The sequence below is a fragment of the Primulina tabacum genome, chromosome 6 (genome assembly GCF_025594145.1).
Source record: "Primulina tabacum isolate GXHZ01 chromosome 6, ASM2559414v2, whole genome shotgun sequence".
Classification (NCBI taxonomy): domain Eukaryota; kingdom Viridiplantae; phylum Streptophyta; class Magnoliopsida; order Lamiales; family Gesneriaceae; genus Primulina; species Primulina tabacum.
In genome coordinates this window covers 9,275,246-9,347,334 of record NC_134555.1, presented here as the reverse complement: position 1 = coordinate 9,347,334, position 72,089 = coordinate 9,275,246, and the positions used below count along the sequence as shown (strand labels likewise).

Here is a 72,089-nt window from a genome sequence, read left to right as displayed (position 1 = left end):
GACACCTTATCTTGAGGAATTTTGAAAGTCATTAAGAAATTTGGGACTAAGCGGATATGTGGGCTGGAGTTATACTATCTAATATTATTTGGGTTGCATAAGCTTGAATTTCAAGATTTATAAGATAGGTGTTCATACATAAGTTTTGGGTGAAATAAAAACAAAAAGAGAATTAGAGGCGTTCAACATAGAGTACCAATGAACTAACATTAAGATTTTAATTGAGTAAGAAATCCAAAATCTTGATATGGGAATTTTAGAACTCTATGGGTGATATGAGCGAAGTTGAATTATTAGAATAATTTTATCGCTAACATGAGATAACTTATTAAGTTTTATACACTAGACTTAATTAAGCATTGATGATACTTAAGAATGCGACATTTGTTTTAATAAGGAAAGTCCAGAGTCTTAGGCCTCAACTATATTGTAATTGGAAAGAAAATGGTTTAAGCATATAATTGAGACTTGAAGGGCTTTAAAATATTGATAAAAGGTCGATGTTGTATAATTGGGTTTTATGGATTAACGTTATTTGAGGTTTAAGATTTGCAACAATTTTATATTAGGGGTATACTCGTAAGGGTCGCCTTCTTCGCTCTGATTCACCTCCTGGGTACCTGAAATGGAGCAAGAAAAAATTCATAACAGAGCTGAGGCTACGAGAGAGGGAGGGCTTCTCGGTGAGGAGCCCGACTGATTGAGCATATCAGTGTAGCTATTGGTTCAATGTTGCAGCTCTAAGGGAGGGGAGCTCTTATCCCGAGTCTTAAACCTTGCCCCGTGAGCCCAAAAAGCGTGAGGGGCAAAGGGTATAACTGAGGGATGAGAGCTACTCTCCTAATCAAAGAGAAAGGAAGGCAAGCGAAGGAACCCATGGGTATGGGGTCCAAGCGATAGAGCCTCTCATTAACCTTAACAAATATTAGCTAAACATCCTGCGGCTAGTAGCTCTACGAAAGCAGAAGGGATTAGTTAAGTTATATAAGTTTGGGCTGTAAGATAAAGATTCGATTCAAGGATCTTAGACTAATTTTGTTATGGAGCTGAGATAAGATTTAACTTTTAAGTGTATCACCGAGGATACAAGTTGATCAGTAACCTTTGGTGCTAAGAGTCTTTAAGTTGAACTGCGTAAATGCTAATGTAATAGGTCGTTGAACATTACGGGTATAGTATAAGGAAGGTAAGACATGATAAGTTTGAACCACCAATTCTAATATTGGGAACGATGAGAAAAGTCAGAATTCGAGGTCATAGTAAAGTAAAGCTAAGTTACCATAAGTCGTTTTAAGTTGCGATTCGCAAATGAGATTTTTGGTAGGCAATCTAATTAGGATTGAAGAAACGTAAAGACAGCCTAGGACTTAATTTTTATCAAAGTAGCGCAACGGTAGCGTGGATTGCTGGGATAATAGAATTAAGAATATTAACTTTTTGATTATCAAGGATAAGCGAATTTCGAAGACGAAATTCAATTTAAGGGGGGTAGATTGTAACGTCCCGAAAATCGGACTACGTATAAGCCATGCATAATTACTGTTATTTAATTAAAATGATTTTTATGCATGAGAGTTTAAATTCATTCTTTTAAATTTATTGAGTCATGATAATTTATTTTAAAAAAATAGATGTTTAGTTTTATCTTTTCAGGATAAATACGCGAGGCCGGACCGGAGTTTGGAGATTAAATATAAGATTAATAAAAAGAAAAATATTCCTAAATTTAAATTAAGTCCAGGAATAATTTAATTTAAAGAAAAAGAATGTTTTAGGATTTATTAATTATTTAGAGCTAAGTTATTAAATAAGTACTTTATGTTAATATTTAATTAAAGCTTAAATTAAAATATGTAAACAAGTGGGGATAAATTAATCTAGGTATAATATAGTCAATAAATTAATCATAGCATTTGAATATTTAAATTTGAGGTCATGAATGCCATGCAATAATCTAACCCAAATTTAATGTGTAAATTCACTAAAATATATAATGAGAGTGCTAAACTTTAAGCAATTAAAATACAAGATTTAAACAATAAAATACCTTGCAAATTAGCAATAATAATTTTGAGTCCAACATTTAAAATAATTCAAAGGTTAGTAACACCCCATTTAAGCCACTCCTAATTACACTTCATGGTGTATTCATTTACTCTCTTAATTCACCAAGTAATGGTAATTCAAATATTATAGCACACCACATTCATCCTCATCTTACTACCTAGCATACCAACGTGTATATGCAACAAAAATGAGGGAAAAGAATAGGCTAGCAAGGAATAAGAAAACATTTCAAACCATTCCACTTCTTGAGTTGTAACCTCCCACCTTAATGCATGTTATGACCCATTTAACACTACTTATAACATTCATCTTCATCACCTACATATCCTACACCTATATGCTCGAAAATATAAAGAGAAACCAGCTGCCATAGTCGTGTAAGAATAGCAGCAATAATAAGGAAAATAATGAAGAATCCTTCGGCAGCAAGGGGTGAAGGGAAATCAATTCAATCCCATTCAACTTCTTGCACTTGTAACTCTCCACTAAATGCACTTCAAGACCCCTTTAACACCTCCTATATCATACACCTTCATCCCTAACATCAACTACACCCCTACATTCGAAATATCAGAATGAACAAGCTGCTGAATTCGAGAGAACAACAGCAGAAACAAGAAGGAAAAGCCAACTCCGATTCCGTCGCATCGTATTGTCGTTTTGATTTGTTTTATTCAAAACAACTTCCAGGCATGTATATATTGTTTCTTTGCTCTTCAATCAAGTCCTATAAATATTTTTAAACATTATATGTTAAAGATTCATGAGGCAAAACGAAATTATGGCAGCAACATTTTCGAAAAATCTGCACAGGTCCTCGGAATTGGCTTATGTTTTTGTTTGAGATGTTTCTTGTGATTTCAGGAGTTGTTTCGGTTCCAGGCTCCCAAGGCTGATTATAGGCATGATTTAGAGTATGTTAGGGGGTTTTTGGTTCATGTGTTTCAGTCCATACACTCAAGAACGAAAGAATGACAGCAACTTTCCCTTAGATGCAATAATGAGTCACGGTTTTGGTCATTTGGGTGGTAAGGTGTGTGTTCTAATCTTGGCTGTCCTAGGGACTGTAGCCATGGTTATAACCCTCACTTACCATGTCTAGGACGTGACCAAGGTGTCTTTTCAAGGTTTGGCTCATGGTTCCCTCAAAATTTTTAAACAACAACACAAGTGCATATTTCGGTCTTTCCATTTCCTGTGTGAGTGTGTTTCGGTTTTGGGGTGTCGTTTGGTTTGTGGTTGGCTTCTAGCCCTTATCCATGGTCCAAGCCATTTCTTAGGATGTTGGTAAGAGTCTTTGGGTGGTGGTTCAAGCCCTTGGTCATTAAATTTCAGAATTTCCCCTCAAATACACAAGCTGCTCCTGCTGTAATTTGACAGCAACTTGATGTTCGGTTCATGAGGTTGGTTTGGGTTCTTGGCTGGCTTTTAGCCCATGGCCTTGGACTGGACAGTACCTCAATGAGTTAGGAAAGTCATGTTTTTGGCCGTTCGTGATTCGGTCGAGTTTAGAGGTCGTACGAGAATTTACGGTGAAAGGTGCCAAAATGACTCTCGAAAGAGTGTTTTATGTTTTTATATTCCTTTCACCCATTTTCGTGTTTTACAGTTATTATGCATATTTTTCAGTATGTTTGGGGTATTTTTAATCATGGTTAAACGTAGGTTTAATGTTGGTTTGGGTTGGTACGAAGCCATGATTAAAAATCAAGTTGTTGGTCCGAATCGTCTCGTTTTTTGTTCTATTATTAAGATTTTGTCAAGTTAAGATTTATTTCATGTGTCACATATTAGTAAGTCGCAGCAAGCCTGGGAACGATCCAACTCATCCGGTAAAAATAAGGTTATAATTATATTACGTGCATAAAAATATAAAATGTTTATTTTTGAGATATATGCGATATATCTTGTGGCCACCTTATGCTTATGGGTTTGGAAGTCGGTAGGAACAACCGAGGACCTCTCCGCCCGGTGACTTACGACCGGTTTATGATTATGTATGGGTACGGACATCCAGTCCAAGGGCTGTGATTGATCTCTACCGCCCAGTATACTGTGGTTTAGTCTGATCAGGCGCTTACGCTATGTTATGGGCCACTTGCTTAGAAACATTATCTCTACCAGAAAATTATGATATGTTATGACAGAGCTCTATTGAGCAAAGCTTTTACGTATGATTTTTCGATATGCACGTAGTTATAATTATTCACGATACGATTTTCACCATGCGCGTTACGATACGTTATTTTTACGTTGCATGCGATGTAATGATATATTTACTTGTTATTCACGATATATACATGTTGAGTTTTTAGACTCACTAGACTTGATTGTTGTAGGTATTGACGAGGTTGAGACCGAGGGCGGAGACCAGTGAGTGATCTTGGGACAGCAGTAGTAAACCCGAGGACCTCATGATTAAATTTATGCACCTTCTATTATCCAAACTCAGTTTTAATACGTTAGACTATTTTTAAGTTGATGTTTACGTTGGATTATTTTTAAATTGTTGGTTGAAAACGTTATTTGCTTTCGCTGTTAATTTAAAGTTAAAAATTAGTTACATGTTTATTTTAATTAAATGAGATACGATAATTATTTATTTAGAAAAATTTTAATAACTCCGCAAAATTATGATAACTGAAATACGGGCCTTTACACATATGCCACAACATGTCGATCCTGCATCAAAACACATCATAAACCATGTAATGATGCATCAGTATAAACAACAAACCTCTCGTTTTCTGTAGGAATTTATAACACCGGTACAGTCGTCAGTCGGTGATTCAACTCCTGAAAACTCCTCTCACGTGCTTCAGACCACTGAAATCGCACACCTTTCTGAGTCAACTGTGTCAAAGGTCTAGCAATCTTTGAAAATCCCTCGATAAATCGACGATAATAACCTGCTAAACCCAAGAAACTAAGGATCTCTGGTACAGATGTAGGTGCAGACCACTGTAACACGGCTTCGACCTTCGTTGGATCAACAGAAATCACATCTCTCGATATAACATGACCCAAGAAGACCACTCGATCCAACCAAAACTCGCACTTACTGAGTTTGGCATACAACTGTCTATCTCGCAGTACCTGTAATACTGAACGTAAATGCCCTACATGCTCAGCCTCACTCCTGAAATATATCAATATATCATCAAATAAACACAAAAACAAACTGATCGAGATAAGGCTGAAATACCCTATTCATCAAACTCATAAACACAGCTGGAGCATTCGTCAACTCAAACGGCATAACCAAAAGCTCATAATGTCCATATCTGGTTCTGAATGTTGTCTTCTGAATATCCTCATCTCTAACTCGTATCTGATGATATCCTGATCTCATATCAATCTTCGAATATAATGAGGTTCCCTGCAACTGATCAAACAAATCATCAATACGAGGATGGGGATATTTATTCTTAATCGTTACCTTATTCAGCTGTCGATAGTCAATACAAAGCCGCATCGTTCCATCTTTCTTTCTCACAAATAAGACCGGTGCATCCCAAGGCGATACACTAGGGCAAATGTATCCCTTGTCCAACAAGTCCTGCAACTGGGCTTTCAACTATCTGAACTCTGCTGGTGCCATTCTGTAAGGAGTACGAGAAATAGGGGAAATACCTGGCATCAATTCAATCCCAAATTCCACCTCACGGGCTGGTGGGAAGCCTGGAATCTCATCAGGAAATACATAAAAAAACTAAACAACTACAGGTGTCTCATCTATTCCCACTTCCTTCTTCTTTTCTGTCACATCTACAGCATAAATAAGATAACCCTCATGTCCATGCTCCAATAACCGAGAATCCGGATAACAGATACCAACGGAACACGGGGACGAGAACCCTTCCCATAAAATATCCAACGCTCTTTCTCATCTGTATAAAAATATACTACCCGCTGATAACAATCAACAGTCGCACAATATCTCCTCAGCTCATTAATTCCCACAATACAATCAAAATCAGTCATCTTTAGAATAATCATATCAGATCTCAGCTCAAAGCCCTCATAAGAAATAATACCATCTGATATCATAGATACAACTGATATATCAACTCCAGAAGGTGTCGAAACTAGAAAGAGGCATAGACAATGGAGACGGGCGCATATGATGCTCAACCACAAACCTCTTCGATATAAATGTATGCGAGGCACCAGTATCAATAAGAATATAAGCAGGATAAGAACATAAATAACACCCGCTATCATCTCCTCTCGTGCCTCCTCTTCCTGCTCTCGTGTCAAAGCATACACCTGTGCCTGAGGCGGACCATCTCCCTGCATACGTGGCTGTCCTCCAGAAGGTCGCGGTGTAAACTGCTCAGGCTGTCGTCCTCCTCTATCACCCCTGGGCTCTCGCTGTCCCTCATGACTAGGACACTGTCTAGCTATATGGCCCACACCGCCACACTCAAAACAAGTGATCTCGGTCTGTGTACACTGTCTAATCAGATGAGGTTCCCCACAACGAAAACATCTCACTGCTCTGGACTCCCCTCTCTGCCCCTGAACAGATTGAGAACTACCTCCACGACTCTCAACACGTCATGAATCAAATCGACGCTTCCCAGATGATGCTGAAGAAGAAGAAGAACCCTTTTGATATTTAAACGACTGTCCCTGTGGTCGCAATGACTCCCTAGTCAGCTCTTATAGTCGTCCCTGAGCCCTATACTCCTGCATAACCAACTCAGCCATCTCATCCCTCGTCACTGCATTCTCAAATGATACCGGGTTGTTTGAGTGCACGCGATCAAATAACTCAAACTTCAACCCTCTCAAGAAATGTCTCATCTTAGCATGAACATTTGTAGCAACATGTGGTACATATTTCAACAATGCAGAATATCGAGTCTCATACTCAGCAACAGACATACTACCATGTCTCAAATCCTCGAATTCTCTCTCTTTCTTTTGTCTGGCTGCTATAGAAAAATATTTATCAAGAAAACTAGATCGAAACACATCCCAATCAATAGTACGGCCCTGTGCTCTCAATCCGATCTCAGTTGTCTGTCACCACAATAATACATTCCTCAAAATCTGAAAAGTAGTCAATCGTAACCAAGCAGACTTAGCACACGGAGCAGTCACACATATCTGCTCTATCCTCTCAATCCACTCCTCTACTCGCTCACCAGTCTCAGAACTATCAAATCTCGACGGAAAATAACTGCTGAACTGTGCCAAAGTCAACTCACCAGGCAATAAAGGCTGATCTGCAGGTGCCTGTCCCATAGGAGGAGGTGGCAATGAATTCATCTGTCCAAACCCACTGTCAACCTCATCTGTTTTCTCATGTGGATGTACCTGTTCTCTAGCTGCCATCACTGGAAATCAAATTGTTAATCATAACATTTAACAATTATAATCCAGTAATCATCATCACACCTTTCGCATGAAAGTACACGCAACTAAAGATCAATAAGTCATATCAAAAAATCATCAATAACAAGTCAAATTCACAGACACGCGCAGATAATATCGTCATCCAACTCCCTCATCACAAACCCAACTCCTAACCATCCCAGACAACTAACATATGCTCTGATACCACCAATGTGGCACCCCAAACCTCGTCACGTAATCATACAACATGTGATGTCCTATGCATAAAAATTTTCTTTTCAATGACGTAATAATGTAATGCATATACGACAAATAGTGCAATCATCACACTATCTACATCAGTGCAGCAGAAATAGTATAATAAATACATACACACAACTCAAATAAGACAATAAACTATACTGTCTCTATTTACTATCAACTACAGGATTGTTTGACTAGACACACCTATTCCTTCACCTCTATCATGTCTCACAGCATAGTCCTGTAACATGTCTGACAGAAACAGCCCTCAAAGAGTGAGTATATACAACAATCATCATCGTAAGACATAACAGTTATACTAACAACATAAAATATAACTAAAATCATAACAGAAATACCCCCTTTGCCGTTTTTGGACAAACAGCCATAAAAAACCTCAACAACATCACACTGTAACAATAACATCAACGATACGTCACACTCCAACTCCGGCGACAGCAATATCTTCGAACGAACAACAACATTGACGATACGTCACACCCCAACACCGGCGACAGCAATATCGTCGAACGAATAACATCAACGATACGTCGCACCCCAACTCCGACGACAGCAATATCGTTGAACGAACAACATCAACGTGACGTCTCCCAACAACAACAACCAACAGCATCAACAATAATAAACAATAGCAAATATAATATCAAATCACCCAATTCCGGTGATTTACCATCGTCCAACACAATAGTATTTATTAATACTAAACAATAACAATGTATGCTCGTACGTCAACACGTACCTGATAATCGAGTATATATAAAATCTGGCTATTTCTTTGATCCCGAGGCTTGTGATGTATATAAATAATTCAACAACAATTATCAGATCATTGTCACCGTATCAACACAATCATAACAGCCTCAATATACAACATCAAATAGCCCAACACAATTAATTCAACAAAATATAAAACTCGATTATAAATTCTTATTGTTCAACAATTTCATATTCTGGTGTATTTAATTCACAATACTAACATAAAATACGCCCTAATAAATTAACTCCAATTAATTGGCTATTTTATAACATCCGTTAAACTACGAAAACTTTATATCAACGTGTAGCCTATACTTCGTAGACTCCGAATATATAATCAGAATTAATAACAACTGAAAAACAACTCTTCAATCTCAATCCAACAATTAAAAATCCCTAATTATAAGAAATTGAGAATAATTCAAAATAAAACCACTATAATCTTCTCTACTTCATTAAAATCATACAATATTCAACAATCTTCAATTTCTGTATGATTTAACAATTTATAGGATTTATTCCAGAAATCGACGAATTTCAAACATCACCAAAACTATAAAATTTATACCTCAAATCGAAGACATCGTGTCAATGATTCCAAAACTGAAGTCAGTTTGTCGATTGGATAAACCAATAAATCACATGATCAAAAAGAAAATTGAAATGCTTTTCTCCTATCTCACCTCTGTCGAAATGTTTGCTCATGTAATTCCACCGCCTCAACTTTTAAATTTTCTTTTTTTAAATATTATTTTATATTATATTAATAATATAATATAATATATAATATATAACATTTTTAACATCGGTATATCTCTTTGGATCAGTCAAACGATCAAATTTTTCAAAACTCAAAACATGAAATTTTTATATCTTTCAGTTTTCTACGTTATATCCAAATTTCAAATCGTTTGAACTTCATATGACCAAAATATGTCATATTTCATTCTTTAAAAATCATTAATTATTTAGTAATTTTACATTACTAAATCAACAACTTGTAATATTTACTTCAGGCATTACACAAAGTTATTAAAGAGCCATTTAATGCTTACTTAATGAAAGACATTCTCTGAATAGTTCAGAACATTCAAATGGGTATGCATCGCCACAAGTCAACCATGTTATGCACAAATCCCTATATCGATCTGCATTTAAGTCACTATCCCAGAAGAGAAAGATTAATTTGTGTCCTACAAGTTCTAATGGTAAAAATAGTTGTCATAAAAGGATACTCGGAAGTAACTCTTCGAGGAACGAGATTCAAAGTTGTGCTAGCAAAGAGAACATTAAATACTTTGCTGAAGAACATTTAATGTATTTACAGCTGATAGTGACACATATAATGCAACTATAGACGCGAGAAAACGAGATATACAATCATCAAGCTTTCTACAGAAATTATTCCAAGCTTGCATATTTCAAGAATCTGAGCGCAATCAAAGATTACATACATCAATTGCTTATTCAAGCACAAACTCAACAGAAAGATATCTGATCTTTCAAGGATCTTTTTCGTGCTACCAAAACAAGATTGTTTACTTATATCAATAACCTTTTGGTTATTTGGTTAATAATTGTGTTTGGTGAACCGAGGGTTCTTAAAATCCAGAAGTATAAAGTGATCACTAAGAGTTCCAAAACAGACAGTGTGTTGGGTGCAATAATTGTCCCTGCTTGGTAAAGCGATCGAACCATGGTGCTTGAGCTGCTGTGCGGTTTAAAAGATTTGAGTTGCACCATTACCACCAGCTATAGCTTTTGGTAAAGCGGTAAGCACTCGGTCCTACAATTAGTATCAGAGCCAAGGTCACGGGTTTGATTCACATTGATTGCAAGGAGTGCAATTATTGGAAGGGAGATTGTTGGGTGCAATAATTGTCCTTGCTTGGTAGAGCCATCAAACCGTGGTGCTTGAAAAGCTGTGCGGTTTAAAAGATTTGAGTTGCACCATTACCACCAGCTATAGTTTTTGGTAAAGCGGTAAGCACTCGGTCCTACACAGTGTGACAAGTCCTGATTGGAGTGAACTGCTGCAAAGAGTTTTATAAAACCAAAGTCTTTTAATGAAATCCTTCCTAAAGAGAAAGAAGGGGTGACGTAAGAGTTTTATCTCCGAACATCCATAAAAATATTGTCTTTACTTTCCGCAAGCTCCTACAGTTTTACCCATATCTTGTTGATTAGGTTGCCAACCGTTAAATCATCATTAGAAATATTGAATCGATTTCCGCACTTGTCAAGTGGTTCATATTTCTAACCGTTTGAGAAAAATTTCAACCGCTCAAAAACGGTTGAAAACAAATTTAAAAGCAAATATTTTTAAAGAGTTTATTCACCCTCTCTAAACTCTTTCTCGATTCTAACATAGTATAAAGATGGATTATTTGATAAAGTTAGTATATGAGTTATATTTTATTCTTAAAGTGATACAAATTACTACAATCAATGTATATTGTAGTAATAATTCATTAGCATTTGTTAGACTATTAATTATATATTAGGTAGAATTATCAGTCTAATAATTAATTATATATTAGATTGAATAGATCACTTACCTGATTTCTTAACTCGAGAATATTTATCTTAATGTTTTTACTTACAAATATGAGCTCTCGAGGTAGAGGAGATTCATCTTATAGAGGAAGAGGTGGTAGGGGAAACACCCTTATATTATTGCCTAGCATGGTAAACAAAGGCTAATAGCCCAGAACTTATCCAGTTCATCAGCCAGTAATACTGAGCAAAATAATGAGTTATACAATGAGTTTCAAAAATTTTTGAAACAAAAGCAGAGAAGTAATACAGATTCTCAAGCTTCAGCATCATATGCTAATATTATAAAAGAAGATGATACTGATTCTGCTCTATATGCAGAGACAAAACATCGTGAATTAATTCTTCTTATAGAAGAAAAAGATACTCAATGGGAGAAAACTCCATGGACTATCATGGAAAGATATTTAACCAATACATCATATGTATATGGTTCATATAAGCAAAGAGGATTTTATGAAAATATTCTATTATCTACAAAAAGTGTTGATATAACTCACTTTTTCAGTAATATTCAACATAAAGGAAGTTATAACTTCTCAAAGTTCATTATCAAAAAGATAATAACTATTGAAGAATGTGGTATATCTCCATTAGTTGAAAAAAAAATTTATTCTGAAAGTCATAAAATGAGTTTTAAATTCAATTTTTGGGATTATATTGAAAGTTTTAATAAAACACTATTTTATGAAAATGAAAAAAGAAAACATACATGGTTTCTAAAGATTTGTGAAAATGTTTTTCTTCATCCTATTCCAAATTGATTTTTAATATGGTGGAAAATATTTGGTCCATCTGCAAAGATTTTGCCAGAGGTTTTTATAAAACCCATGAATACTTGGTTAAATGTTTTCCCAAGTATTAAAAAATCATTTTCTGAACATTGGATAGATGGCAAGACTTTATGTCTATTCTTCATGGAATTTGAAATTCCTTGGATCTGGAAATGACAACCAGAATTTGGATACGCTGATGAAGGAATCCATTGCATATGGCGAGTCAGTTCCACTAAATTTTGGGACAAATTATTACGAGATGATCCAGAAACTGGTAAACCCTATGGTTATGACACTCTTCATCAAATGGAGGAGAAAATTTCATTATATCAGAAAGAATTTTATAATCAACAAGAAAAGGAAAAGCCTCTGTGAGTCCATTCAAGATTCTCACTCAGAAATATTCTGAGATCTATTCAAAAGAAAACATGATTGAGGTTTATATTGAAGAAATGAAAAAGGATCTTTTTTCAGAATATTGGATGTTCTGATTCAAAGTCAGATAAATTTATGGCGTCTGAATCATGCGAGAATCAATTCATACATCTAATGCAAATGTAGGATGCACAGGATCCAGAGGATGATATTCCTCAATTATCTCAAATAGATGGTATCTTTGAAAATTTGAAAAAATCTCTAAAGTACAATATCAAAGATGATTAAAAATTGTTGGAAGTGGAATCTCACTATTCAGAGTTGGTGGAATAACACATCATGGCATATCATGACAAATGTGGGTGGCTTATCACTGTATACTTTTTGAATTCTGTAACCATGTTGCTTTTTGCTTTAATAAAGCATTTTACTATTTATATTTTGAGATGGAATCCGGGGTTTCATGTCCGGCTCTTCTATCTATTTATAGGTTATTTCTGTGCTCTTAAAAGGACACGGTCGAGTTTGCTCTCCTCTATTCTATCTTGTAAACAACCCTTCTGAAGTTTATCAGTAAAAGTTTGAAGTTCTGATAACAACTTTGTAAGTTCTTAATGTTTTTATTTTCTGTTTTTACTTACTGTTTAAAAATTTTATATTTTATAGAATAGCCTGAATGACAGGCTAAAGTATTCGTGCTAAATTATTACCTTACTATGACATGATCTATATTTATTTGTAACTTGGAATCAGATTGAGATAATAAAAGATTTATTTAAATTTTTGGAATTTAATGTAATATAAGAGTCTTTGGTTAGAACATAAGGTAAAAAGATGAACCAGGAAATGGTAAACACAAGGTTTGAGTTTAACGAAGAAAAATAAATTCATGTTGAAGCCCTTCAGCCTGCTTAGCCGAGAAATGGCGTTTATGGGTGATTTTTATGAATTTATGATTCTATGGGATCTCAGTAAAATTCTCTGTTGTTTAATTTCTTTGGTATATCTTTTATAAATTCTTTTATGTTTTGTAAAAGTTCCAAATAAGAACCTTATATTCATTATTATTCTGGAATTTAAATTCTTCATTTTCTTAGCTCAGTATGAGTTGAAAATGGTATATAGGCTGGAAACCAATAAACTTCATGTGTGCGAAAGCCACTAAGGAAAAATTTGGTAAAACAATGCCAAAGCTCGTCCTTGCCAAATGAATTCTGAATATTTAGAATTATGCAGGAATGAAATTCATTCTTTATTAGAAAAAAGTTTAATAAAACCTTCTCAATCTCCTTGGTCATGTACTGCTTTTTATGTTAATAAACATTCTGAGCAGGAAAGAGGAGTTCTTAGATTGGTAATAAATTATAAACCTCTTAATAAGGTTTTAAAATGGATTAGGCATCCTATTCCTAATAAAAAAGATTTATTAGATAGAATGGTACATGCAATTATATTTTCAAAATTTGATTTAAAATCAGGATTTTGGCAGATTCAAATAAAAGAATCTAATAGATATAAAACTACTTTTAATATTCCAAAAGGATATTATGCATGGACAGTAATGCCATTTAGCCTTAAAAATGCCCCTTCAGAATTTCAACAAATTATGAATGATATTTTTTATAATTATAGCAATTTCATAATTGTTTATTTAGATGATATCTTAGTGTTTTCTAATGATATTGAAACACATTTTAAATATTTAGATATGTTTAAAAATATTGTTATTCAAAATGGTCTTGTTATATCAAAATCTAAAATGATTTTATTTCAAACTAATATCAGATTTCTTGATCATATGATTGAAAAATGGAAAATAATTCCTATACAAAGAAGTATAGAATTTGGTTCAAAATTTCCTGATATTATAACTGATAAAACTCAGTTATAAAGATTTTTAGGAAGTTTAAATTATATTTCTCCTTATATTAAAGATCTTACTAAGGATTCTGCTATCTTATATGATAGATTAAAGAAAAATCATTTACCATGGTCTGAAAAACATAATATAGCTGTTAAAAATATTAAAGAAAAGGTTAAAAATCTCCATTGTCTTATGCTTGCTAATCCCCAATGGGATAAAATTGTAGAAACTTATGCCTCAGATATAGGTTTTGGAGGAATCTTAAAGCAGAAAGATGCTCAAACAAAACAAGAATTTCTTATTTGTTTTTATTCTGGCAAATGAAATAATGCTCAGAAAAATTATTCCACAGTAGCAAAAAAAATTTAGCTATTGTTAGATGTATTTTAAAATTTCAAGATGATTTATATAATCAAAAGTTTATTATAAAAACTGATTGCAAATCTGCAAAATTTATGATTAATAAAGATTTTAAACATGATGTGTCTAAACAAATGTTTGCAAGATGGCAGGCTCATTTAGCTCCCTTTGATTTTGAAATCATTTATAAAAAAGGTGAAGATAATCACTTACCTGATTTCTTAACTCGAAAATATTTATATTAATGTTTTTACTTACAGATATAAGCTCTCGAGGTAGAGGAGATTCCTCTTATAGAGAAAGAGGTGGTTGGGGAAAACCCCCTTATATTATTGCCCAGCATGGTAAACAAAGGCTGATAGCCCAGAGCTTATCCAGTTAATCAGCCAGTAATACTGAGCAAAATAATGAGTTATACAATGAGTTTCAAGAATTTTTGAAACAAAAGCAGAGAAATAATACAGATTCTCAAGCTTCAGCATCATACGCTAATATTATAAAAGAAGATGATACTGATTCTGCTATATATACAGAGACAAAACATCGTGAATTAATTCTTCTTGTAGAAGAAAAAGATACTCAATGGGAGAAAACTCCATGGACTATAATGGAAAGATATTTAACCAATACATCATATGTATATGGTTCATATAAGCAAAGAGGATTTTATAAAAATCTTCTGTTATCTACAAAAAATGTTGATATAACTCACTTTTTCAGTAATACTCAACAAAAAGAAAGTTATAACTTCTCAAAGTTCATTATCAAAAAGATAATATCTATTGAAGAATGGGGTATATCTCCATTGGTTGAAAAAAATTTATTCTGAAAGTCATAAAATGAGTTTTAAATTCAATTTTTGGGATTATATTGAAAGTTTTAATAAAACACTATTTTATGAAAATGAAAAAAGGAAACATAAATGGTTTCTAAAGATTTGTGAAAATGTTTTTCATCATCCTATTTCAAATTGGTTTTTAATATGGTGAAAATATAGCTGTTAAAAATATTAAAGAAAAGGTTAAAAATCTCCATTGTCTTATGCTTGCTAATCCCCAATGGGATAAAATTGTAGAAACTTATGCCTCAGATATAGGTTTTGGAGGAATCTTAAAGCAGAAAGATGCTCAAACAAAACAAGAATTTCTTATTTGTTTTTATTCTGGCAAATGAAATAATGCTCAGAAAAATTATTCCACAGTAGCAAAAAAAATTTAGCTATTGTTAGATGTATTTTAAAATTTCAAGATGATTTATATAATCAAAAGTTTATTATAAAAACTGATTGCAAATCTGCAAAATTTATTATTAATAAAGATTTTAAACATGATGTGTCTAAACAAATGTTTGCAAGATGGCAGGCTCATTTAGCTCCCTTTGATTTTGAAATCATTTATAAAAAAGGTGAAGATAATCACTTACCTGATTTCTTAACTCGAAAATATTTATATTAATGTTTTTACTTACAGATATAAGCTCTCGAGGTAGAGGAGATTCCTCTTATAGAGAAAGAGGTGGTTGGGGAAAACCCCCTTATATTATTGCCCAGCATGGTAAACAAAGGCTGATAGCCCAGAGCTTATCCAGTTAATCAGCCAGTAATACTGAGCAAAATAATGAGTTATACAATGAGTTTCAAGAATTTTTGAAACAAAAGCAGAGAAATAATACAGATTCTCAAGCTTCAGCATCATACGCTAATATTATAAAAGAAGATGATACTGATTCTGCTATATATACAGAGACAAAACATCGTGAATTAATTCTTCTTGTAGAAGAAAAAGATACTCAATGGGAGAAAACTCCATGGACTATAATGGAAAGATATTTAACCAATACATCATATGTATATGGTTCATATAAGCAAAGAGGATTTTATAAAAATCTTCTGTTATCTACAAAAAATGTTGATATAACTCACTTTTTCAGTAATACTCAACAAAAAGAAAGTTATAACTTCTCAAAGTTCATTATCAAAAAGATAATATCTATTGAAGAATGGGGTATATCTCCATTGGTTGAAAAAAATTTATTCTGAAAGTCATAAAATGAGTTTTAAATTCAATTTTTGGGATTATATTGAAAGTTTTAATAAAACACTATTTTATGAAAATGAAAAAAGGAAACATAAATGGTTTCTAAAGATTTGTGAAAATGTTTTTCATCATCCTATTTCAAATTGGTTTTTAATATGGTGGAAAATATTTGGTCCATCTGCAAAGATTTTGCCAGAGGTTTTTATAAAACCCATGAATACTTGGTTAAATGTTTTCCCAAGTATTAAAAAATCATTTTCTGAACATTGGATAGATGGCAAGACTTTATGTCTATTCTTCATGGAATTTGAAATTCCTTGGATCTGGAAATGGCAACCGGAATTTGGATACGCTGATGAAGGAATCCCTTGCATATGGCGAGTCAGTTCCACTAAATTTTGGGACAAATTATTACAAGATGATCCAGAAACTGGTAAACCCTATGGTTATGACACTCTTCATCAAATGGAGGAGAAAATTTCATTATATCAGAAAGAATTTCATAATCAACAAGAAAAGAAAAAGCCTCTGTGAGTCCATTCAAGATTCTCACTCAGAAATATTCTGAGATCTATTCAAAAGAAAAGATGATTGAGGTTTATATTGAAGAAATGAAAAAGGATCTTTTTCAGAATATTGGATGTTCTGATTCAAAGTCAGATAAATTTATGGCGTCTGAATCATGCGAGAATCAATTCATACATCTAATGCAAATGTAGGATGCACAGGATCCAGAGGATGATATTCCTCAATTATCTCAAATAGATGATATCTTTGAAAATTTGAAAAAATCTCTAAAGTACAATATCAAAGATGATTAAAAATTGTTGGAAGTGGAATCTCACTATTCAGAGTTGGTGGAATAACACATCATGGCATATCATGACAAATGTGGGTGGCATATCACTGTATACTTTTTGAATTCTGTAACCATGTTGCTTTTTGCTTTAATAAAGCATTTTATTATTTATATTTTGAGATGGAATCCGGGGTTTCATGTCCGGCTCTTCTATCTATTTATAGGTTATTTCTGTGCTCTTAAAAGGACACGGTCGAGTTTGCTCTCCTCTATTCTATCTTGTAAACAACCCTTCTGAAGTTTATCAGTAAAAGTTTGAAGTTCTGATAACAACTTTGTAAGTTCTTAATGTTTTTATTTTCTGTTTTTACTTACTGTTTAAAAATTTTATATTTTATAGAATAGCCTGAATGACAGGCTAAAGTATTCGTGCTAAATTATTACCTTACTATGACATGATCTATATTTATTTGTAACTTGGAATCAGATTGAGATAATAAAAGATTTATTTAAATTTTTGGAATTTAATGTAATATAAGAGTCTTTGGTTAGAACATAAGGTAAAAAGATGAACCAGGAAATGGTAAACACAAGGTTTGAGTTTAACGAAGAAAAATAAATTCATGTTGAAGCCCTTCAGCCTGCTTAGCCGAGAAATGACGTTTATGGGTGATTTTTATGAATTTATGATTCTATGGGATCTCAGTAAAATCCTCTGTTGTTTAATTTCTTTGGTATATCTTTTATAAATCCTTTTATGTTTTGTAAAAGTTCCAAATAAGAACCTTATATTCATTATTATTCTGGAATTTAAATTCTTCATTTTCTTAGCTCAGTATGAGTTGAAAATGGTATATAGACTGGAAACCAATAAACTTCATGTGTGCGAAAGCCACTTAGGAAAAATTTGGTAAAACAATGCCAAGGCTCGTCCTTATCAAATGAATTCTGAATATTTAGAATTATGCAGGAATGAAATTCATTCTTTATTAGAAAAAAGTTTAATAAAACATTCTCAATCTCCTTGGTCATGTACTGCTTTTTATGTTAATAAACATTCTGAGCAGGAAAGAGGAGTTCTTAGATTGGTAATAAATTATAAACCTCTTAATAAGGTTTTAAAATGGATTAGGCATCCTATTCCTAATAAAAAAAATTTATTAGATAGAATGGTACATGCAATTATATTTTCAAAATTTGATTTAAAATCAGAATTTTGGCAGATTCAAATAAAAGAATCTAATAGATATAAAACTACTTTTAATGTTCCAAAAGGATATTATGCATGGACAGTAATGCCATTTGGCCTTAAAAATGCCCCTTCAGAATTTCAACAAATTATGAATGATATTTTTTATAATTATAGCAATTTCATAATTGTTTATATAGATGATATCTTAGTGTTTTCTAATGATATTGAAACACATTTTAAATATTTAGATATGTTTAAAAATATTGTTATTCAAAATGGTCTTGTTATATCAAAATCTAAAATGATTTTATTTCAAACTAATATTAGATTTCTTGATCATATGATTGAAAAATGGAAAATAATTCCTATACAAAGAAGTATAGAATTTGGTTCAAAATTTCCTGATATTATAACTGATAAAACTCAGTTATAAAGATTTTTAGGAAGTTTAAATTATATTTCTCCTTATATTAAAGATCTTACTAAGGATTCTGCTATCTTATATGATAGATTAAAGAAAAATCATTTACCATGGTCTGAAAAACATAATATAGCTGTTAAAAATATTAAAGAAAAGGTTAAAAATATCCATTGTCTTATGCTTGCTAATCCCCAATGGGATAAAATTGTAGAAACTTATGCCTCAGATATAGGTTTTGGAGGAATCTTAAAGCAGAAAGATGCTCAAACAAAACAAGAATTTCTTATTTGTTTTTATTCTGGCAAATGGAATAATGCTCAGAAAAATTATTCCACAGTAGCAAAAAAAAATTTAGCTATTCTTAGATGTATTTTAAAATTTCGAGATGATTTATATAATCAAAAGTTTATTATAAAAACTGATTGCAAATCTGCAAAATTTATGTTTAATAAATATTTTAAACATGATGTGTCTAAACAAATGTTTGCAAGATGGCAGGCTCATTTAGCTCCCTTTGATTTTGTAATCATTTATAAAAAAGGTGAAGATAATCACTTACCTGATTTCTTAACTCGAGAATATTTATCTTAATGTTTTTACTTACAGATATGAGCTCTCGAGGTAGAGGAGATTCCTCTTATAGAGAAAGAGGTGGTAGGGAAAACCCCCTTATATTATTGCCCAGCATGGTAAACAAAGGCTAATAGCCCAGAACTTATCCAGTTCATCAGCCAGTAATACTGAGCAAAATAATGAGTTATACAATGAGTTTCGAGAATTTTTGAAACAAAAGCAGAGAAGTAATACAGATTCTCAAATTTCAGCATCATATGCTAATATTATAAAAGAAGATGATACTGATTATGCTCTATATACAGAGACAAAACATCGTGAATTAATTCTTCTTATAGAAGAAAAAGATACTCAATGGGAGAAAACTCCATGGACTATAATGGAAAGATATTTAACCAGTTCATATAAGCAAAGAAGATTTTATGAAAATCTTCTGTTATCTTCAAAATGTGTTGATATAACTCACTTTTTCAGTAATACTCAACAAAAAGTAAGTTATAACTTATCAAAGTTCATTATCAAAAAGATAATATCTATTGAAGAATGTGGTATATCTCCATTGGTTGAAAAAGAATTTTATTCTGAAAGTCATAAAATGAGTTTTAAATTCAATTTTTGGGATTATATTGAAAGTTTTAATAAAACACTATTTTATAAAAATGAAAAAAAGAAACATAAATGGTTTCTAAAGATTTGTGAAAATGTTTTTCATCATCCTATTCCAAATTGATTTTTAATATAGTGGAAAATATTTGGTCCATCTGCAAAGATTTTGCCAGAGGTTTTTATAAAACCCATGAATACTTGGTTAAATGTTTTCCCAAGTATTAAAAAATCATTTTCTGAACATTGGATAGATGGCAAGACTTTATGTCTATTCTTCATGGAATTTGAAATTCCTTGGATCTGGAAATGACAACCAGAATTTGGATACGCTGATGAAGGAATCCATTGCATATGGCGAGTCAGTTCCACTAAATTTTGGGACAAATTATTACGAGATGATCCAGAAACTGGTAAACCCTATGGTTATGACACTCTTCATCAAATGGAGGAGAAAATTTCATTATATCAGAAAGAATTTCATAATCAACAAGAAAAGGAAAAGCCTCTGTGAGTCCATTCAAGATTCTCACTCAGAAATATTCTGAGATCTATTCAAAAGAAAAGATGATTGTGGTTTATATTGAAGAAATAAAAAAGGATCTTTTTCAGAATATTGGATGTTCTGATTCAAAGTCAGATAAATTTATGGCGTCTGAATCATGCGAGAATCAATTCATACATCTAATGCAAATGTAGGATGCACAGGATCCAGAGGATGATATTCCTCAATTATCTCAAATAGATGATATCTTTGAAAATTTGAAAAAATCTCTAAAGTACAATATCAAAGATGATTAAAAATTGTTGGAAGTGGAATCTCACTATTCAGAGTTGGTGGAATAACACATCATGGCATATCATGACAAATGTGGGTGGCATATCACTGTATACTTTTTGAATTCTGTAACCATGTTGCTTTTTGCTTTAATAAAGCATTTTACTATTTATATTTTGAGATGGAATCCGGGGTTTCATGTCCGGCTCTTCTATCTATTTATAGGTTATTTCTGTGCTCTTAAAAGGACACGGTCGAGTTTGCTCTCCTCTATTCTATCTTGTAAACAACCCTTCTGAAGTTTATCAGTAAAAGTTTGAAGTTCTGATAACAACTTTGTAAGTTCTTAATGTTTTTATTTTCTGTTTTTACTTACTGTTTAAAAATTTTATATTTTATAGAATAGCCTGAATGACAGGCTAAAGTATTCGTGCTAAATTATTACCTTACTATGACATGATCTATATTTATTTGTAACTTGGAATCAGATTGAGATAATAAAAGATTTATTTAAATTTTTGGAATTTAATGTAATATAAGAGTCTTTGGTTAGAACATAAGGTAAAAAGATGAACCAGGAAATGGTAAACACAAGGTTTGAGTTTAACGAAGAAAAATAAATTCATGTTGAAGCCCTTCAGCCTGCTTAGCCGAGAAATGACGTTTATGGGTGATTTTTATGAATTTATGATTCTATGGGATCTCAGTAAAATCCTCTGTTGTTTAATTTCTTTGGTATATCTTTTATAAATCCTTTTATGTTTTGTAAAAGTTCCAAATAAGAACCTTATATTCATTATTATTCTGGAATTTAAATTCTTCATTTTCTTAGCTCAGTATGAGTTGAAAATGGTATATAGACTGGAAACCAATAAACTTCATGTGTGCGAAAGCCACTTAGGAAAAATTTGGTAAAACAATGCCAAGGCTCGTCCTTATCAAATGAATTCTGAATATTTAGAATTATGCAGGAATGAAATTCATTCTTTATTAGAAAAAAGTTTAATAAAACATTCTCAATCTCCTTGGTCATGTACTGCTTTTTATGTTAATAAACATTCTGAGCAGGAAAGAGGAGTTCTTAGATTGGTAATAAATTATAAACCTCTTAATAAGGTTTTAAAATGGATTAGGCATCCTATTCCTAATAAAAAAATTTATTAGATAGAATGGTACATGCAATTATATTTTCAAAATTTGATTTAAAATCAGAATTTTGGCAGATTCAAATAAAAGAATCTAATAGATATAAAACTACTTTTAATGTTCCAAAAGGATATTATGCATGGACAGTAATGCCATTTGGCCTTAAAAATGCCCCTTCAGAATTTCAACAAATTATGAATGATATTTTTTATAATTATAGCAATTTCATAATTGTTTATATAGATGATATCTTAGTGTTTTCTAATGATATTGAAACACATTTTAAATATTTAGATATGTTTAAAAATATTGTTATTCAAAATGGTCTTGTTATATCAAAATCTAAAATGATTTTATTTCAAACTAATATTAGATTTCTTGATCATATGATTGAAAAATGGAAAATAATTCCTATACAAAGAAGTATAGAATTTGGTTCAAAATTTCCTGATATTATAACTGATAAAACTCAGTTATAAAGATTTTTAGGAAGTTTAAATTATATTTCTCCTTATATTAAAGATCTTACTAAGGATTCTGCTATCTTATATGATAGATTAAAGAAAAATCATTTACCATGGTCTGAAAAACATAATATAGCTGTTAAAAATATTAAAGAAAAGGTTAAAAATATCCATTGTCTTATGCTTGCTAATCCCCAATGGGATAAAATTGTAGAAACTTATGCCTCAGATATAGGTTTTGGAGGAATCTTAAAGCAGAAAGATGCTCAAACAAAACAAGAATTTCTTATTTGTTTTTATTCTGGCAAATGGAATAATGCTCAGAAAAATTATTCCACAGTAGCAAAAAAAATTTAGCTATTCTTAGATGTATTTTAAAATTTCGAGATGATTTATATAATCAAAAGTTTATTATAAAAACTGATTGCAAATCTGCAAAATTTATGTTTAATAAATATTTTAAACATGATGTGTCTAAACAAATGTTTGCAAGATGGCAGGCTCATTTAGCTCCCTTTGATTTTGTAATCATTTATAAAAAAGGTGAAGATAATCACTTACCTGATTTCTTAACTCGAGAATATTTATCTTAATGTTTTTACTTACAGATATGAGCTCTCGAGGTAGAGGAGATTCCTCTTATAGAGAAAGAGGTGGTAGGGAAAACCCCCTTATATTATTGCCCAGCATGGTAAACAAAGGCTAATAGCCCAGAACTTATCCAGTTCATCAGCCAGTAATACTGAGCAAAATAATGAGTTATACAATGAGTTTCGAGAATTTTTGAAACAAAAGCAGAGAAGTAATACAGATTCTCAAATTTCAGCATCATATGCTAATATTATAAAAGAAGATGATACTGATTATGCTCTATATACAGAGACAAAACATCGTGAATTAATTCTTCTTATAGAAGAAAAAGATACTCAATGGGAGAAAACTCCATGGACTATAATGGAAAGATATTTAACCAGTTCATATAAGCAAAGAAGATTTTATGAAAATCTTCTGTTATCTTCAAAATGTGTTGATATAACTCACTTTTTCAGTAATACTCAACAAAAAGTAAGTTATAACTTATCAAAGTTCATTATCAAAAAGATAATATCTATTGAAGAATGTGGTATATCTCCATTGGTTGAAAAAGAATTTTATTCTGAAAGTCATAAAATGAGTTTTAAATTCAATTTTTGGGATTATATTGAAAGTTTTAATAAAACACTATTTTATAAAAATGAAAAAAAGAAACATAAATGGTTTCTAAAGATTTGTGAAAATGTTTTTCATCATCCTATTCCAAATTGATTTTTAATATAGTGGAAAATATTTGGTCCATCTGCAAAGATTTTGCCAGAGGTTTTTATAAAACCCATGAATACTTGGTTAAATGTTTTCCCAAGTATTAAAAAATCATTTTCTGAACATTGGATAGATGGCAAGACTTTATGTCTATTCTTCATGGAATTTGAAATTCCTTGGATCTGGAAATGACAACCAGAATTTGGATACGCTGATGAAGGAATCCATTGCATATGGCGAGTCAGTTCCACTAAATTTTGGGACAAATTATTACGAGATGATCCAGAAACTGGTAAACCCTATGGTTATGACACTCTTCATCAAATGGAGGAGAAAATTTCATTATATCAGAAAGAATTTCATAATCAACAAGAAAAGGAAAAGCCTCTGTGAGTCCATTCAAGATTCTCACTCAGAAATATTCTGAGATCTATTCAAAAGAAAAGATGATTGTGGTTTATATTGAAGAAATAAAAAAGGATCTTTTTCAGAATATTGGATGTTCTGATTCAAAGTCAGATAAATTTATGGCGTCTGAATCATGCGAGAATCAATTCATACATCTAATGCAAATGTAGGATGCACAGGATCCAGAGGATGATATTCCTCAATTATCTCAAATAGATGATATCTTTGAAAATTTGAAAAAATCTCTAAAGTACAATATCAAAGATGATTAAAAATTGTTGGAAGTGGAATCTCACTATTCAGAGTTGGTGGAATAACACATCATGGCATATCATGACAAATGTGGGTGGCATATCACTGTATACTTTTTGAATTCTGTAACCATGTTGCTTTTTGCTTTAATAAAGCATTTTACTATTTATATTTTGAGATGGAATCCGGGGTTTCATGTCCGGCTCTTCTATCTATTTATAGGTTATTTCTGTGCTCTTAAAAGGACACGGTCGAGTTTGCTCTCCTCTATTCTATCTTGTAAACAACCCTTCTGAAGTTTATCAGTAAAAGTTTGAAGTTCTGATAACAACTTTGTAAGTTCTTAATGTTTTTATTTTCTGTTTTTACTTACTGTTTAAAAATTTTATATTTTATAGAATAGCCTGAATGACAGGCTAAAGTATTCGTGCTAAATTATTACCTTACTATGACATGATCTATATTTATTTGTAACTTGGAATCAGATTGAGATAATAAAAGATTTATTTAAATTTTTGGAATTTAATGTAATATAAGAGTCTTTGGTTAGAACATAAGGTAAAAAGATGAACCAGGAAATGGTAAACACAAGGTTTGAGTTTAACGAAGAAAAATAAATTCATGTTGAAGCCCTTCAGCCTGCTTAGCCGAGAAATGACGTTTATGGGTGATTTTTATGAATTTATGATTCTATGGGATCTCAGTAAAATCCTCTGTTGTTTAATTTCTTTGGTATATCTTTTATAAATCCTTTTATGTTTTGTAAAAGTTCCAAATAAGAACCTTATATTCATTATTATTCTGGAATTTAAATTCTTCATTTTCTTAGCTCAGTATGAGTTGAAAATGGTATATAGACTGGAAACCAATAAACTTCATGTGTGCGAAAGCCACTTAGGAAAAATTTGGTAAAACAATGCCAAGGCTCGTCCTTATCAAATGAATTCTGAATATTTAGAATTATGCAGGAATGAAATTCATTCTTTATTAGAAAAAAGTTTAATAAAACATTCTCAATCTCCTTGGTCATGTACTGCTTTTTATGTTAATAAACATTCTGAGCAGGAAAGAGGAGTTCTTAGATTGGTAATAAATTATAAACCTCTTAATAAGGTTTTAAAATGGATTAGGCATCCTATTCCTAATAAAAAAATTTATTAGATAGAATGGTACATGCAATTATATTTTCAAAATTTGATTTAAAATCAGAATTTTGGCAGATTCAAATAAAAGAATCTAATAGATATAAAACTACTTTTAATGTTCCAAAAGGATATTATGCATGGACAGTAATGCCATTTGGCCTTAAAAATGCCCCTTCAGAATTTCAACAAATTATGAATGATATTTTTTATAATTATAGCAATTTCATAATTGTTTATATAGATGATATCTTAGTGTTTTCTAATGATATTGAAACACATTTTAAATATTTAGATATGTTTAAAAATATTGTTATTCAAAATGGTCTTGTTATATCAAAATCTAAAATGATTTTATTTCAAACTAATATTAGATTTCTTGATCATATGATTGAAAAATGGAAAATAATTCCTATACAAAGAAGTATAGAATTTGGTTCAAAATTTCCTGATATTATAACTGATAAAACTCAGTTATAAAGATTTTTAGGAAGTTTAAATTATATTTCTCCTTATATTAAAGATCTTACTAAGGATTCTGCTATCTTATATGATAGATTAAAGAAAAATCATTTACCATGGTCTGAAAAACATAATATAGCTGTTAAAAATATTAAAGAAAAGGTTAAAAATATCCATTGTCTTATGCTTGCTAATCCCCAATGGGATAAAATTGTAGAAACTTATGCCTCAGATATAGGTTTTGGAGGAATCTTAAAGCAGAAAGATGCTCAAACAAAACAAGAATTTCTTATTTGTTTTTATTCTGGCAAATGGAATAATGCTCAGAAAAATTATTCCACAGTAGCAAAAAAAAATTTAGCTATTCTTAGATGTATTTTAAAATTTCGAGATGATTTATATAATCAAAAGTTTATTATAAAAACTGATTGCAAATCTGCAAAATTTATGTTTAATAAATATTTTAAACATGATGTGTCTAAACAAATGTTTGCAAGATGGCAGGCTCATTTAGCTCCCTTTGATTTTGTAATCATTTATAAAAAAGGACACGGTCGAGTTTGCTCTCCTCTATTCTTTCTTGTAAACAACCCTTCTGAAGTTTATCAATAAAAGTTTGAAGTTCTGATAACAATTTTGTAAGTTTTTACTGTTTTTATTTTCTGTTTTTACTTACTGTTTAAAAATTTTATATTTTATAGATTAGCCTGAATGACAGGCTAAAGTATTCGTGCTAAATTATTACCTTACTATGACATGATCTATATTTATTTGTAACTTGGAATCAGATTGAGATAATAAATGATTTATTTAAATTTTTGGAATTTAATATAATATAAGAGTCTTTGGTTAGAACATAAGGTAACAAGATGAACCAGGAAATGGAAAACACAAGGTTTGATTTTAACCAAGAAAAATAAATTCATGTTGAAGCCCTTTAGCCTGATTAGCCGAGAAATGGCGTTTAAGGTGTTTATGAGTGATTTTTATGAATTTATGAGTCTATAGGATCTCAGTAAAATACTCTGTTGTTTAATTTCTTTTGTATATCTTTTATAAATCCTTTTATGTTTTGTAAAAGTTCCAAATGAAAATCTTATATTCATTATTATTCTGGAATTTAAATTCTTCATTTTCTTAGCTCAGTATGAGTTGAAAATGGTATATAGGCTGGAAATCAATAAACTTCATGTGTGCGAAAGCCATTAAGGAAAAATTTGATAAAACAATGCCACGTATCAGATTCACTTTGATTCAAAGCCTCAGATGGTATTAGAGCCATGGAAATAGTCTGGTTAATAATTTAGCATTTTTATTCAAATGAATATTTTTGGTTTGAAAGAAACTGTTCAAAACAGTTTAAATGAAGAATATGATTTACCTGAAAATTTAGATTTATTGAATAAATGGACTATTCCTAAGATAGAATCTAAAATGATTTATAAGTTGGGAACTTTTGAAAAAATTGGTTTTAAACAAGTAGTTAAAACTACAGAATCATCAGTACCTCTTCATAACGATGAAATGGTTATTAGATTGTTAAAAAATAAAGATATTTTACCTTATAGAAAAAATTATAGATTTATTCATATAGGTTTAATTCAAATTGCTTTTAGACCTTTAACTTTAGAAGGTTTACAAGAAAGCTTTAGAGCAGCTTTAAGAGATGGTAGAAATTTGAATTGGAAACAATCCCTTATGGGAATAATTCAATCTAGTCTGGCACATGGTCCAGTATATTTTGATATTTATCCTAATTTATCTTTATCTTTGTCTGATATAAATATATTAGATTTTTTAACATTAAATGTTAAAACTCATGGATATAATTATACTCCTTGTACAGAAGTTATATGTATCTGTTATCGTATTTATTATAAACCATTATTTACACTAAATCCTATGTGTAAAAGAATAGATAAAAAATTAAATGAAACTATTCTTATAGAAACCAATTTTAATAGATCTAATATTACAACCCGTAGATCTATAAAATGGGAAGAAATTGAATTTCCAGAAAACTGGATAATTGAACAAGCTGTTCCTAGAAATTCTATAATAAATAAGGATTTACAACAAGTTATTCAAAATAATGAAGGATCTGTTCAAATACAGTTCAATAATGAACAAAGAAAATTATACCATCTTCTATCTATGCTAGATCAAGATCTAGTCATTCTTTTATTTCACCTTTAGATTATATGGTGGATGTTCCTCAAATTTCAAGAGTTTCTACTTCTCAGATAAGAGAAGATGTAGAGTCTTCTGTACAAGATACAGAAGATGAATTAATCATTAATCAAAACAATATTGTTCATAAAAGTAACTTTCAAAAAGTTAGAGAAACTGATACAGTTTCAGAAATGAATTTTAGTATTTAATGGATAGTAAACTAAAAATTGATTTTACTAAAGGATCTCTTGCTAGAGCAAAAATCAATGCAGAATTTTATTTACCCAAATGAGAATCTTTCAGATATTGGTACTTTAAAAGTTTCTTGAGGAATAGTTTGAATATATTATTTCGGAATTTATAAATATTGTGAAAATCAGAATAAATTAATACATTTTGTTCCTTGGTTTTTTAAAACATTTATCATAGATTATATTTCTATTCTTGAAAAAAATTATAAAATTTCTTTTGGACAGATTCAAAAATCTATTTATCCTCCTCAACAATCTTTTATTATAGAAAAAAATAATAAAATTTTAAATTTTACTGCTTTTTCAAAATTATTTGAAAATGATATGTTACAAATAACTGTTAAACATATTAATCAGATAATTGAAAAACAAAATTATACAAATTTATATCTTACAATAATAGGAGAAGAAATAGTTTTTCTTAAGGATCGTATTAATAAAATAATTTTGGCTATTAATCAAATTAAACCAGATGTACATATACAGTCTAAAGATGAAACTAATATTGTTTCTATTGCTACTTCTTCTATTCAATCCTCTTCAGATATAAACGATTTTAAATTTAAATCTTCTGTTTCTGATATAGAAAAATTATTAGAAGAAAAATCTAAAAATCTTAATTTAAATACTCTTAATGAAGAGTTTGATAATAATAACAATCATTCTGATAAAGAAATTAATAAAATCAAATGGGCAGATAGACCTACCCAAAACAAATATTATTATAATAGACCTACTCCTATGGATGTTCTTATTGAAGAACAAAAATATATATTTGCTAATAGTTATAATGGGAAAAGTATATATAAATGAAATATTGATGGTATTAGTGATAAGCAAATTTATAATACTGCTCACAGAATGCTTATGTATAGTACTGTGTGTAAAACTTCAGGCAATAGTGATAAAAATATTGCTAAAATTATTATATCAGGATTTACTGGCCAACTTAAAGGTTGATGAGATAATTATTTAAATCAATCTCAAAAAGACGATATTATAAATTCAATAAAAATTGAGAATAATATTCAATCAGAAAATGTAGTATATTCATTAATAATGACAATGATTGAACACTTTACTGGTAGATTCACCGATGATAGTGAAAAAATTCGTACTTTATTAAGTAATCTAAAGTCTAAAAACACTTACTGATTTTAGATGGTATGAAGATACCTTTTTATCTCGAATTTATGAGATACCAGATTGTAATAATAGTTTTTGAAAAGCCAAATTTATTGATGGTTTACCTTTTCTATTTGCTGAAATAATTAAAAAAGTTTTAAGAAAAGATGAAATTAATATTTCATATGATAATTATACTTATGGAAAATTAATTATTACTTGTATTAAAGAGGGTTTAGCTCTTTGTAATGAATTAAAATTAAATAATCAAATTAAAAGACATAATTTACTTGAGAAAAAATAATTAGGTAAATTTTGTGATCAATTTGGTATGGACTTACCTAATAAAGGTAAGAAAAAAATTAAAGAAAAAGATGAAAAACTTTATAGAAAGAAAAGACATTTGTCTGAAAGACAAAGAGATAAAAAGAAGAAAAGAAAAAAAATCCGTAATTCACGGAAAGAAGAAAAATATAAAAACAAATTAATAATTTGTAGAAAATGTAAAAAGCCAGGACATTATGCTAATCAATGTTGGGTTAAAAACAAAATTAATAATTTAGATATAGATGAAAATCTAAAAAATCCTAATTCTGACATTGAAACTGAGAATTCTTCAGAATCTTATATTTCAGATTTAGAAGAATATAATAACTCTTTAAAAGGAAAATCTTGTTATATAGAAGATAATAAAGATAAAAATGATGATTTTTATAAACTCATGTATCAATTTAATTATTTAAATATTAATGTGTTAACTAACAATAATATTCTAGAATTCCTTAAAATGATTAAGGATCCAGTATTAAAATCTACAATTATAGATCAAATGGAAAATACTGCTTCAACTAGCAATAATAATAACATTCTTGTTAAACAAGAACAAGCTTATTCTATGAAAAAAGTAAAAAAATTTTTACAACAAAAATATAGTAAACAAAATCCAGTTATTATACAGGATTTAGTTAAAGAAATAGAAAATTTTGAAGAACAAGTAAAAATTTTACAACATAATAATACCAGTTTAAATTATCGTATTTCAATTATTGAAACTAACAATTCAGTTAATAATTCTGAAAGTTTTGATAATTTTCAGGATATTTCATTTCCTGATCCAAATCAAAAACATTTATCTGTTTTAAGCATTATTATATCTCAAAAATGGTACACTAATATTACTTTATTAATTGAGAATTCTTATAAGAAAAATTTCATTGCTATGATTGATAGTGATGCAGATTTAAATGTTATACAGGAAGGATTAATTCCTACGAAATATTTTCATAAAACTACTCATTCTCTTTCTCATGTAGGAGGAAAACCATTAGAAATAAATTATAAATTACCTAAAATATATATTTGCAAAGATAAAAACTGTATTCAAACCAGTTTTTTATTAGCAAAAGATATTTCTAACCAACTTATACTTGGTCTTCCTTTTATTTATCAAATATATCCTTTAACTTATGTTGATGAAACATCTATTATAGGAACTTTTCAAGGTAATCCTATTTCCTTTAAGTTTATAACCAAACCTGTTCATAGAATTCTTAATGAATTACAAGAAAAAATTGATAGGAAAACATTTGAAATAAATTCCTTAAAAGAACAAGTTAAAATATTAACTATAGATGATAAATTAAAAAGTCCTAAATTACAAGAAAAAATTAAAATTATTTATAATAAATTTTCATTAGAAATATGTAATGATCTCCCAAATGCTTTTTGGAATCGTAAAAATTATATTATCTCTCTTCCATATGAAGAAAGTTTTGATGAAAAGAATATTCCTACCAATGCTCGTCCTTGTCAAATGAATTCTGAATATTTAAAATTTATTTTTTATTCTTACAACAATTAGAATTTATATATATATATATATAAATATATATATATATTGAGTGTTTGAATTTGTATCGATAAGGAGGTCATTTTTATCTATTGACAATTGAAAATAGAGCTCATAATCCACATTTTTATAGATATGTAGATATAGATATATAGATAAAAAAATGTTACAATTTTTTATTCAAAAAATAAAAATATTATTGTGATGCTCATGCATTTAATGAGTTAAAAAAACAATTATATCAATTAAATGAATAAACAATACATTTACTTTTATAAATTCAATATCCTAAATTTAACCTAAATTTTATAATATTTTTGCACCAAGTATCATATAATTGATACGGACGATATATAAACAATATATTATATTTGGGCAATGCACACACTTTGATTAAAAGATCACAGCTTCCCAGTTTCTCAGACGCCACTCCCAATCAATCCCCTCAAAACCAATTCTCTCTTGTTGAAATTCAGTTTAAGCTGCTCCAGATGCAAGACTTCGCGAATTTCGGCGCTGGATAGCAAATTATCGGAGGATGGCAGCACCGGAGAGGACAGTCGGTTGGATAATAACAATAATAAATTAATAATGTAGCGTTCAGTTTAGTCTCGGAAGAACAAAATTTTCCCTGCGAGGTACGTAGCTTCTCTTTATCCTTCGTTCGCATTGTATGAATTCAAGCTGATATAGTCATTTCTTGATGATTCGTTTTATGTTTCCCCTCTTTTTTTGCTCTGTCCTAATCAAAATTCGAGCTTTTATCACCTCTAGGTATCTTGTACTGAGCTTTGATTTTGAATTTATCACGAACTTTCCTGTTTCTTTTCCCTTAGAACAGAGAAGTGATAGCGATTAATTTTTCTTCTGATTTATTTTCACTTTAATGATTGTAACTTGTTCGATGTAGCAACATCCATTGTTCCAAACCTGTAAAGCTTGTTGATAACCTTGTTCAAACATCCGAAAAAAATTGAAAAGTGGGGAGCGTAAACTGCGTTCTATTGATACAAGTACGTTAGATGTATAATATTTCAGAATCAATAACTTCAACAAAGGTGTCATCGTTGGAAAAAAAGATAATTTTCCTCCAATAGCCGTAACTATTACTGTTCAAAAGACATACTTTTACAAGAAAGCATGGAAGCCGGAAAACCACAAACAACAACCACAAACAACATTAAAGAGTTCTCGAAACACGGGTTGATTCTACTTGTAGTTGTATACAAATTGTAGCTCTTGAAATCTCCACCAACGGGAGCATATTTCAGCAGGACAGTCTTATTGTAGGCACCGTCTTTTGAGAGACGCAGCAAAATCTTGGGATGGAGCTCTTTTTTTCTGGTCTCTGCGTTTCCTTTTCTGTTAGACCCTCCTTTACTTCAAACTAACAAAAGAAAAGCACTAACATGAAATATGTTCTATAAGTTTGATGATTAATTTGGAATTGTTGGAGCTTGGAAAATTTATTCACTAGGATACCCTGGAGTGTGGAAACCCCCAAGTCATTGTTAGTAAATGAAAGGCCTCAAGAAACAATTCTTTTTACACTTATTTATGATTTGTTAAGGCTGAACTATGGAAGTTGAAACCCTTAATGTGGATTACAATTTGGCTTTTATGGTAGAGGATTAGTCAGAGGGTTCAAGACTTGTGTCTTCCACTATCTTCAAGTTTTGTCTCACCTTTTGTCGTAACTTCACTCTCTTCGAATTCCTCTCATGAGGAGTAGTAGCTCGCTCTTATCTTTCTTATACCATTTATGATCTCATTACTCCTTTTCTTCACTTGATGAGAATTTAGTTCCCCTTGCTGTTGGGAAGAACAAGAGTCTAGATTTTAATTTTTCAAATGCTCTAGTAACTCCATTAATTTGGAAAATGAAATGATTAATTCCCAACTTCAAGTTCTTTTTAACCTCTCAAGAGACTGAGAATGGGAAAGATCCAATCCTTACACCAACATTGCTCCAATCTCAATTTGCCTCCATAGTTCACTTGAATACTTATGGCTTATGATTATGATAATGACAGTGATACATTTGTTTTTCAGTCAAATGAAGGCATTACGAGGAAAATGGATTGAAAGGAGACATAAACGAATACATAATGATAGTGAAATATTAATTAACTTTATTGGAAGCTTCAAATGAAAATATCTATCTAAATGTAACTACAGGCACAACCTTTAAGTTTATTAATTTGAAAATGCTGAATAAGTAAGATTAAGTTCTAAAGAAAGAGCGGGAGTAAATGATCGGGGGTGCACATCCCACTTTCCCGAAGCTCGGAACTGTTCGGAAGATAGATATCTAATTTTTCTCATGTTGGAGTTTGGAAGAATTCTTATTCTTGGCTCCTGCGGACTAGTTATTGTCATTGTACTTGATGAGTCACGATAGGAATATTTAGTTGTTATTGTATATAGTACATATTTGGATATTTCAAATCGCTTTTTCAGCTTTATTGTGATGTCATCTCTCGTATCCTGAAGGGTAATTCAGATCTTAGACCAAGTAACCAAAAGGAGATGGATTCAGTTTTAAATTTGTCGACACCACCTCTTGTGATCTTATATGGAATCTCAACTGGTGGAGGGACAAGAGCTGGGCTTTTTAGAACGCCAATATCTGGTGGAGTGCAGAGTGCAACTTCTGCTCATGGCTTACGTAGGCCGGCCTTAGCGGTTCAAAATTTAATGGAACAGGTAAAACTTTTAATTTGCTGATATATTTTGTGCAGTCATAGTGATATACCTATGCTGGTCCAATCTTATACAAAAACTGCCTCTGATGAGTTGTTCCTCTATTATATTGCTTCGTTGAAATGAGAGAAGGCTAGGTTTGCTCATCTGCGTACTGTTATGTCTCAGATGCACCACCGTCTGGAAGGCTATCCATTTGGTTCCCTTGTAGATTTTGCAGCAGACACTATTGGGTGTAAGTATCATAAAGTTTTTGTTCTTATGTCCACCTCCAGAACGCATCATAAAGTTTTTGTTCTTATGTCCACCTCCGGAACGCCTTGTTTGTTTTTTGTTGTGTCATGTTTATCTTTAGTTTGAATACAATTTTGATCCATTTTTGTTTATTGCGATATTTCTTGGAATCTGGAAAGTTATTATTCGTGAACATGTGTAAATTGGCCGGCCTCAAAATGTTCTCTTTTATTATTGACAAAGTAAATGTTTAGATTTGTTATTTGAATGACAGAAGAGATGCATTGGTTCATGAACTGAATGTAAGGATTTAGAAAAACACAATTGAGAGAGCAGAAAAAAATTGATGTACCAGATGCAGCTTTTGATACTAGTAATTGGGCTTTTTTTTGGTGCAGAAGCCACTCCCGATTCTTCGTTTCAGGGGTCATTAAGATCTCCCTATCAAGCTCTTAAAAATAATGGCCTGATTGAGTCATTGAGAATGCCTCATTTCTGTAGTATGACATGCTATGAAGGGTTGCCTTGAGGAAACAAAGACATGATTTTGCCAAGCATTGAATGATCCAGAGTCTGAAAACTACTCAATATTTACCTCTAGTTTGCTGGACACATTCTACTTGATAGGCTTAAAATAATAAGAATTCTTTTGAGATTGGAGTGGTTGTTTGACTTATCTTTTGCAGATCCAATATTTTCATTTTCACCATTGGCTATACATACAAGGAATTTGTTAGCTGATCCAAGGTGCACACACTTGTGGTACAGGTGGCTGGTTCGTTTTGCGATTTTTTTAGCTGTCATCACCAAAAATATTGCAATGTATTTTGTATGTGGCTTTGACAAAGATGAGAATTCACTAGATTCTTGGGTGGAGTGGCTTGTCAATGCACGTGTAACAATCTTTGGTGATGTATGCCCACTCCCGAAAGACCAGCAGGTAATTTTCTTCTTCATCTGATTTCATGACATTAGTAAATGTTTCACTTGATATGCTATATATATGGTAATGACATGCTTTGGAATTCTCACATGTGTGTTGCTAGTAATTAGAATGACATGTGCCCGTGTCACTACTCTTTAGAGTTATTGGTCATCTCGCCACATATATGGAAGAAATTCTCATCTGAATTTTAGGCCTTCTTTAACGATCGATACTTGTTGGCGTTCATTTAGAAACTGTATATGTAAATATGAATACTAATGCTGATTCCTGAATGTTCCATACATATTAATGGAGTTACTGTATACATGTAAAGACCCGAAATCTTGCAACGGGAAGACCTGTATATGTCATAGGAAATTTCAGTTTATTTTGGCACAACGTTTTCGAGTTCCATGCAGTCATAATCTTGGAAATTTGAATAATCATTTTTCCCCTCATTATTGACCATTTTTTCTTAATGAGTTTCATGATCTTACGCTGCGACGCAGACCTCATAGTACCATTTGTATATTCAATGATTTTATCTATGCAGCTTGCATGTGTGTGCATATAAAGTATAATGTCATAATCGAATAAAATCGTAAAATATTATTAAAATAAAGGTTGTTTTACATCAGAGTCAATAAAGCTGGGCCACAAGTTGGCTTGCCGGGCACCTACTCTAACATAATCTTCACTAGTCCTCACTAAAAAAGAAAAATATGCTTCCATTTTCTTCCTATTTTTGAATAAACAATTGTTAAATCGTGATATATCTTCCAAATTAATTCATGGGGTGGATTAACCAAATCCTCTTTTTGGCTCTTTGCTACGTGAAGTGCTGCTTCAACCAAATAAGTGATTTGAATAATTGTGATAGTTGCATAACTCGGATTACTGCCTTTATATGTGTGTATCATGGGCATGAAACTTGTTTGATCGTGTTGAGGTATTTTGGTGTATTGTTTGTATTTTGGCTGGGAATAGTGATGTTGGGTTGTTCACCTTCGATCACAATTCCTTGCTCAGACTTTCTATACAGGTGGCCCTATTTGCTACATTTACTTGTAACATAGGACTGGAGTTCAAGCTCGATGCTCCTCTTTATGTATTTTTTATGTTTATTTGTGAACAAGCCCGAATCAATGGTGATTTTTTAAAAAAAAAGAAAGAGGAAAAAAAGAATAGTAAAAGGAAAAGCTAATGCAATCGCATACTGTTGAGATGAATAGCCTTAAGATTTTGATTTGCTTTATAACCTATTAGCAGTGATATATATTTCATTCGAGGCTTTGAAACTGTTGCTTCGGTTGATGTTAAAGAATATGAAGCCCTTCAACCCGATAGGATTGTAGCTGATGGAGGCGAACAAAATCTAAAGGTTTATCACGGAAATTTCATTCCATGTTTTTAACAGAGAGTTGTCTTGATCAAAGTGATGTTTTATGGCTCCACTTTCTTTTGGTAACATTTATAGTACTCCTGTAGGAATTAAATGCATTATTTTGAAAGCCTCTGAAAGTAGTTTTGTCTAAAGAAGCTGAGGTAGATTATGCTGCTCTCATATCAATAGACAGCCGGAGCGTCGGATATTCGTGTGCGCCAAGGCGCCCAGGTTACCTATCGAGTGTCCTGTTATATAGAAGATGTTGTTTTGCTTGTATTATGTTTTTTAATTGGTTTTTATAACGTCTTTCATAGTTTAACATTAAGAGAAATTCATTTGAATGAGGGCAGGTGGTTGAAACACTAGAGGAAGCTAAATCAGTGCTTTGGAAGCTAATAAATAGAGTTGGTAATTTTTAGATGAGTATGTCTCTTGTGAGACGGTCTCACGAATCTTTATCTGTGAGATGGGTCAATTCTACCGATATTCACAATAAGAAGTAATACTCTTATCATAAAAAAGTAATGTTTTTTCATTGATAACCCAAATAAGAGATCCGTCTTACAAAATAGGACCCGTGAGATCGTTTCACACAATTTTTTGTCTTTTTAGAAATGACTTTTTTTTTTTTTTTATAAATACGAAAGTATGCATTTGTAGATTATATCGTCGTCGTCATCATCATCTCACGAAGAATGCTAAGAGGATCATCTTGTATTTTCTGTGTTGATATTTTTATTGTTATATTTATCTCTAATAATAATAATAATATGCATTTTTGAAAGACAAGTGCATTATTAGTAATTTGTCTGGGCTCCATGATGTAGAGTGTGCGAGCGAGGTGGAAACTCCTACACAAATGCCAACTCATGACAGGATTGTGTATGATGTACTTTGTGTTTTTAATTAACGTATTCGTTTTTATGTAAAGGAAATAAATCCAAATGTCTGAAAATACCTGGAGACTTCGATTATGTTTTTACGCAATTCTTCAAATTTAAGATAAGAGGATCAACCATCTCCTCGTGAATATAGAATTCTGTTTATTAAAATCAATTCATGTGGTTCAACTGTTATGGAAATTTTTGGGAAATATCAATCGATTCTGTTGGGAGAGGTTCACGTGTAATTTAAAAGATATTCACAGAAGTTTTTGTGAGACAATTTCAATTTTGTGAGATGGATTTATTATTTGAGTTGTTCATAAAAAAATATTATTTTTATGCTAAAAGAATTATTTATTATTGTAAATATGATCCGTCGTCACAAAAGAATTCTCAAGAAATATTTGATGCTTAAACTGATATAACATGTGTTTAATCCTAAAAAAATAACAATAATCTTTCTTTTCCTATGTTTATCAAAATTCCCAACCATGTAGGTTCTTCTATCTATCAAATCAGCTCCCACATCACTTGAAAGCAAATACGGATTAATTACACTTCTCATTTATTAATATTGTTATTGATTTAGTATGATTGGTTTTAAAAAGCTAATCCGGGCATTGAATCTGGTTGTCCTCGTATGTTTTTCTAACATTATATTTTGTTATTTTCCTAGATAAATATGTCGATTTTTTTTTTCCTAAATACATCAAACTCTTACAAAATGAAGTTGGTATGGATTTTTTTTCTATTGAAGTTATATAAAAAAAAATGATAAAATAAAATTTTGAATATAGATAATTAACGGTTATTCATTATTATCACTAGTATACCGACACACGTGTTGTGTACTTGTACAATATTTTTTTATAATTTATTTGATTTATATTTAAATGAAAATTAAAATATAATTATAAGAAATAGTAATGAACTACGAAATAGTAATGAACTATATTGATATATAAATTTAAAATATAAATAAAAAAAGAAAGAAAAAAAAAAGATCTAAATAAGAATTAAACCTACAACTTATTAATACTCAGAATATAAAGATTTTATCCGCTGAACTACATCTGACTTACATTAAAATATTAAAACTTTATTAATATATATAATTATTAAAATAGACCATGACACGAAAAATTAGTTATTCTAAGTATCTCAAATTTAATAATAAAGTATTGATAGTATGGATGAGCTAAAACATATACATTCCATGGCATATTAGTAAATTAGCACAAGAAGATACGGAAAGAGTGAATAAATGAAGATAGGAACAGGAAATTTCACATCCTTTTCTCGTACAGAGAAGAATGAAAAAGAAGCGAAAGGAGGGAGTATTATTCAATCATCATCAACAGATGGCGGATGCATCGGTATCTTCATCTCCAATAGCAAGATTATCCCAAGACCAGCTGTTTTCGATCTTGCTCCTCTTACCCATACAATCAATTCTCTGCTTCGCCGCCACATGCAAAAGGTTGAATCTTTTGGCATACTCAGATGCTCTGTGGGAGTTTGTATATAGGAGGGACTGGGGACATCCACCAGCGGACGCGGCCAAGCTTCCATGGAAGAATATGTACCGGCAGGTTTACCAGTTGGACACTGTGAATTGCCACAGTCTCTTGTTGGGCAACGATGATGAGTGGCCGTGCCCAAGACCCAGAGCTTCCCATTCTCTGAATTTGGTGTCCGGATGCTTTGTTCTGTTCGGTGGGGGATGTGAGGGAGGTTAACCTTACCCAATCATTCTTTCTACTTGCTTTTTCCCATGAGGGTTCTTGTTAAATTAATTCATCCTAGTAACGTTGTTTGCATATGTATTGCAGATGGAATTGATATTCCCCACCCCTAATACTTGTATATCATGGTCAGCAGAAAAAAAAGCAAAAACTTCATTCATCTTGATAACTTGAATTTGTTACTCTGCTTACATAAAAGAGGAGCTTCTAGTTTGAAATGTATTATTGAGCTATTATTCAACATTTGACCCAAGAACCATCTACCATAGTGGTAGAAAAACATCATCGTACTCTATATTTGCAGTATTTTCGTTTCTCAATGTCTTTATCTTTATGAAATAAAGATAAAGATCGAGTCCATTGGATAATTTCATTCTATTAATTGTTGCAGATGCCGGGAAACTGACCAAATACTGGTTATTTCAATCAATTTGATTGCTGAATTTCTTTCATTTCTTGTTTGTCATTGCTGCTCTCTGTTTTGATGGTTCAGGAAGGCACCTCGAAGACACATGGACGGCTTATGCAGGAGTTGATGAGTTGAAGAGGAGAAGAATAAAATGGCAAAAGACAAGTTCGGGCATTCCTGAGGGGAGGTTTGGGCACTCGTGTGTTGTAGTTGGCAATTATCTTGTCTTGTTTGGAGGGATCAATCAACATGGTGTCCGCCAAAATGACACATGGGTTGGCCAGGTCACAGTTGAAGAAAAACTTGGTAATGTTAAATTATCTTGGCGGCTTCTTGATGTGAGTTGTTCGAGTACACCGCCACCATCACCGAGGGGTGCTCATGCTGGTTGCTGTATTGATAATAAAAGGATGCTTATCCATGGAGGCATCGGGCCATCTGGTGTGAGATTATGTGACACATGGGTTCTGGATCTCACAGAAGATGTCTGTTTTGGGACGTGGAGAGAAATTTTGTCTCAACCATGTCCTCCATCTCGGTCGGGACACACATTAACTCATATTGATGACGCAAAGAATATATTATTTGGAGGGAGGGGATCGGGTTATGAAGTTCTTAATGATGTATGGCTCTTTGATTCTTCAGACGGTAGATGGATTCAATTAGTATTTGATTTATGTAACAGCGTGCCTATGCCAATGCCCCGAGTGGGGCACTCTGCCAACCTTATAATAGGACATAGAATTCTTATTTACGGAGGTGAAGATTCAAATAGGCATAGGAAAGATGACTTTTGGGTTTTAGACATCGAGTCGATGACAACGAAGCAGCAGCAGCATAGAAAAACATGGAGAAGGCTTGAATTCAAGGGGGGCCACAAACCCAAGTGTAGGTCATTTCATGGTGCTTGTGTTGATAATTCAGGGTGTTATTTGTATGTGCATGGTGGAATGGTTGATGGGTCAGTTGAGCCTGCTGGTTCATCAGGCTTAAGGTTCGATGGAGAATTTTTCTTGGTGGAGCTTATACTGCACTAGTCTCCGTGATTTCGCATGTATAGAAGAAATAGGCTGGTGAGGTCACGGTATTGCTTTCCATGCAAGGAATCAGCTGTTTAAAACGCAAAACTGCTCAGAAGAAAACTAATCAATGGGGAATGTTATGTAAATATTGAGGTGCATGTATATGCCAGTGTGTACTTGTTGGGCTTCCAATCTCCCTTGGAGTTACAAAATAGGAGTAATATGGTATGCCATTTAAACTGCTTTGTGATCATATGAAGATGCATTCAAATGCCGAATTTAGTTGTCGGTCTTCTTTTACCCTTTTCAGAATGCTTTTAGAGACCCGGATGGCATATGGTACGAGCAAGATGTGTAGAATTGTATATAACATAGCAAGCATATGGATACTCTTGCCTCATGTCGTTATTCGACAGGGTCTGGACTTGTCTTTCCATTACATAGGACTTCTAAAACAATAAATAAAATAAAAACAAGTGTACCTACCACTACTTGTACAACTAATGATATTGTGGCACCCATTGCAACCACAAAATTAATTCTCTCACAATATCAGCTTCGTTCTCCACATCTCACCTATTACCTTTCGTGGCGCTGGATCCTCAGGCCCTCTCTCTCGTTGCCCAGATGTGAAATACAGCATTCCATTACAAAATCCAACTAGAGTGGTTTTGACTCGAAAAGGGAGCTTTCCAACCACCGACCATTTCTGTTACAATGATTCAAAGTAAATGAATCTGTTACAAGGATATGAAAACTAGTTCCGAGTATAAGACCAGAAACATTACTTGTTGCATCATTGTAGATATGCCCATCAATCAAGAGTAATTTGCATCTATGCTAGATATGCCCATGAATCAAGAATAAACAAGAATGAGGAATCAGTGATGACAAAGTGGTTAGAAGGTGTGGAGAAGATACCAACGTATCAAACTGAAACTGAAATATTTCGCCAATCAGCGTCATCTTTTTGGTGACAGGATACTTTTCCGTTAGTGGTACCTCTAACAATAACAATCGAATTATTAACAATCGGCCAAGCAAATTCAATATGAGAATCGGGTTTCGGCATTGGAGGTAGCACTTTCCACTACATATCATCATCTATCATGTAGACTTATTTTCCCTTGCATTATAACATTGCCAATCCTGTTTTCTTTTCTTTTCTTTTCTTTTTTTTTCCCCCTTGGGGATTTCACATTTTCAGGTGGAACGGGTGGACTGAACTTTCTCACTGGGGACAACACATTATAAGGAATTTTTCACTACTGAATGAAACATGGGTTGAGCATCTTTCAAATTATAATCCAAAAATGGCCATTTTGCGAAGAGTCCGCAAACTCTAGAGAATAGACACAGAAGAAAACGAAAGACATCAAAATTCTAGCGCTTTTAAGTTTTAACACCATATTTTTTAGAAATAGGCCTGCATCTAGTAGGGCAGTTAAGATTTTTTTAAAAAATCATATTGAAATAAGCAATTGTATCAGATCTATCCCCGTTCATGCAACCATCTGCTTGTTCATAAAAACATGAAGTTAGATTACCTCATTACGGTAATTTCGAATACATGGAGCCCATCTCATACTACATCGCTTAAAACCATTTAGATGAATCGACATCAGTTAATGCTTCTTTAAAGTTTCTTGGATGACGTCCAGGAATGGCTCATCTTGGCCTTCTTCAAGAAGCATGCTCATCCTCTTATATGGCCTTGAGACCCTTTCAGATCTCCCAGGAGCTTGTGTTTCTTTAAAGACTGTTAGGGTGTGGGTTCTACTATTTCAGAAGTGGGTGATTCCCGAATCTCTTCGAGTTCTGTCATCCCCCTTTTCTATTCAATAGAAGCTCCTTCTCTAATAAGGTAGCATTCCTTGAAACAAATATATTTGTTTCATTTGGATCGTAGAAGTAATATCCAATAGAATTATTTGAATATATATTCCACAAAGTAGCACAGATTGACTCTACTATTTAATCTGTCTCCCACTGCCTGCTTCACATAAGCAGGACATCCCCATATTCTCAAGAAAGTTTATTCAGGTGGCTTTCCTATCCATATCTCATATGGAGTTTTGTCAACTGCCTTTGTATGGACTTGGTTCAACACTTTGCCGTTATTTTAAGTGCGAATCTCGGAAGGTATGGTGGTAATTTAGTGAATCTCATAATAGATCGAATCATGTTCATCAATGTTTGATTAACACGTTCTGACACACCATTTAACTGGAGTTTGGTAGGGGGATTTCATTGTGAAAGAATCTCATTCTTTTTAAGGTAGTCTTGATTAACACGTTCTGACACATGGCATCTCCCATTACTTGTGCATCCTTCTTTGTGAAATATGTCCTAGCCTAGCGTGCCACAAATGTGCTTGATTTAGAATATCTCGTTTTATTTTGTTTGTTTTTCAAATCGTGTTTACTTGGACATTCACTTATCATTGCAAAAATATTTTTGGCCCAGATAATTTCCTATGTTATTTTTCTTGCATTGAAACAAACATGTTCTGAATTATCGAGCTTTGTGGGCTCTTTAAGTTTCTTTTGGAGCTTACCTCTTATTGGGCTTGTTTTTCTTGCAAGGAGCAGAACGTTTCATTCCCTTATCTTATGGACCATTTTCATCCCTAATGAGAAGCCCACTAAGAAAACAATATTTTCCTTCTTTATGGCAGCTTTGTAAGTTGTAAGCATGTGACTAGCTTTTCAAGGGTAGCCTCTCTCTTATTAATGTTGAAATTCACCACGAACTAGTCAAATGATTAAAAGATTGACAACAAGATGATGTCATCATGTAACTCGTTGGAAATCATCAATTATAGTCCTACCACCTTCTTAATAAGCCCAATCGTATGTAAACAATGATCATAGGCCGGAGCTCCATCTTGCATGCGTGTAGTCATGAACTCCTTCAAATTATTGTGTATCATTATACGAGTTTCAACACCATACAACTCTTGCATGTGCATTCAAATGTCAACAACATTATTTATTTCCTCAAACTGTCTCTATAGTTTATTTGACATAGAAGCAGACATATTACACTTTAACTTATATACTATAGTCCAACTATCTTGCATGCCTCGCCAGTTCAAAAAGACTGACATTAGTGTGTATGTCATTTTCTTCAAATTCAGAACAAATTTTCTTAGCCAATCATGATAGTTGCAATCATTCAAAAAAATTAATGAAAAATAAATTATGTCTGGTTAGCTTGTTTTAATAGTAGAAATATATTACTTGACCAAATCGTAAATATATTAAATATGAAGCAGATAATCATTGTCGACTATTTTAAATATTTTATAAGACGTAAAATATGAACTTTTGTTTTTACGAATCCCACTATTTTGACATTTTCACCATCCTTTGATAAAAACGAGCAAACCAATTTTCTTAGTTAGTACGCAAGACCCAATTGTTAAATCATGATCCAGAATAATATCAGTCAATCATAATTTCCAAAAGGTAGAGCCCAATTGCAACCCTCATGTAATTTTGCTTCACGTTTGAGGAGGGCTCAATAATATGATCATCTTCTTTTTCACGAGTCGAACCCTACCCATCAATGTTGAATCTTAGTGGACAGTCGCCATGAGATTATCCAATAATATAAGCCAAAGTCATAGAAGTTCTATGTAGTTCACATCAAATATGTGAGTAGAAGTTACAACTTTCCGGCGTCTAGGCTTCCCCAATAATATGAGTCGGACACTGACAACGGGTAGCGTTCATCATGTAACCACCGTCGATGGAAAGCAATGAAATATTAAACTTTTTTTTTAATTTCTTTTTAATGGGTTTGCTTTAAATTTTGGACCTTATCCAAAATGAGGGATTTTATTTTAAAATTTGTCTCATCATTAATTTTAAAATCTTGTATAATGTATGTTTGTATGCTTGTCGGATTTATACAACTCTTGTTATTATATCAGTAATAACTCACATACTAATTATTTATAATATATCACTTGTATTATAAATAATAAAGAATGGTCGATAACCGAGAATTAATTGATCCATATGAGCCATATATAAATCCATGTTCAAACCTAGATAAATGCAAGGATGCAAATACGTAAGCGAAGCTTTCTGCTTCTAGAAACATTATAGATGAGATGATGTGATGCTTTCTGTTTGTTTGGCCAAGACTTCCTAAGAGCTTTTCTACTTGTTCTGCAGTGAATCTTTGATATATATGTATGCTAGGTTTTATTTCAAGATCTGTTAGACCATGTTATGAGATATAATTGTTTGACTAAAAAATCAAGGCAATTTTCATGTGTTTCATTTCGAAACACTTCGTCTTCAGTCGGATTTTTATTCTGACTCTCCATCATAACGTTCTTGACTCAAGACTTCCTCTTCTTCATATTTATTGTCGTCTGATAGAATATTCTCAAAACTGTTATACTTGAACTAGATTTTGGTAATAGAAAGCTTCTTCAATAACTGGAGTTGATTTGAAGCGTCTTATTCACTTTCTATCATTTTCTGTATAGTTGGTCGAAATATGACCTCTTGCTCCACATGTCCAGAAATTACAATATTTAAAACTTTCATTAGGTCTAGTGCGAGCTCGACTTAAAAGTTTTTTTTGTTGGTGTATGTCCTGTGCTTCAAGATGAGTTCGATGGTTGGGATGACATCCTATTCCTTTGTGGGTCACTTCTTTGTCCATATTTGTTAGATCTGACTTTCTGTCTAGACCATATTATTCTTTCCCAAGAGCTTCCTCCACTTCTTCCAATTCTAGCATATAGATGATATCTAAAGTTATTTTTTTAGTGACTCACTCCTAATGAATCTTGGAAGATCATTTTATTTATAACATAAAAGAGTACACTTATTAACACCCCTCAATCATTTGTAGTTCTTTTAAATTGTTGTCATATGACACCATTTTGACAATTTTATTTAAGAAAACAGGCTCGTCTAGTCAGAGTATTTGGATTATTAGGTATATATTCCTTTATTAGCATTTTTCTCCAGAGACTTGACATTTTGGCTAAGAAAAATTGTATTGCTATATTTTTTTCGACTTCTAAATTTCATCAATATTTAGTGAATAACATAATATATTCATCAGCTAAACATATCATATAATTCAAGATTTTACAGAGCTTGAGTATTTTTTTCTGTGTCTTGACTGTTAAAACAATCTACCACTATAAATTGTGCTTTAAATAGGATAGTCATTCTCCCGGCTAACTCGCCAAGAGATTCTCCGGATAAGAGTCAGGTTTTCACCGAAGTCGTGTCCCATGTGATTTTGACTGATTGCATCAGACTCACTTCTAAAATTTTAATGATCATTCTTTGTTGAGATCAAGTGTTCTTGCTGTGATTCTCATAGCCAATGTCCAATCATCTATGAGATCTTCTCTGTTTTTAAAGTCCGCTGCATCAAGATTAAGCATAACCTTGTATAGATGTATTGGTGCTAAAACATTCTTCCTATAAGGTGTTTGGTACAAAGGGATTTGATTCCTCTCGGACTGTGTTTCCGCTGGGTGCTATTCTCCACCAGTTTGAAAATCCGTTGGTGATCCACCCATATTTGTACCATAGGATCATATACTTTCCATTGATGTTTCTTGTGAAGGTGTTCTACTAATAATAGAATTTTCACCCCCTTTGTTTTCGTCTTTAGATGTATCATCGTGAAGTTTTCAAAACACTCTGCAAATTCTTGTAGATCATTAAGACTAATCATCTCTATCGTTGTCATCATATTTTTCTTTTCTGAGACAACTTTGATAATATTGATAATTTTTTTGTTGCCAGTTAAAAGTTTTTCAATTACTTTGGCATTCCCTCTTTGATTTAATAAGGATTTAGAGCCAAAGTATGATGGTAACCTTCTTTCCGAGTTTATTTTACTAGAACTTGGTTGTTGCTCTAGAATTTGGATTTTTGTTTGAATATTTAAAGTTCCAAGAATTTCTCATTGTTTCTCAAGGATTTCTTCAATTTTATGTGTTACATAGTATAACCGACTGTCATAGTTTTGTACCGTCTTTTAGATTTTTTTAAGATTTTTGAAGATTTTAGAGGAATTTGGATTCATTTCTAGGAATATAATATTTTGAATTATACTTTAGTTCTTTGATTCATTCCTAGTTTCTCTTGACATCTAACCTGAGTTAGATATTCTTATTTTAAATATTCTAAAATATTGAAATAAAATCTCAAAATAATAAATCTCGAACATATGTTCGGATTTCTAATTTGAGAAAAAGCTTCTCCTTAAACATTTAATTACACAGTAATAATATTATATGTTTGAAATATTTTCCAATGACTTTGATATCATTTTCATTGCTTAGTATAAATTGGGAATTTTTTTAAGAATCATGGAGATTATTTGAAACGTCCACTACTCGTTTTGCTTAAAAAGTACTATAATTTTTATTTTATTAACTTCACAAGATCGGACGAAGTACATACAAAAATATATAAAATATTTTGACACTATTTTAAAAATAAAACAACCAACTATATTTGAAAATCAAAGGAAATAGTTCAAAACATAAAATCATCAAATGTTTTACCAAACTTAACTAAGCTATATTTTAAAATAAAGTCAACTCTATCAACCTCTCAAAAACCACTCAGAAGTATAAATAAAAAGTCGTAAAAATCTTTAATCATAAATCATAAACATAAGTGCGGAAAGACAAGCGCTGGTCCTCGGGTTATCTGCACCTTCAGTCCAGTCAGATCAACCATCAAGACCTCCACTACCATCAACATCACATTCACCTGCATCGATCGCACCTAGTGAGTCTAAAGACTCAACACACCATATTCTTGATAACAAATAATACGTATACTGTTGGAAAACTAAATTCCGGCGTTTGACAAAATATGAACCAACTGATACGCGCAATTATATTCAGCAACTAGACTTAACAACTGAAAACAGCTGATCTAATAAAGAAAACTGATCAGTTGGAAACCGATCAGTTGATACATTCAGCCGTATGCTTTTAAGCTAAGCATCCTTCAACTGAACATGTCTCGGGAAAGAACATTCAACCGACAAAGAGACATAGAAGACTGCAACTGAATATGAAACGCCGCACTTCAATCAATACAGCTTAGAACAACGCATTTCGGCTAAAGCGGTTAAGACGCCGCATTACAATAAATGAAGCAAACAATGCCCAAGAAATAATGAAGTGGCAATCAACGGATACAAAGATTCAAATATATCTCAAGTTACCGATGGAAGGGAAGCATATAAATATGACAGAAGAACAGCTAAAGAAAAAAAGAGAAGATCACTCTATTCAAAGTTTGCTGTTACTTTGCCAAAATCTTAGCTCACTCTTACTTGGTTTATTCGTAGCAGTCAAGGATACAATTTGAGCTCACTAGCACTTTGTAATAATCGTTAAATTCGATAGTGCTAAGATCAGTTACGCACTGAGAACATTTTGTAATACTAAGAGTTTCAACTTTTGGCAGTGATAAGTCCAAACTGAAGTGGGTCAGTACAAATATTGTATTCGATCAAAGTCTTTTAGTGGAAATCCTATCCTTGAGATAGAAGGGGTGACGTAGGAGTAATTGAAATCTCCGAACATCCAGAAACAATCTTTGTGTATTTTATTTCAGTTTTGTATTCTATCTTTCAGTCAGTTACTTTCCGCAACTACTTTAGTTTAACTGATTGTCATTGACCAGCAAGATTCCGAGAATATGTTTGTCACCAAAATGAACTCAACATTCGAAAAGATCAGTTTTAATTGTGAGTGTTTATTCAACCCCCCCTTCTAAACACTCTTGATACGTTAATCGATCCTATCAAGTGGTATCAGAGCGGTTGAATCTTGTTCTTGAATACTTTTGTCTATAAACTTGCTAGCATGACTTCATTCAACAAAATTCCTATGTTCTCCAGAGAAGAATTTGATGATTGGAAAATCAGAATGCAGGCTCATTTAGCTGCACAAGATGATGACATGTGTATGTCATAACTGATGGACCCATGAAGATTCTATAAACAAATACAACAGTTGCCATAACAGAAGGGGCAGCACAAATAATAGAAAAGCCCAGAGATGAACGAACAACTGAAGATAAAAGAAAAGCAAATCTTGATAATGTGGCTAAAGACATTCTGTACAAAACGCTGGACAAAGTAACCTTCAGCGAAATAAAGATGTGTAAGACAGCCAAAGAAATTTGGGAAAAGCTGATCCAGCTGTGTGAAGGAAATGATCAAACCAAAGAAAATAAACTTTCTGTTGTTGTTCAAAAGTTTGATAACATCAAAATGAAAGCAGGAGAATCAATGCACGAGTATGATGAAAGAGTAAGCAGTATCATCAATGAGTTAAATGCACTTGAAAAAGTGTATACAAACAAAGAGATTGCACTGAAGGTAATGAGATGTCTTCCCAAGGAATGTGATGTCAAGACCATGGCAATGAGGGAGTCCAAAGATCTGAACCAGATTGAACTTCATGATCTGTTTGCTGATTTAAAGGCTTATGAATTTGAGCTGCAGACCAGAGAAGGAGAACCATCTACCCCTGCAGCCACAACTGCTCTAGCTGCTGTCAGAACAGAACCAATCAATTCGGTCGAGAAATCTGCTGATCAGTTGAGCAGTGATGCTATGTCATTGTTCATCAAAAAATTTGGAAGGTTCATGAGAAAGAATCAAGGAAACTTCCAGAAGCCATACCAAAGGAACAGCTCCAAAGATGAATCAAATGCCTGCTACAACTGTGGCAAATCAGGTCACTTTATTGCTGATTGTCCTAAACCCAAGAAGGACAGTCAAGGCTCAACTGATAGAAGAAAGAAATCATATGAACACAAAAGAAGACCCAAGGAAGATAGGAAGTCCTTCAGAAAGAAACATGAGGTACTCTTAGCTGAAGAAAACAAATCTAAATGGGCAGAAACTGACAGTGAGGAGTCAGAACCAGAAAGCTCATGCAGCTCTAGTGATGATGAGGAAGTCAAGTGCTTGATGGCTAATGCTGCAGAAGAAGAATCATCTAGCCAACAGGTATTTGATTTCAGCTCAACTGATTCCACACGAGAAGAACTCATTCTAACACTACATGACATGGTAAATGAGCATCAAAAGCTTGCATCATCATTTGAAAAAATCAAAGCAAAGCAAACTGATCCCACAGACAATAAAACCAAAACTGATGAATCAGTTGATGGGTTGAGTCTAAAAAGGGAAATTGCTGAGTTAAAAGCAGAGAGAAACAAAAATCAGTCATTAATCCAGAAGTTGATTCTTGAAAACTCAAAACAGACTGAGCTCATTCAGTCTTGGAACAAGTCATCTACTGCACTGAATGAGATGCAGAATTCACAAAAATCAGTTTCTGATAAAACTGGTTTAGGGTTCAACACTCAAGGAGAAATGTATCCAAATGATACTCAACCAAAGCTAAAAACAGACAAAGGGAAATACATTCACTTTGTCAAAACAACAGTGGTACAAGAACAAATTGAGCCCAGTAAACTGATTGAGCAACCTACTGAGAATATGAACAAGGCTAGAAGATATGGGATTGGTTATAATCAAAAATTCTCAACTGATTCACAAAGTCAGTCATCAAAGAGGTTTCACAAGAACTATTCGAATAGCTATTTCAATTACTATAACTGCAAGCCAGTTCAGAAGAGATATAGACTGAACAATCAATTGAATAAAGCTAAAACACATATTGTATCATATGTACACTACACACCAAGCACACAAAAGCCGAGAAAAACCATTTGGAATACAGCTACTGGAAAGTCTGTTAGACTAATCCATGTGTGGGTTCCTAAGGGGCTAATCAGTTCAGGACCCAAATAGATATGGGTACCAAGTTATATTATGTGTGTGATTGCAGGTAACAGGTACAAACAACAACTCAATATGGTATTTGGACAGTGGATGTTCGCGACATATGACAGGAGATGCAAGTGCGTTATCTCAACTGATCAAATACAGTGGTCCAAACATCAGTTTTGGGGACAATTCCAAAGGTAGAACTGTGGGTAAGGGTAAGCTTATCCATGGTAACTTTACTTTTAAAGATGTTCTATTAGTAGAAAACCTGAAGTATAACTTGATTAGCATCAGTCAGTTATGCGATAGTGGATTCTCAGTACAATTTGACAAAAACTCATGTTCAGTCAAAACTTCAACTAATGAAACCATACTAACTGGCAAACGTTGTGGAAATACATATAAAGTCAGTTGGAATGATCAAACTTATGCACCAGTTTGTTTTATTGCTTCCAAATCGTCTAAAAACTGGTTGTGGCATAAGAGACTAAATCATTTAAACTTTAAAACCATTGCCTATCTGAGTAAACATGAACTTGTAACTGGTTTGCCCAAAATAGACTTTTCAAAGAAAAACTTTGCTCAGCATGTCAGTATGGTAAACAAGTACGATCCTCTTTTAAAAACAAGGTCTGTAAATCTTCATCCCGATGCTTAGAACTGTTGCACATGGATCTCTTTGGTCCTATACCAGTCATGAGCTTAGGAGGTATGAAATACACCTTGGTAGTGGTAGATGATTTTTCAAGATTTACTTGGGTTATTTTTCTCAAATCTAAAGACCATACTGCTTCGCAACTAATAAAGCTCTTCAAAAGACTTTTAAATGAAAAATCAGTTGGAATTGATCGAATCAGATCTGATCGAGGAACAGAATTCATCAATCAAACTCTTTCAAATTTCCTAGAAAATGCTGGAATTAAGCATGAGCTCTCAGCAGCCAGAACTCCTCAGCAAAATGGTGTAGCTGAGAGGAGAAATCGGACCCATAAAAAAGCTACTAGAACGATGCTTGCTGATTCTGGTATTTCTCAAAGATTTTGGGCAGAGGCAGTAAACACTGCGTGTTACACTCAGAACAGATAAATGATTAATAAAAATCATATGAAAACACCATATGAGATCTGGCATGGAAGAAAAAGTATAATTACTTATTTCAAAATATTCGGCTGCAGATGTTTTATTCTTGATAATGGTAAAAATTATTTAAAAGCGTTTGATGCTAAATCTGCAGAAGAAATATTTCTTGGATACTCATCAGTTAGTATAGCTTATATAGTCTTCAACAAGAAAACCCTAAATGTTGAAGAATCTGTTCATGTTGATTTTGATGAAAGTGAACTAACTGATAAGCCAACTGATCAAGTTGAGCTAGTTGATCGATTTACAGATATCAGTTTGGAAGATGATGACAAAAATGAAAGTCATGGCAATCAAAACATACTTCAAACACCTGAACCAGAAGTACTGGACCAATCAGATGTGCAGAAAGTTGTTGCTGATGATCAGTTGATAGAGCATAATGATAACATTCAAATACCAGTTGACGAAGCACCAACTGAGACTGAAAACTGTGTTCAGTTACCAACTGAAGAAATTGCTGATACAACAAATACTGAGTACAGATGGAGAAAATCACATCCACCTGAACTGGTAATAGGAAATTCATCTGATCCAGTAAGAACTCGTAATCAAATGCTAAATTTATTTATCTATTCAGCTTTTGTTTCACAACTAGAACCGAAGAAAACTGATGAAGCTCTTGCTGATCCTAACTGGGTAAATGCAATGCAAGAAGAGCTAAATTAGTTCATTTATAACAATGTCTGGAATTTAGTTCCAAGACCAATTTCAAAAACTATTATAGGTACAAAATGGGTATACAGAAATAAACTGAACGAGGATGGTTCAGTTGAACGTAACAAAGCAAGATTAGTGGCACAAGGATATAGGCAAGAAGAAGGAATTGACTATGATGAGACGTATGCTCCAGATGCAAGACTGGAAGGGATCATAATTTTTCTTGCTTATGCATCACACAAGAACTTCAAGGTATATCAGATGATGTAAAGAGTGCATTCCTGAATGGTCAACTACAAGAGGAAGTATATGTTGAACAACCCCTAGGTTTTGTAAATCACAACTTTCCTGATCATGTATATCATTTGAACAAAGCCTTATATGGTCTTAAACAAGCTCCCAGAGCTTGGTACGAAACTCTTTCAAAATTTCTAACTGATCATGATTTTTCTATTTGATCAGTTGATAAGACCTTGTTCAAATTTGCTAAGAATGATCACATTTTATTAGTTCAAATTTATGTTGATGATATCATATTGGGGTCAACTAATCCAAAATTATGCGAAAAGTTTGCTAAGCTAATGCATGATAAGTTTGAAATGAGCATGATGGGTGAACTGACATTCTTTCTTGGACTGCAAGTGAAGCAACTGGAGACTGGTATATTCATCAGTCAAACTAAATATACAAAGGAGCTGCTGAAGAAATTTGGCATGGAATCATGTTCAGCTGCAAATACTCTCATGAGCTCATCAGTAAAATTGGACACTGATCAAGGGGGAATATCAGTTGAGGCGACATTATATCGAGGTTTAATAGATGCAAATTATGCAGGATGTAAGCTTGATCGTAAAAGTACAAGTGGATCTTGTCAGTTTCTAGGAGACAGACTGATCTCTTGGATCAGCAAAAAGCAGACATCCATAGCTACCTCAACAACTGAAGCAGAATACCTTGCTGCTGGTAGTTGTTGTGCACAACTGATCTGGATCCAGCAACAAATGAGAGATTATGGAGTAATTACAAATGAATCGCCCATATTTTGTAACAATACGAGCACAATTGCCATCACCTATAATCCAGTTCTTCACTCAAGGACCAAGCATATAGATGTCAGGCACCACTTCATTAGAGATCATGCTTTGAAGAAGAACATTAGACTGGAGTATATTTCAACTGAGCAACAAGCAGCTGACATCTTCACCAAACCATTACCCGAGACTAAGTTTTCTTACTTTCGCAATATTCTTGGTTTAATTGACTTGTCTTAAAATTATTATTGATGTTGTTTTACTAATAAAATTCTTTGCAGAAAATAAGAACACAACAACAAATTGGAAATGATACTTTATTAAGAATAAAATCGATTCCATCTTACAGAAGATAACTTAGGACCAACTGAATCTTGCCATTCTGTAATCCAATTATTCAACTCATAAATTCGGATTCTAGAAAATGATTCAGTTGTAGAAATCTTCTCAATCACATGTCATTCCTTCCATAGCATTGCTTGTAACAGAACATTGTCATCAACCAGGTCTGTAACATGCCTGACTTCAAAACGATCAATGTATTTTCTTGTTGTTGCTGCTTGAGCACGAGAAGGAGCAGCACCACTACTACTTATCCTCTGCAAATCATGAATTTTGAACTATGTTGACATCACTTTCGTCAGGACATATTTCTCCACCGTTTTCTTCAACTCTTCTAAATAAGGACTTAATTGTTCAGTAACTTGAATATGCGTACTGCTGCATGCATCATAATTACTTGAATCCGACATATTGAACTGTTATTGTCTCACATTTTATCTCTCTCGTCTTATTTATAGACAGATTACATTAAATGTTGAAGAAACCAAAGAGTCTCAAGTCAACCGAAGCGTTTTTCTCATTTACCAAGGCTTCTTATTTATCAGTTGTTCATTATCAACTGATATCAATTTGTCATTTATTACTCAATGCTTAACTGATTTCAGTTCATAGTCAACTTATATAAGTTAGTCTTTCACCAGTTCATATTTTATTCATATATAACAACTGTTGAAATTTATCATTTGCAGGAAAGAGAAAAACAAAATTAAGCACATATAAATAATTTATTCAACCATAAACGTTTGCACGGATTACATCATCATATTTTTCCTCTACAACAATTATCCACATTTTCAACCAAGTGGATAAAGGTGCGGTAGATGTCTTGACAAAGCTCTGAGAAACAGCTATGCGCTTAAGGATTTTCAGTTCCTTTCGAAGCATTAGCTGATAGATATGACCATCCTTAAAGATGTCCACCCACACAGCTATGTTCAAGTGCTCCCGCACTCTTTCAACTCTGCCACCAGTTCGGGAGTGGTAGCCTCTCCAGTATTATACAGGAACTCAAGCTTCTGAAACTTTTCCCAGTAGTGAAGACTCTTATAGAAGACTTCATCTTCTATAACAGCCTTCCTGGTCTCCAGAGCAAACGGCGAAGCACTCGAGCTACTCGTATCTGCCATTCTTTTTGTCTTGAATATTTTCACCAATATGACTGAAACTAACCGTGTTACTTCTATTTATAGCCGAAAATCATGGAAGCTGAAGGGCCGTAAACGTTTCAGAAAACGATAATCTTTCTGACCTTTAAATTTATTTTTATATCGTCACTTTAATTATTCTATGCACCGATTAATGGGGAATATCAGTTTTTAAGAGGTTAACTGAAAAGACAAATGTTAGTAAACTCTCAACTGAAAGGACACAGTCTTACAACTGATCGTTCAGTTGGGTATTTCACTAATCTTCTCACATAAGTTAACTAATTAATCACATTATATTCCAAATCAAGTGACGTGACTGTCTGCTATCTAATGATGAATCTTATTTTAAAAAACGTGGAAGCATTTGAACCGTTTAAATTGTACACACGCTTACATCACATGTTTTTATTCAAAATTTTGATGGACTGACACGTGTCCAGAATTTAAACAGTCACATACATATAAATAATTCCCCGCTTCAATTCAGTTTCTTTCTTATGCGTACATCATCTCTCAGAGCAAACTCATACACTCAGAGCTTGAATTTCGCAAAATCTCAGGTTTCCTTACTCTCAGCAATGGCAAATCAGATCCCTGCTCATATATTGAATGCTATGGCTATCAACTTTGAATCAGCTTTATCAGTCGAAGAGGTCAATGTGAAAAATGTATTTCTGAAGCTTGAATCAACTGGGCTGAGGATATTCTTGGGGCAATACTCGCAGGAGATTTACCAAAAAAAAAACCCGGAACTCTACTCAAATGGATATATCAACTCTGATGGAAGCATCATTTCCACTATTAATGGTCAGTTGGTGACCATTTCTGAAGATTCTTTCGGGGAAATCTTTTTATTACCTTCTGATGGACTGGTACACCTTGCTGATATTAAAGCATCAGATATTGAAGAAATGCAAACTGCACTCTCTGCTGATGGACGGAAAATCAAAGTTTCCGATCCTAAGAAGGAACTGAAGCATGAGGTTCAGTTGCTGGCTGATATCGTAGCCAAAGGGCTATTGGCTAAGGCAGGATCGTATGCCGCCCTGACTTTGGAAAAGTTTCAAGCTATTATGGTTATTATGGGTGGAAGAAAATTCAACTGGAAGCAACTTATTTTCAGTATATTGAAGAATATGTTTTTCTCCACCAAGCAATCCAAAGGATTTGCAGTGCCGCTGAGCTATTTGATGAAAGTCAAAGGGTTGGTGGCTGATGATTCGGAGCGATTATCTAAATTCAAAATTTTCAATGGGAAGAATATTCTGCCACCCAAGACTAAATTAGATATCTCTCCTGATCAGTTCGTGAAGATCAAAAAGGAGATTGGAACGCAACAGGCTGCTCCAAAATCAGTTAAACAGACCAAGACATTGGCTCAACTGAAGACAGTTAAAAGAAAACTGATTATCAGTGAATTCGATTCCGAGAAGACGCCCTCTCCAAAAGTTGCCAAGAAACCAAGAACACAAAGGACAAAATTACCAACCACAATAGAATCTATTCCTACTGAAAGGCTGAAATCTTCGGATGCCCAACAGCCTATCAAAGCAGTTCCTCTGAAGATCATCCCACCAGAAATCTCAGCTGGTGCAACAAAGGAAACACTTAGGATCAAAGCTCCTCTAATCCATATCAATCGTCCTGCTGTTCTAGCACCTGCCAGACCCAAAGGTATAAAGATTATAGAACTGGTGGATACTACTCGTACTGGATTGGAAATTCCACACATCCTCAGTACTGAAAAAGGCAAGGGCAAATTGATTGAAGAGCCCAGGACATCCAATCCCATTCAAACTCATATTGACCTTGTTTGGGAACAGGTTAACAATTTTGCAGCATCAAAACTTCAATCCTATGATGCCTGGACCGCTTACAGAACTCAGATTTTTGCTAAGCAGCTGAAAAAGAAATCCCAGCTGAACAAGTTTATCAAACTGGAAGCAATTGTCCTCAAGATGGTCAAAGCTGCCACAATTGTTCAGGCTTTGGAGAGGAAAACCTATTTTTTTGACCAAATTCGAGCTAAGAAGCTATCTCAACTGCTTGAGAAATTGAAGGCAAACTACATTCCCACCAATCCAACTGCTTATAATGATCGAGCTGTGATCACTCAGCTATATACAGATCTTACTAGCTTGCAAGCTCAGATAAAAGTGTGGGAAATGGATCAGGAGTTGGTTCTTCCTGAGAAAGCCTTTGAAGAAGAAGAAGAAGAACCCTCCTCTCAGCAGAAAGAGCCACCCTCAGAACAAACTATTGTTACAACTGAAGAAACAGTTCAGGATGTGCCACAATCATCTGCTGTGGAACATCAACTGTACTCTGAAGCCGAGTTGAATTTTGCCAACATTGATGAAATTATTCAAGTAGTGGTGACAGAATCTGTTATTAATGAACCTTTATCAGTTGATCACTCCGCTGATCAAGCAGCTGAAGAGAATACCATCTTAACTGAAGAGCCAGTTAAGGCCGCCATATCTGAACCAAATGATCCAAGAATGATGTCTGCTCAATCACCAGATCACCAAATTGCGGAGAATCTGGAGGCTCTGTTGCCTACTTCTGACAATGCTCCAACTAAAGAGTCAGCTCGAATCTCAGATGACTATCAAGCAGAAGCATCAGTTCATGACTCACTAGCTGAAGATCCTGCAAACTCTCACATTCAGCAGGAAAGCTCAAATGCTGAACAACATCAGTCTTCACCTCATCTGGTCCAAGTGGCAGTAATTGAAACAGATGTTCCAGAACCAAATATTGCTGAAACAATGATATCTGAAAGAACCATGGTGGTTTTTGATCAAATCTCACAGGAAGCTGGAGCGTCGGATCAGCCAAATCTTAACTCCGCCAAAGATCTTGATTTTGTTCTTGCAGAAATTCAGGAAATTCAGCATGATATACATAGAGTGATTAATGATCTGTACAGATTCAGCATACTCAATTAGAACATTCTCTGAAGCTAGAACATTCTGAGGCATTCAACTCAGAGAAACTGAAAGCAATTCAAGAAGCCTTAAACTCTCTGTTTCAATCAATGGAAGCAATTAAGAAGAACAAAGGTTTGGCTGAGAGTCTCTCCATCACTCAAGACGTTATCAGCAAACGAGTTGAAAATCTAGAGACGCTTGTAACAAGAAAAATAGACTCGTTGCAAAACACAATGCTCTCTGTTATCTCTAGCATATCCACTACTGTCAATGTTTTATCAATAGATGTTCGGAAATTCTCATTGAAGATGGAGTTGTTTGACAAAAAAGGGGAAGAGATCAAAGAGATTCTAGAACAACAAAAGAAACCTTCTCGTTGAAGAAAAATCTCTACAGATTCGTGTAGTCCATTATTCAGTTGATCAATCTCTTATTTTATCTACAATGAGTTCAGACGTTCAGTTATTATTTACTTAGTTTTGTCAAACACCATAAAGGGGGAAATTGTTGGAAACTAAATTCCGGCGTTTGACAAAATATGGACCAACTGATACGCGCAATTATATTCAGCAACTGGACTTAACAACTGAAATCAGCTGATCTAATAATGAAAACTGATCAGTTGGAAACCGATCAGTTGATACATTCAGCCGTATGCTTTTAAGCTAAGCATCCTTCAACTGAACATGTCTCGGGACAGAACATTCAACCGACAAAGAGACATAGAAGACTGCAACTGAATATGAAACGCCGCACTTCAATCAATACAGCTTAGAACAACGCATTTCGGCTAAAGCAGTTAAGACGCCTCATTACAATAAATGAAGCAAACAATGCCCAAGAAATAATGAAGTGGCAATCAACGGATACAAAGATTCAAATATATCTCAAGTTACCGATGGAAGGGAAGCTTATAAATATGACAGAAGAACAGCTAAAGAAAAAAAGAGAAGATCACTCTATTCAAAGTTTGCTGTTACTTTGCCAAAATCTTAGCTCACTCTTACTTGGTTTATTCGTAGCAGTCAAGGCTACAATTTGAGCTCACTAGCACTTTGTAATAATCGTTAAATTCGATAGTGCTAAGATCAGTTACGCACTGAGAACATTTTGTAATACTAAGAGTTTCAGCTTTTGGCAGTGATAAGTCCAAACTGAAGTGAGTCAGTACAAATCTTGTATTCGATCAAAGTCTTTTAGTGGAAATCCTATCCTTGATATAGAAGGGGTGACGTAGGAGTAATTGAAATCTCCGAACATCCAGAAACAATCTTTGTGTATTTTATTTCAGTTTTGTATTCTATCTTTCAGTCAGTTACTTTCCGCAACTACTTTAGTTTAACTGATTGTCATTGACCAGCAAGATTCCGAGAATCAGTTTGTCACCAAACTGAACTCAACATTCGAAAAGATCAGTTTTAATTGTGAGTGTTTATTCAACCCCCCCTTCTAAACACTCTTGATACGTTAATCGATCCTATCATATACATATCACATACAACAGTGAAAATAGTTTTACTTAAAATAACATTTCATAATCATGCATAAACTTAAATATGTTCATATCATCGTCAACATATTCATATCCATCATAAACATTTACTGATTCTTTTCTTTGAATTCAGATAATTGATTGTGACTATCGTATTAGTGGTTCGATGGATCCATCTACATGTAACCACAGTATTGGGCGGCAGGGACATCAGCGACACTCTCACCCGTCAACTGAGCCTTGGCCTTACGTATTAACATATCATCGTATTCGTATTAGTCACAATCCCTTTAATTCCTTCAACATTTCATATTTCCATCACTATATAAAATCATGCATATAAATATCATTTTTCTTTTAAAACCAAACATGCAACACATCTTTTAGCGTCAACATTATATCATAAAAATTCAAAAATATTTAAAATAAACATTTTAACAGCATTCAGATCACTGCCATGACGTCTACTATTTTCTAGGTGTAAAATGACCGTTTTACCCAGAGACGTAAAATTCCTTGATTTTGACTTTTTCTTACCTTCATTGACTCTAGACCATCCCAAATAATTATTTAAGACTAAATTAAATTTCTCATATTTTTATTTAGCTTAAATTCTAGGCTTTCTAATTATTCTTTATTTATTAATTCGAGGAGTGTTAAATTCTCGAATTAATTCAAACTTTAATATAAAATTCTCAAATTTAAAACTTAGACTTTCTATATTTAATTAGCCCTCGTGAACCATGATTTGACCCCCGTTGAACCATGTTTCAAACTCTTAACCATTAAACCCTAATTTTTGAACCAACCTAGCATACCTCCAACCATCTTGCGTTTCCATCGAGCCCTGCCCGAATCACCCTGAGCCATCTTCAGACCAGACTTCCCCTGGACCCTCATGAACCCACTGGACACCTAGGACTCGACCCTAGCCCAAGCCCAAGCCTCCCACACGAGTAGCAAGCAGCGGCCGAGACACCTTATGGCACTAGGACTCTTTGATTACTTGCTAGGACTCTAACCATCGAGCCAGCCCCTGACCCAGACTCTCGTACACCCTCTCAGGACCCTAGAGACAAAGCCCAGCCCTAACCCCCTGGCCGAGCCACAAGTCCCCTTGCGTAGCAGCTGAACTCGCGCGCAAGCTAGGACTCCTTCCCATCCCCCGTGTTCCCTGGTCGCACCCAAGCCGAGCCATGCACCATGGTTCCCCTTAAAACCGAGCCTTTGACACAAACGTGCACCAGCTTCGTTCCAGCGTGTTCTTCTTTCGTGTGCAAAATATTAAGTGCATCCTAGGACTCTTTGAATCGTTTAAAAACATGGCCCTTTGATCCTATAACATGGCAGCCCCTTCATGTGTACATAAATCATGTTTTTGGATCAAATATCATGCTTTAAAATACATATTTTGCACAAAAACAAAAATAAATAAAAGAGTAACTTGTTTTTCATGCAATTCATATTCAAATATTTATTAGGGTGTGATAGATGAGAAAATGAATAATTATGGCGTGCCTTTGCGTATATAATACACGAGAATACGTTGAGATGCGAAGAACGACGACGAACGAGGACCCTTGCTGAAATTCCAAGAAAAACCAAAGCCTTGCCTCTAGTAGAAATCGTGTGTGCCGTGATGCTTTGAGGGGAGAAGAGTTTGTGCAAATTGGGGAAGTGAGGCGTGTATTTATCAAAGGATGGGGTAGGGTTTGGAATTTTAAGTTTGCTAGAAAAATAAGTGTGCAAGCTTGGGTCCATTAGAAAGTTATACTAGGTCCAATAAGCCCAATAGTGCATTTAAAAATTATTTCGTTTAGGAAAGTTCGTGAAATTATTAGCAAAGTTGCCAAAACGTTCGTATTTTTGTTGAAAATCAAATACCGATAAAAGTTACATCTCGACGTATAAAATCACCCCAAAACTCCTTATTTTCAAAAATAATAAAAAGCATCAACCTTATTTTAAATAATTAAAAATAATTATTTAATAAAAATATTTTTCATTTTTCAGCACTCGGTCTCCGTTCCTCGATCGCAACTCGAATAACCTTTTTAAATACACATTTTAATGCATTCAAGTAGAAAACTACTTAAAATCATATAAACATATCAACATAATTAATTTAGCAATTAAAATCAATTAATTAGCTATTTTCATATTCCCTAGATTTGCATGCAGTTGGATCACGTCGTCTTAATTTTGGACCCTACATTATTTTAGTAATTTTAACAATATTAAGGAGTTTAAACAAATAATTCAAGTTTGTTATGGAGTTAAACATACAAGTTTTGACCTACTGACTGATCTTAAACTCGTATTTGGATTTAATGATTTTAGTGTAATTTGTCCTTATAAAAACATGATAAAAAGATTCAGGGAATACCGAATTTATATATATAATAATTATTCGATCCTTGAAAATTTACTCAAAAGTTAAACCTTTTCGTTAATTTTGATTATAAACTTGACACTGAGGTATAATAACATAACTAATTTTGAAATTTTAGGAAACTGTAGCATTGATATTTTTATAAGTACTAAAAATGAGTGTTTTCAAAATCGCACCAGATCGACAAATTCGACCTATTCTATCGGAACCGGTCATAGTCCGGTCCGAAACACCCAAAAAAAGGTTTTAGTGGTCAAATCGGTCAAGAGCCGATCGAATTGGCTATGAAACGAAAAACCGGTTCAACTGAATGAACCAATTTTCATTTTTATTATTTTTATTTTTAAATATTAAATTTAATATTTTTTTGTATATAGATTATTTGAAATTTGGAATTCTTAAAAAATATTAGCTTAATAATACTAAAGTTTATTTAATTTATTATTTTTGTTTTTAAAAAAATATATAATTATAATTGATATTTTGAATATATGTATATAATTATTTAATTTTTAAATAGTTGATAAATTTATTTTATTTGTCTATTTATATAAATATTTTAGGTTTTAAAATTTAAAATGTTATTCATTATATTATATTAATATTTATATATTATGATAGTATTTCGGTCCGACTGCCCGATTAAACCGATCAGACCGATTGGACTATTTTTTAAAGTATACCAGTTCGATCACCTATTTAGTTACGAAAACATTGCTAACAAGTATATGAATAAAAATTCTCTAAATTATAATATTATGTCATAATACAAGAACCAAAAAATAAAATAATTTTTTTGTTCAACTAACTTGTCCAATTTTGTTTTGGTCTACTACATTTTTACATTTTGGTTTGATACATTAGCTTAAAATTTTTGATTATGTTGATCCAATTTCAAGGGGTGTTCAATTGGTCTATTTGGTTAGCAAAATTACATCAAATCGATTTAACATACTTTATTTTTGAAAAAACAAACCTACCAAATTATCCACGGTATCCAAATAAATCAAACCGATTTTAGAATCAGTTTTATCGGTAATCAAAATCACCAAAATTTTAATTAAAAAGTTGGTTAATTATATCTAGTTCTCTTGAAGTTTGTCATTAAGTTTGTCATAATAATAATAATAAAAAACTCAACTATATAAATATTAAATATATCTTCTAAAAGTAACAAATAAATATGATAACTTTTAACATTACATACATCACTTTCATGTTTGTATTTTTCTTAAATTTAACTCCCTGAAAATGTAAGATATGTACATACCTAAGGGTGTAAATGAAACGTCCACTACTCGTTTTCTTAAAAATGTACTAGAATTTTTTTTCTAATTAATCGGCCGAAAACAACTATACATATATATATACTTTAAAAATAACTTTGCTCCATTTTAAAAATAAAACAACCAACTATATTTGAAAATCCAAAAGAAAATAATTCGAAACATAAAATCGTCAATCGTTTACCAAACCGAACTTAGCAATATGTCAAAATAAAACTAACTCTAATATTCTCTCAAAACTCTTAAAATCGTCATAAAAATCTTAAAAATCTTTAACGTAAACTTAAATCATAAACTTAATTTAAATGTGGAAAACTAGCGCGGGTCCTTGGGTTGTGTTCACCTTCACTCCAACAAGATCAACCATCAAGTCCCTCAACAACATCAATATCATGCTCACCTGCATCGACTACGCCTAGTGAGTCTATTGACTCAACAAACCTTAACCATGATAGCAAGTAATATATATACAATCACATGCAACAGTGAAAATACTTTTCATGAACATGCATAAACTTAAACATTTTTCCGTTCATCATAAACATTTCCTTTTTCATCATATACGTATATGTTTTCCTTTTATTGAATTCAGATCGTTAATTGTGACTTTTGTATCAGTTAAAGGTCGATGGATCCATCTACGTATTACCACAGTACTGGGCGGCCGGCGACACTCTCACCCGTCAACTGAGCTTTGGCCTTACATAAACTGACTGATAGATAGAATAAAATTGAAATAAGAACACACAACATTTTACAGATGTTCGGAGATTTCAAACACTCCTACGTCGCCCCTTCTATCTTGAAGATATGATATTTATTAAAAGACTTTGATCAATACAAACAATTGTACAGACCTTTTTTAGCCTTGGACTTAAAAATGCCAAACTGAAACTCTTAGTTACTACACGATTTACAGTACTCGATCTGGACTGAAATCTCTCAGCACAACTAACAATAATAACAGTTTGTGCTTTGTAAGATCGAGGTATAGCCTTGAATGCTATGAGTGTATACAATAGGCGTGAGCTTTGAAATGAATAGAAAGCTTGTAAAGATTTCAGCAGAGTAACAACTTAGTTAATAGAATCGTGTTCCGGTATGTTCTCAGCTACTCTTCTCTGCTTTTTATAGGCTTCGCTTCCAATGGTAATATTGAATGCGATTTGAATCTTTCTATCCGTTGTTTGCCACATCAACATTCATCTGACAGTCGTACAGTGCAGCATTACTGAAATGCGGTGTTCATGCTGTTCTTTGTACAATCTGTCGATGGTTGAGCTACGTCCTTTTCACTGATGACGTGTACAGCTGAAATGATCAGCTGATAAGAACTTATTTGATTGCAGAAACTGATTAGTTTTCAACTGATCAGTTATTTATCTGTGTAGTTCAGTCAGCTGATTCAGTTGCCTTTGATTATCTTCGTATTATTCTTCAGTTATAGGTAAGTGATAGTTTGCGTATTTTAGTTTAGTTACTGTCAATCTTTTTGATCAGTTACTTCAATATATTCAATGCTTCAGTTCGTCAAACTTCAGAAATTTAGTTTCCAACAATTTCCCCCTTTTTGGTGTTTGACAAAACTTCGAGAATATGAACTGATTGGCTGAACTCATTGTAGATAAAATAATCTTTTATTGACAACTCAATGTACATATTCCTACAAAGAATAAAAGAATCTTCTAACTGACTAAAATAATATTCAAAATCTGCCAAATATTTCAACTAGATAAGACTGTCTTCTAACTGATCTTCTATTTCTTAGCTCTTTTCTCAGCTGGTTGTTGATCAGTTGGTTGACTGAGTCTCTTTGTAGATTGTTTCTGCTGATCTTCTTCTTTCTCCCCTTTTTTGTCAAACATATCTACCTTTCTAGATAAAATACGGACTTCTGAGTTGACATTTGTAACATCATTCATTAGAAGTTCTTGCATCAAATCAATTCTCTTTGTGACTACATTTTCCAAGTAGTCAAAGCGTTTGTTAAACATTGCTTGAGTATGGAATTGTGCTTCAGTTGATGCTCTATCTTTCCGTATTTGTTCCATTTGGAAGAATAGGTTTGTGACATCCGTTGTGAGCTTCTGTGAGTTTTTGAAAGTATTCTCTTTGATAGAATTAATCTTCAAAGAATGCTCTAGTTGGGTTGTCTTAATTTCAGTAATAGAAGAACTTACTTGGGGAAGATTGAGCTGAATATCTTCCATCATTGTGTCAGTATCCATTGATACGTCAGGAGACAACTCCAGAGGATTCTGGTTTCTGCTTTTTTTCTTTATCAAAGATCACTATGTCCCTGTCTGTTGATTCAGTCATACTACCAACCAATGCTGGAACATCTTCTGGAATGAGTTCCTGTTGAAGTTGTGGAGGAGAAGAGAGATTCGGAACATCAGTTGTGTTTGAAGGTTCTTCAGTTGTTTGAACAACTGGAAATGTGATTGGATCTTCAGTTGGCACCTTTTCAGTTTGTGTCGAGTGCAGCTGAGCCTCTTCAGTTTCAGTGAAAATTGCCTGTTCAGTCGTGACAGTCGTCTGAACTTGCTCTTCTACTGGTTGCAAAATAGTTTGTTCGGCTGGTTCTTCAGTTGTTTTCTGTTCTTCTACTGCTTTTGTAGTAACTAGCTGAATATCAGTGGCAATAGATTTGATAAATTCATCGATGTTCGCCAAAGATAATTCAGCATTAGTATATAATTCTGCAGTTGAGGATTGAGGGGCAGAAGAAGATGGTTGAGCCTTCTTTGAAGAAGGATCAGTTGCTGGCTCAGACGATGCAGCAACTAGTTCCCTAGAAGACTTTACTTGTTGAACTAATGTTTTAGCTTGCTCTTCAGACAGAGGACTTTCTGGATTTGCCGGAATGGTCAACTCTTGATCCAGTTCCCAATATTTAATCTCCATCTGAAGTGCTATCAGATCTGAGTCCAGTTGATTGTGAACTGCTTTATCATTAAAGGCAGTTGGACTGGTGGGATCAAAATTTTTGCGTAGCTGAACAAGCATTTGTCTTAACTTCTTTGCACATACTTGATTAAAGAAGTACTCTTTCCTCTGCAAAGCTTGAACAACTGAGGATGCTTTGACCACTTTCAGAACTATAGTTTCTAGGTCAATAAATTTCTTCAAGACTGATTTCTTCTGTAGTTGTCTGGCAAACACTTTAGTCCTAAAGTTGATCCATTCATCATAACCCTTAAGCTTAGACTCAGAAAACTCATTGACCTCTTTCCAGATTAGATCAATGTGAGTTTGAATTGGGTTTGTGGGTCTGGGTTCTTCAATCATCTTGCCATTTCCTTTTGAGTCAGTCAGAGCATGAGGAATACTTAGCCTCAAGCATTTCTCTGATCACTACCCCTTTAGGTCTTGCAAATGGAAGAGAAATGCGTTCAGATATAGTGATCAGTGGAGCTTTGACTCCAGCAAGTTTTATCTCATCACCAGATTCGGTAATGATCTTCTTTTGTTGAGCAGAAGTAAGAAGTAACTGATCCTCTGATGAAGATTCAATTGGTATTGCTCTCAAGGGAGTAGCTTCGATTGGCTGTTCAGCTCCAGTTTCCATCAACCTTTCAGTTGGGATGATGCTCGAAACAGCAGTTGGTTTTGTTTTGAGCGTTCCGGGTTTCTTGATGACTTTAGAAGGAGTCTTTTCAGAATCAGTTCCACTGACAATCAATTTATGTTTGATTGTCTTTTTCGATTTCTTAACTGATTTGGGAGCCTCATGCGTCACAATTTCCTTTTTGATTTTAATGAATTTTTCAGGAGAGATCTCCAGCTTGAGCTTTTCCAGCTAAACACTCTTGGCATTGAAAATCTTGAATTTGGATGACCTCTCAGAGGAGTCACTCACCAAACCCTTGCTTTTCATCAAATAGTTTAGCTGCACCGCAAATCCTTTTGACTGTTTTGAAGACTGAAACATGTTCTTCAGAAGATTGAAGATGATACTATTCCATTGTAATCTGTTTCCAGTCATGATAGCAGTTATAACTTGGAATTTCTCCAAGGTGAGAGCAGCAAATGATCCTGCCTTGGTCAGTAGTCCTTTGGCCACGATATCAGCCAGTAACTGAATTTCTGGCTTTAACTCTTTCTTGGGATCAGAATGTAAAGGGCCTAAAACTCCTTTCTTGAAATTTGCGGAAAATTAAAAATTTTCTTTTTAAAAGAACTTAAATGGCCTCATTCATAAAATCACTGGGGAATCAAGTTCAATGTTTAAAATAATAGCAGCGGAAGAAAATAAAGTTTTGCCAACAATAACAACTTAAAAATTATCCAACGACTGATAAAAATTGTTTGCGGAATAAAATAACAACTGCTGCACTGAGGTCCTCGGGTGCCACTACTGCCGACCCAAGCTGGCTCACTGGTCCCCGCCCTCGGCCCTGGCCTCATCAGTACCTACAACAATCAAGTCTAGTGAGCCTAAAGACTCAGCATGCATATATCGCAGGTAACGAGTAAAAATCTGAATTTAAAATATGCATGGGATAAAATATCATGTCCTGAGGCATACTGAAAATAATCTGTACTGAGCAATTATAATACGTGCATAACTGAACTGATAATCACAGTAAAAATGTTTGCTCCTTGGAGCCTGTACTGAAATAACTGATAAAATTTTCTGTTGAGATTATGTTTTACGCCTGTGGCCACCGCACTAAGCTGAACTGATCGGTAACTGGCTACCGGGGAGGCTGAAACTGATCTGAGCTGGCCGGTCACTGGCGACCGGGTGGTACCATACTGAACTGATCGGTCACTGGCGACCGTATAAAATAACACTCCCACATAGTGAATGAACCACAAGCCATATTGCATAAATCTCAAAAATAATCATTTTCTATTTAATACACGTAAAATAATTAACTGGCGTAATGAAAATTCCAGTAATTTTACCAACTGGATTGGATTGGATCGTCCCCAGGCTCGCTGCAACCTAACTGTGCCATGAAAAATATGCAATAGCTTAAACTTGACCAACTATGCAATTTACGTTCAAAAGATGCGACTATGACGCCTAATGACTTCGCATTTAATCATGACTCCGAGCCAACCTGAACCGACACCGAACCGACATATAGTCATGATTAAAATACGATGAAAAATCATAAAATAATGCTCTTAAAATGATAGGGTAGAAATCTAGGTGGAATGGAGGCCAAAACACGAAACGCTCTTTCGAGAGTCAATTTGGCACATCGCACCGTAAATTCTCGTACGACCTCGAAAATGATCCGAATGACAAACGGTCGAAAAAAATGACCTTCCCAACTCAATGAGGCACTGTCCAGTCCAAGGCCATGGGCTAAAAGCCAACCAAGAACTCAAACGAGCCTTCTAAACGACACAGCAACTTGCTGTAAATTTCCAGCAGCTGCGCACCCGTGCGTCTTGTGTTGGTTTCGAGTCTATCAGCCATTGGGGCGTGAACCACCGACCAGAGACTCTTACCAACATCCCAAGGAATGATTTGAACCATGGCTAAGGGCCCTAGGCCAGCCACAATCCGCATCACACCAAAACTCAACCGAAGGGTCCAACCGAGAGCAACGTGCATGCGTGTGTAGTGTTTATGCTATGATCGATGTCTCGTGTCGTTCCAATGGCCATTTAATTGAACATGGCACGATCTAGACATCTAGTAGCATGATATGAACCGTGGCTAAGGGCCATAGGCCAACCAAGATCCACACCAAGCAACCACAAACCAAAACCATATGCTGAACAAATGAAGAAGCCGAATGGGGAAAGGGGCTGTTTTGATGTTTTGATTAAAAACCGAGGGGCCATGGATCAAGCCACCAAAAGGGCAACTTAGTCACGTCTTAGACATGCTAGGGGAGTGATCCAACCATGGCTATAGGCCCTTGGGGCAGCCAAGATCAGATCCACAACCCTTGACACAAAACTGAAATTTCGAAACACAAATCTGCGCCTATGGGAACTTGCTGTCATTCTGAATTTCCAGCAAGCATGGGGCTGGTTTGAATGGGCCAAAATGGTCCTAATGCATCCTATTACGTGTCTAGGAGTCGCCTTGGGAGCCTGGAGTCGAACCAATCACCTGAAACTCACAAACCAAGAAAAACGTGAAGCTTGCCAAGGAAAAACGAAAATTCTGCATGTGTTGTTCCAAAATGTTTTGACATGTATCTCGGTTTTTGCTTGAATAAACATGATCATGTACTGAAAAATAAATGATAATATGACTTGATTGAGGTTTAGAAAGAATCTAGACATGCCTGGTTTCGTTTCGAAAGAAAACGAACGAAACGACGACGACGCGGCACGGAGGAGATGGAGCGCTTCTTGTCTACCTTTCTTGCTCTCGATTTTTCTTGCCTTCCCTCTAGCTAAGACTCACGATTTTTCTACACTGAAAATGGATCTGAATGATGAGGTATTTCGGTGGTGAGGGAGGGGAAGTGATGGTTATGAAGGTGAGGAGAAGGGTGCACAATAATAGGATCATATCAAGACCAAGTCTTCCCAAATTTGAATTTTGAATTATGGTTTGATATCAAATGAGTTGGTGGATGCTTCTAGGAGGTAGTGGCCGATTTCTAGCTTGTTTTCTAGTCTAGGATATGTCCATTAATTAATTAAATTGTGCTCCCAAAAATCCTAGAATTATCCTACAACTTACATGCAAAGAAATTGTCAAAAGGTTGATGAGTTGGCAATTGAGTTGCCTAGCAACTAAGGGGCCAAAATTATGCTAATAAAATGAGTGGGAAGTGATGGTTATCTAGTCAACTAATAATCCTTGAAAGCCTTACTAATCCTTTAAATAATTTAGTGAGCTAACCCCTTAATTTAATAACTTAAATGAGTTCATTTCTTAATCACCTCAAATAATTAAATTAAAATCCTCAACTAACTTAAATAATTCCTTAAACTTCTTTTTAACTTAAATGAACTTACTTGCTAGCTAAATTAACTTCTGGAAATATTTCTCAAATCTTAAATTCTATCTCAAAACTCCAACTCCAGTCCGGCCTCACTGAAATAACTGAAATGCTAAAAAATCAAACTACTGAACTGAAATAATGAATAATTAACTTCAAATAAATGCATTTAAAATAATTATGCTATGAAGTCAATTAAATTTAGAAATCTAGAATTATGCATGGCTTATACGTAGACTGATTTACGGGTTCTACACAGAAACTTTGATTTTCCGACCATCAGTTGATAGAAGAGTTAGCATTGCCTCGACATCAGAAGTGATGTTTGCTAGCCCATCAGTAGGCAGCTGAAATAGGTTGCTCAGGGAGTCTTTTTCTATTATGAGCAACTGATTGTTGACGGTGCTAGTAATTTTGCCGTCAGCAGATATGAATCCATTGGCATAGAGCTCTTGGATCTCCTTTGGGTAAATTTCTTTGGAAGAGAGTCCCAGAAAGGTCTTCAGCCCAGCAGCTTCCAGTTTTAAGAAGACGTTCATAATGCCCTCGTCTTGAATAGACATAACTGAGTCAAAATCAATCGCCATAGCGTTTAGAATATGTGCTAGAACTTGATTTGCCATTTGAGAAATTGGTTATCTGCAAAGGATAAGCTCTGATTGTTGATTTGCTTTGAAGTTTGAAATGCGCGTAAAGAAGAACTGAAATGAGATGAGTTCAAGTACTTATGTGTGTGACTTTTCAAATTTTGGACACGTTTCAGTCCAAGATATTTTGAATAAAAGACGTTTGTTCCTGTGATGAAATCGTGTGTAGAATTTAAATGGACTTCGCAGGTCCACGTTTCAAAACACTATTCATTGGAAAACAGCAATTAAATGCATAAATATCAGTCACATCATTTAATTTGGAATATTTTTCGAATAATCAGTTAATTTATTGGATAAGATCAGTTCGATCAGTGACTGAGTGATCAGTTGAAAACTGAGTCAGTTCAGTCGTAGATCAACTAACTATTGTCTTATCAGTTAACTATTTACGTTCATCATTCCCCCTAAATTAATTCATATTTTAATTTGAAAAAAATTACAGTTAAAAATGATGCGTAAGATAAAAGAAATCTTATTCTCAGAAGATGAATCGTCTGGGATAAAGATTACGTCTCTTCAAATGCCTAGATTCTCAGCTATAAATATGATTGAAAGAGTTAGACATTAGGTATCAACATATAAAACAAGATAAGTAAATATCTATGTATAAAGCAGGGAGTTCCACATCGCCAGACCCCTCGAAGGAGTTCATGACGTCCATTGTTGCTGCTAGAAAGACTGCTATGGAAGACAGTATCTTTGAAAATATACTAAAGCTCTGGATGAAACTGCAGGAGCTCCAAACCTCCTTTGAGGAGGGAGAGGTTGCTACCCTTAAAAGGATGGCAACACTGAAGAAGTATCGGCGGCGCCTTCGCGTCGCTGATAATGTGGACATCTTCACTTATGAAGGTGTCTACCTTCTGCTTCTCCTCAAGGAGCGGAGATCTCTGAGAAACATTGTTATCTCAGAGGACTTCCTAAGGACCTTTATTGGAGGATTAACCATGTGGTTGCCCTCCTGGAGATCTGCAGTTAAAAAAGAGATAATCCATGTACGCCGCCTTTTTGTTAAATAAAATTTTATTATGTTTAAATGTCGTCTTACTCTTACTGCATTTTTTATTTTCTGCAAACTGACTGGTGACAACGGACCAAACAACAACATATTATCATAAAGCGAATTAAGTTAAGACAAGTTGATTAAGCCAAGAATATTGCGAAAGTGAGAAAACTTAGTCTCGGGCAATGGCTTTGTGAAGATATCTGCTACTTGTTGTTCAGTTGGTATGTATTCCAGTTTCATTGCTTTCTTCAGAGCATGATCTCTGATGAAGTGATGCCTGACATCAATATGCTTGGTCCTGGAGTGAAGAACTGGGTTGTAGGTAATTGCAATCGCGCTGGTATTATCACAAAAGATTGGTGATTCTTTTGCAATGACTCCATAGTCTTTCAGTTGTTGTTGAATCCAGAGCAGTTGAGCACAGCAGCTTCCAGCAGCAAAATATTATGCTTCATTTGTGGAAGTTGCTATGGATGTTTGTTTCTTGCTAAACCATGAAATCAGTCTGTCTCCTAGAAACTGACATGATCCACTGGTGCTTTTCCGATCAAGCTTACATCCTGCATAATCTGCATCTGAATATCCAACTAAATTGAAAGAATAG

At 33.5% G+C, this 72,089-nt stretch overlaps 2 protein-coding genes and 2 long non-coding RNA genes across 16 annotated transcripts; 2 read left to right on the top strand and 2 right to left on the bottom strand.

Moving 5' to 3' along the window:
* The first annotated feature begins 31,741 nt into the window (after positions 1 to 31,741).
* On the top strand, positions 31,742 to 37,702 carry LOC142549120 (uncharacterized). 13 transcript variants are annotated; one of them, XR_012821070.1, is made up of 6 exons: positions 31,742 to 31,992; positions 33,848 to 34,060; positions 34,190 to 34,290; positions 35,060 to 35,231; positions 36,486 to 36,597; positions 36,694 to 37,702. XR_012821070.1 is itself a non-coding variant. In XM_075657905.1 (6 exons), the coding sequence occupies exons 2-5, from the start codon at positions 33,884 to 33,886 to the stop codon at positions 35,201 to 35,203; spliced, it is 411 nt and encodes a 136-aa protein (XP_075514020.1). In that variant the 5' UTR covers positions 31,742 to 31,992; positions 33,848 to 33,883; the 3' UTR covers positions 35,204 to 35,231; positions 36,486 to 37,700. The 13 variants fall into 13 exon arrangements, 8 of the variants coding, with proteins under 8 accessions (XP_075514020.1, XP_075514018.1, XP_075514014.1 ...); XR_012821069.1 differs by having other exon boundaries at positions 36,705 to 37,701; XR_012821067.1 differs by having other exon boundaries at positions 36,259 to 36,597; positions 36,705 to 37,699.
* On the bottom strand, positions 31,999 to 34,683 carry LOC142549121 (uncharacterized). Its single transcript, XR_012821071.1, has 3 exons — positions 34,366 to 34,683; positions 34,138 to 34,326; positions 31,999 to 33,628 (listed from the first exon to the last, which is right to left on the bottom strand). It is a non-coding gene; the product is annotated as an uncharacterized LOC142549121 (long non-coding RNA).
* Positions 37,703 to 38,738: 1,036 nt separating the features above from the next.
* On the top strand, positions 38,739 to 41,184 carry LOC142549118 (F-box/kelch-repeat protein At1g51550-like). Its single transcript, XM_075657896.1, has 2 exons — positions 38,739 to 39,221; positions 39,726 to 41,184. Exons 1-2 carry the CDS (start codon positions 38,801 to 38,803, stop codon positions 40,676 to 40,678), a joined length of 1,374 nt encoding a protein of 457 aa, XP_075514011.1. The 5' UTR covers positions 38,739 to 38,800; the 3' UTR covers positions 40,679 to 41,184.
* LOC142549119 (uncharacterized) lies at positions 40,999 to 41,739 on the bottom strand. Its single transcript, XR_012821065.1, has 2 exons — positions 41,585 to 41,739; positions 40,999 to 41,372 (listed from the first exon to the last, which is right to left on the bottom strand). It is a non-coding gene; the product is annotated as an uncharacterized LOC142549119 (long non-coding RNA).
* Positions 41,740 to 72,089: the final 30,350 nt, after the last annotated feature.

Bases quoted from the DNA above. Each gene is read 5' to 3' on its own strand.
- LOC142549120 (XM_075657899.1), top strand. From the start codon at position 33,884: ATGGATTCAGTTTTAAATTTGTCGACACCACCTCTTGTGATCTTATAT. The intron at 34,061-34,189 runs GTAAAACTTTTA...AAATGAGAGAAG, and splicing joins TTCAAAATTTAATGGAACAG to GCTAGGTTTGCTCATCTGCG. The intron at 34,291-35,059 runs GTGTAAGTATCA...CTTGTGGTACAG, and splicing joins TTTGCAGCAGACACTATTGG to GTGGCTGGTTCGTTTTGCGA.
- LOC142549118 (XM_075657896.1), top strand. From the start codon at position 38,801: ATGAAAAAGAAGCGAAAGGAGGGAGTATTATTCAATCATCATCAACAG. The intron at 39,222-39,725 runs GTTAACCTTACC...TTGATGGTTCAG, and splicing joins CGGTGGGGGATGTGAGGGAG to GAAGGCACCTCGAAGACACA.